Consider the following 64,314-nt stretch of genomic DNA (forward strand, 5'->3'; position numbering starts at 1 on the left):
CACCAGAAGTGACATTTCTGAAAGCTCTTGCTTCTCCTGCCTGGCTCTTGCCACCGCATCTACAGGCTCACAAATATTGGGGCTGCGAGATTTCCTAGAACACCAGCACTCCAACGTTTACCACTGTGTACTTACCGCCGCCCAGTGAAAGCACTCTTATATATCATGAACGTTGAACGATAGATCCCACACCAGAAGTGCCAGCTCTGAAAAACCCTCAGTGGCTCTTGCCACCGCATCTACAAGCCCAGCAACATTGGGGCTCCGTTCTTTCCTAGACAATCAGGACTCTGACTTTTGCCACCATGTACACCAGTAAACTTTCAGAGGTGGCACTTTTGGTGTTAAAGCAATCGTCTGAGTTCGTGATTTTTAAGATTTATTTCTCACTGTGCAGCAGCTCTAGGTGATGGTAAGTGTCAGAGTCCTGCTGGTGGAGGAAAGCCCAGAGACTCAATGTTTCTGAGCCTGTAGATGTGGTGGGAAGAGTCGGTGAGGAGCAGCAAGAACTTTTAGAGCAGGCACTTCCGGTGTTGGAGTAATTGTCTGACTTTCGGGATTTTTAAGATTTATTCTCAGAGGGCTGCCAGGTTGACTTAGTGGCAAATGTCAGAGTCCTGTTGGCCTAGGGAAGCCCGGAGCAATTGCCTGACATTGGGGATTTTTAAGCTTTCCTAGACCACCAGGACTCCGACATTTTCCACAATTTCAACCCGGCAGCCCTCTGACAATAAATGTTAAGAATCCTAGACATTAGACGATTGTTCCAACACCAGAAGTGCCAGTTCTGAAAGCTCTTGCTGCTCCTCAACGACTATGGCCACCGCATCATAGTTCCTCAAAAATCGGAGATGCAGGCTTTCCTAGACGAATAGGACTCCGATGTTCGCCACCATGTGCACCTGGCCGCCCAGTGAGCAAAAATCTTAAAAATCCCAAATGTCAGATGATAGATTCCACACCAGAAGTGCCACCTCTGAAAGCTCTTGCTGCTCGTCCACGGCTGTTGCCAAAGCACCTACAAGCTCCCAAATGCTGGATCTCCGGGCTTTCCTACACCACCAGGACTCTGACATTTAACATCACCTAGAGCTGGCCACCCAGTGAGAAAAAATCTTAAAAATCACAAATGTCGGACGATAGATCCCACACCAGAAGTGCCACTGTCGTAGTTCAGCCCCGATCAGACCAGACTACACAGTCTCTCTCTCACTGCCCCCACCCTGCAAGAGAACAGGGAGAGAAAATATAAGAAAAACGGCTCGAGGTTTGAGATAAGGACAGGGAGAAATCCTTAAAGTTACCGTCATGGGCAAAACAGACTCGACTTGGGGAAAAATATTCATTTATTACTACAAATAGCAGGATAATGAGACGGAGAACAAGATAACCTCCATCCACCCCTCCCTCTTCCCGAGCTTAACATTATCTCTACTACCTTCCCCCCCCGAGTGGCACAGGGGGGAAGAGGGAATGGGGGTTGTGGTCAGTTCATCACATGTTGTTTCACGCCGCTGCTTCATGGTTGGGGGAAGAACTCCTCGCATTCCTCCCCTGCTCCATTTTGGGGTCCCACCCCTACGCCACAGTCCTTCGTGGAACTGCTCTGGCGTGGGTCATCTCTTCCACGGGTGCAGTCCCTCTAGAACAGCTGTCCCAGCGGGCCCTCCACGGGCCACAGCTGCCTTCAGGCATCCACCTCCCCCAGTACGGGGTCCTTCATGGGCTCCAAGTGGATCTCTGCTCCTCCGTGGACCTCCATGGGCTGCAGGGGGACAACCTGCTCCACCATGGTCGTCACCACAGGCTGCAGGGGAATCTCGGCCAGGAGCCGCATTACTCCTCCCCCTCCTTCTGAACTGACCTTGGCGTCTGCAGCCGTTCCTCACAACAGGCTGGTAGATGTCTCTCAGGATCTTTTTTTACATCTTATTCACTTCTCATCTCGTTTCCGCTTCTTGCAGCCGCGCTGGACTGAGTCGGGCCCAGTCGGCTGCCTGGCGAGAGGCCAGAGGGTGAGGCCTGCAAGGCCCATGAGGCCTGCGCCTCCCCCTCTGCACCTCTGCCCCCGCTCAGCTTCTTCACATCTTCTCTTCTCTCTCCTTTTTTTTTCTGTTTTCCCATTCTTAAATACGTTATCGCAGAGGCGTTATCACGAGACATTCTGCTACCAATTGGCTCGGCCTTGGCCAGCAGTGGGTCCGCCCTAGGCCTGGCCAAGTCCCCTGAACAAAGGGGAGCGACTTCTAGCAGTTTCCTACAGAAGCTACCACCTTTGGCCCCCCCCTACTAAACAAAACCGCGACAGCCACCTCTGAAAGCACTTGCTGCTCCTCACCGACTCTTGCTGCCGCAGCTCCAGGCCTACAAACATTGAGGCTCTGAGATTTCCTAGACGACCAGGACTCTGACGTTTGCCAGAACCTCCACTTGGAAACCCTCTGAGAATACATCTTAAAAATCATCACCGTCGGATGATAGACCACACACCAGAAGTGCCAGGTCTGAAAGATCTTGCTGCTTCTCACGGGCTCTTGCCACTGCATCTACAAGTCTGCAAACATTGAGGCTGTGGGCTTTCTTAGACGATCAGTACTCCGACATTTGCTACTATCTCAACCCGGCAGCACTGTGAGAATAAATCACAACATTTCTGAACATGAGACGACTACTCCAACACCAGAAGTGCCAGCTCGGAAAAGCCTTGCTGCTCCTCACTGGCTATTGCCACCACATCTGCAGGCCTAGATACATTGGGGCTTGTGAGTTTACAGATTTTTTCTCACTGGGCGGCCAGCTCAAGGTGATGATAAACAGCGGGGTCATCCTGGTCTAGGAAAGCCAGGAGCCCAATGTAGATGGGACTTGCCACACCTGTAGATGCGGTGGCAAGAGCCGGTGAGGAGCAGCAAGAGCTTTCAGAGATGGCACTTCTGCTGTTGGAGCAATCATCTGACGTTCGTGATTTATACAGATTTTGGCTCATAGGGCTGCCAAGTGTATAGCCGGTTAGGAGAAGCATGAGTTATAGCTGTGGTGTGAATAGCCGGTTAGGAGAAGCACGAGCTTTCAGAGGTGGCACATCTGGTGTGAGATCTAGCATTTGATGTTTTTGCTTTTTTTCTCACTCGGCAGCCAGCACTACATGACGCAAACATCGGAAAACTGGTAATCTACGAAACCCAGGAGTCCCAGTGTTTTTAGGCCTGCATAAGTGGTGGCAAGAGGTAGCGAGGAGAAGCAGGATCTTTCAGAGCTGGCACTTCTGGCGTGGGATCTATGGTCCAATGTTCATTATTTTTAATATTTTTTTCTTATTGGGTGGTCAAGTGTATATGGTTGCTAAAGTCAGAGTCCTTATCGTCTAGCAAAGCCTGGAGCCCCAGCGTTCATGGGCCTGTACATGCAGTGACAAGAGTCAGTGAGGAGCAGCAAGAGCTTTCACAGCTGGCAGTTCCAGTGCTGGAGCAATCGTCTGACATTCGTGATTTTTAAGATTTATTTCTCACTGTGCAGCAGCTCTAGGTGATGGTAAGTGTCAGAGTCCTGCTGGTGGAGGAAAGCCCAGAGACTCAATGTTTCTGAGTCTGTAGATGTGGTGGGAAGAGCCGGGCAGGAGAAGCAAGAACTTTTAGAGCAGCTACATCTGGTGTTTGGGTAATCGTCTGACGTTCGGGATTTTTAAGATTTATTCTCAGAGGGCTGCCACATTGACTTGGTGACAAATGTCAGAGTCCTGTTGGCCTAGGGAAGCCCGGAGCAATCTTCTGACGTTGGGGATTTTTAAGCTTTCTTAGACTATCAGGACTCCAACATTTTCCATCATTTCAACCTGGCAGCCCTGTGACAATAAATCTTAAACATCACAAATGCCAGATTATTGTTCGAACACCAGAAGTGCCAGCTCTGAAATCTCTTGCTGCTCCTCAACTGCTCCTGGTCCCCATCTACAGGCTCACAGACATTGGGCTGCCAGCTTTCCAAGATGACCAGGACTCTAATATTTACCACCACCTCAACTCAGCAGCCCTCTGACAATAAATCTTAAGAATCCCAGAATTTAGACGATTGTTCCAACACCAGAAGTGCCAATTGTGAAAGCTCTTGCTGCTCCTCAATGACTATGGCTACTGCATCATAGGTCCTTGTCCTAGTTCAGCCCCCACCAGGACCAGACTATGCAGTCTCTCTCTCTCACTCCCCCCCACCCTCCGAGAGAACAGGGGGACAATTGGTAAACAAAAGAAAACCAGGAAAAAAAACCAAACACGTGGGTTGAGATTGAACACAAAGTAAATTTAACAGTAATGACAGAAAAAAACAAAACAGTGATGCAATACAAATACAGTATAATGGTTTACAACAAATCTCCACACCTAGGTTCTTCCACGTAGCAGGAGGCTCCTTTTACCACCCTCCTCACTTATATACTGAGCATGATGGCAGATGGGATGGAATAGCCCTTTGGCTAATTTGGGTAAATGAACCCCAGCTGTTAGCTAATTAGTTAACTATCCCAGCCATAGGGGCTGCCAGCTTCAGTTCTCCACTCAGCTCAGGTGAATACTAACTCTACCCTAGCCAGAACCAGGACATTATCCTTATTCCATACCATCTACATCATGCCCAGATCCTACACTTTCTGATGAATCATCAACTGTTTCTTCCTTTGATCTACTTGTATGCATACACACAGATGTACCAACTCCTTGGTCCGTCGCACCATCCCTTCAAAAGGTCTGTTGAGTTTATCCAGTCCATAACTTCGGGCTCCATCTGTCATAACAGTCTCTCAGCGTAGGACAGAAAACACAGTGTTTCCTCAGGTAGTCTATCTGGTGCGAGTGACTTAGCAAGTTCATAGTCTGCAGGCTGAAGATCTGTTGGTAGGTGCTAGTAGCAAGAGCCAGTTCTGGTTGCATCACTGCTGCAATTGTTCCTGTTTTATTGAAGTTCATTCTTTGTTGGTATAAATGATTTTACTATAATACTTTTGACACAACATAAGTCTCTCAGGGCGTGGAGCAGGTAGAAGCAAGGAGGGACATATAATAGCTAGATAACGACATACAGTACTGTATAGTAACCGACATCAAGCACTTCAAATTATTGGCTCTTTTCATCTAAAATTAGATCTCCTTGAGGTACACATTGGACTTTCCCATCCTCCTGCATTACCCACCAAGTACACCCAGGTCCTTGAGCAAAAGCAATCCCATGCATGGGTTTGCCTCTGCCCAAGGGAGAAATGACCCAGACTGTCTTCCCCAGTATATTCCTTACATGCACCACAGGGACTTTATCCCCTTCTACAGTATGCAGAAGTTCAGATTGGGCAGGGCCAGCTCGATTGGTGGACCCCCGAGTGTTGACTAGCCAAGTGGCTTTTGCTAAATGTTTATCCCAATTTTTGAAGGTTCCACCACCCATTGCTTTCAGTGTCGTTTTCAGCAGCCCATTAGACCTTTCAATTTTTCCAGGGGCTGGTGCATGATAGGGGATGTGGTATACCCACTCGATGCTGTGCTCTTTGGCCCAGGTGTCTATGAGGTTGTTTCAGAAGTGGGTACCATTGTCTGATTCAATTCTTTCTGGAGTGCCATGTCACCATAAGAAAGGTGTTTTGGGCAGTGGCATGGGACACAGGATATGTTTCCAGCCATCCAGTGGTTGCTTCCACCGTTGTAAGTACATAGCGCTTGCCTTGGCGAGTTTGTGGGAGTGTAATGTAATCAATTTGCCAGGCCTCTCCATATTTATACTTCAGCCATCGTCCTCCATACCACAGAGGCTTTAACCGCTTGGCTTGTTTGATTGCAGCACATATTTCACATTCAAGGATAACCTGTGCAATAGTGTCCATGGTTAAATCCACCCCTCGATCACGAGCCCATTTGTATGTTGCGTCTCTTCCCTGATGGCCTGAGGTATCATGGGCCCACCGAGCTAAAAGTAGTTCACCCTTCTGCTGCCAGTCCAGATCCACCTGAGCCACTTCAATTTTAGCAGCTTGATCCACTCACTGGTTGTTTTGATGTTCTTCAGTGGCCCGACTCTTGGGTACGTGGGCATCTACGTGACGTACTTTTACAACCAGATGCTCTAACAGGGCAGCAATATCTTGCCACAGAGTGGCAGCCCAGATAGGTTTGCCCCTACACTGCCAGTTGCTCTGCTTCCATTGCTTTAACCATCCCCACAGAGCGTTTGCCACCATCCATGAGTTGGTGTAGAGATAGAGCACAGGCCATTTTTCCCGTTCAGCAATGTTTAAAGCCAGCTGGATGGCCTTCACCTCCGCAAACTGGCTCGATTCACCTTGGCCTTCAGCAGCTTCTGCAACTCGTTGTGTAGGACCCCACACAGCAGCTTTCCACTTCCCATGTTTTCCTACAATACGACAGGACCCATCAGTAAATAGGGCACACTGCTGCTCATTTTCTGGGAGGTTGTTATATGGTGACGCCTCTTCAGCACGCGTTACGTCTTCCTCTGGTGGCTTTCCAAAATCTTTGCCTTCTGGCCAGTCTGTAATTACTTCCAATATGCCTGGGCGATTGGGGTTTCCTATTCGGGCCCACTGTGTGAGCAGTGCAACCCACTTGCTCCATGTAGCATCCGTTGCATGATGCGCAGAGGGGACCCTTCCTTTGAACATCCAGCCCAGCACTGGCAGTCGGGGTGCCAAGAGGAGCTGTGCTTCAGTACCAATCACTTCTGAAGCAGCTCGAACTCCTTCGTATGCTGACAGGATTTCTTTTTCGGTTGGAGTATAGCAGCCTTCAGATCCTTTATATCCCCAGCTCCAAAACCCAAGGGGTCAACCACGGGTTTCCCCTGACTCACAAACCATGACTCGTAGACCATGAGGGCTCCGACATTTGCCACCATCTGAGCTCGGCAGCCCTTTGAGAATAAATCTTAAAAATTACGCACGTCAGACGATTGCTCCAACACCAGAAGTGCTGAAAGCACTTGCTACTCCTCACCGGCTCTTGCAACCACATCTTCAGGCCTAGAAACATTGGGGCTTGGGGCTTTCCTTGACCACTAGGATTCTGACATTTACCACCACCTACAGCTGGCCGCCCAGTCATCAAAAATCTTGAGAGTGAGACGTGAGACAACTGCTCCTACACTTTTCACATTTTAATGTCTGTTTTGATGAGCACTGTGTGAGATGGGCTCCAGAGCAATCTCGGTGAAGGCGAGTTGCAGTCGGAGGGCTGAAGCAGAGGTTATTTTTCAACTGTCGCATTGCCAATGTGGTTTTAAGCAATCTTTGTTCGGGCTTTGCAAATGGTGTGCCAGCCTCAACGAGGCAAGCAGAACCAGGGGATGCTAGGTGGGCGAGCCGTCCGGGTAAAGGATGAGGAGATGGACCTAGATGCCCGCAGACTGAGGTTTCGGGCATTATCCCAGCATGTGTCTGTTCATTTAGGGTTTTTGTAGGTGCCGCCCGCACGCTCTGAGGGGTGGCTATGCCTGTTGTTGAGCTATCTGACAAGGTCAGGCGGTCAAGGGCCGACATTTGAGAGACAAGTTTTACACGGCTACCCGGCATAGTGTTTCTCCTTCACGTCGCAGATTCCGTGCGGGCGGCCCGCAGAGACGCACCCACGCTGGAAGCGAGCTGGGTGGCGGACAGGCGGAGGGTGAGGTAGGAGCTTTCTCGCAAGCGCCACGTTAACTTTGTGTCTGTAATCTTAGGTGTGATGAGGAAGGATGGCCACAAGGTCTGAGTCTGGAATTGCTCACCGCGCAGGTGAGCAGCAGATGGCGGTTTGTCTGAGCTGGGACATGTCGTCAGTAACGTCTATGTTCTCCAAGGTGACGCGGACTCACACCTGTTTCTGAAGGTTCACGCTGGCTTTATCTTACGCAGGTGACGAAGAGGGACCCGGCAACCGAAGGAATAATTCATCGGAGCCACCACAGGGTTTTTTTGTTGAGGATGCAGTCAGACCCCAGGCCCTGTGAAAGCTAAGTGGAGGAACGGGTGTCGGAGAGGGGTGCAGGGTGGGAGGAGAAGAGGTTAGCAATGACAGAAAGGGGTTTTGGAGAATATAGTAGGGTAGAGGGGGTGTTTGAGGAGAGACTGCATTGGGGAGGTAAATGAGGCTACTTATTCCTCAGGATAATACTTGCCTGGGCAGGGCAGTTCCAGCCCATGTCTGTTGTTTTGTCCCTCGTGTGGTTTGTCTCTTGTGTATTTGACCTTCCTTGGGCGTCAATGCAATTTTTTTTTTGCTTAAGGAGCATAGCGGGAGCCATCCCGAGGGTCTTTGACGCCGGTACTCGCCCGCACGGTCCCAATTGGGCCCTTCTTTTATGGTGTCGTAAGCTTCGGGCGCTGATTGTTCTCGGGTCGCAGAAGATTAGGCACGGTCCTCTTTGATGGCGTCGTTCTCGGCAGCGGCTCTGCTCTCTAGCCGTTGATTCTTCAGAGCAGGATTGCTTCCTTGCTTCGTGATGTTTTTAGGTCTAGAATCCAGGCTTGTTGCACAACTGTATTCTCTGTTTGTAGAGTAAGGTCTACTCTGGCGGTGCTGGAGAGCATCCTCTCGTAGCCATCTCGGTCTCGCCGGTTATCTTCCTCTCTGAGGAGTTTTTCCATCCGGACGTCATTTTTCCATCTGGACATCATCTTTCCAGCTCAGATACCTCTCTTTTGGTTCAGCCTTGTAGTTTACAGGGTCCTGTGTATTGTCAGTCTGTGGATGTGGGTGTTTGGCTTGGATCTGCCCTGCCTGGAGCTGTAGAGCGACAGTAAGGTGGAGCGGTGTTAGGAGTCTCTAATGAACATAGCAGTATGCCTCGATCATTGAGGCAAAGGTTGTGTGGTAATGTGCTGTTCAGCAGCTCTTTGTTGCAGGTGAAGAGAGCAAGTCAAATAATAATTTGAGGGTGCCAGGGGATGACCGGAGGTGTGCGGGAGGGGCAGCTGGAGCGCTAGTTGAGAAGATGGAATCTTGAAGTGAGGGCTTGTACGCGCAGGGCTCGATGTCTGGGTTTTTAAATGCCTTTTAGTGGCAGCCTGCAGTTGGGTTCTAGGTGGTAATTCTAAATTTAAAATAAAAGTCTTAGAATCTGTTAAGGCATTGCTGTGAGTGTGATTGCACTGTTTGATGTTGTTGTTTCTACAGGTGCAGAGGGCTAAGCCACACACAGAAGGGTGATGGAGGAGTGTGGAGCGGTAAGAAGGTGAGCGGTTGTGTGGTATTAGAGGGAACGGGCAATGAGCCTAAATTGAGGTATTGCTATTCTTCTTTTTAATCTGCATGTCTGTGGAGATGAGTACTATGACCGATACGTACCAGAGCAGACTCGGGCAAGGTGAGCCGTGACTGGTGGGCTGAGGTAGCGGTTGTTTTTAAGGTGTTGAGTGGCTGGTGGTATCTTAATCGGACCATGTTATTTGGAGTTTGCAGGTGCTGCGCCCGCCTCAAGGTGGCCATCGCAAGTGACGGATCCTGGTTGGGTGAGGTGCCTAGGTAAAGGAGTAGGAGATGGGCTTAGGTGTGGCCAGGCTGAGATCTTGGGCCATCTCTCAGGGTGTATCTTTCTGCTTGTGTGTTTTCGTAGGCACTGTCTGGAGTGACAGTGCCCTCTACTGAAGAGCAGCGTGAGAAGGTGAGGAGGTTGTGGGCCAAGATGTAAGAGTCTGTTTTAATACTCAGTGTAACGTTTCTCCTTGGTGTCACAGGTTGTGTGTGGGTTGCCTGTGGAGCCGCATGAGCCTTTGAGGTGCGCCACCCTGTGGTGGAGAGGAGGCTGGGGCCGATGGTTTATTCTAACAGCAAGGGTAATCCTCTGTCTCTTGCTATCTCAGGTGCCTCAGTGAAGGACCACCACAGTGTTTGAGTCTGGCATTGGCTGTGGAGCAGGTGAGCTGTATACATTGCTTTGTCTGAGGTGGGGCATGTTGTAGGAAACACTCATGTCGATGGATGCAGTGTTGGCTTACAGTGCTGTTTTGTGAGGATTGGTGTTGGCTTTTGTCTTTGCAGATAAAGAAGAGCATCCTGGCCATCGCAGGTGTAATCCAGTGGAGCAACCATGGTTTTTCTTGTTGTTGATGGATTCAGAGTCCCAGTCTTCTGAAAGTTAAGTTTGGGCATGGGCGTTCGAAAGGGGTGGGAGAAGGGAGGGGTCCAGGCTAGCAATTTCCAGAAGGGGTTTCAATGGTAGTGTGGAGCAGAAGGCCTGTCTGGGAATAGTCCCTTTCAGCAGGTAAAGGGGGCAGGTTACCATTCAGCACAATAATAGCGTGTGCCAGGCGGGGCAGTTCCAGCCACTGTCTGTTGTTGTTCTGTTTGTGTGGTTTGTCTTCTGTGTTCTGGACCTTCCTTGAGTCTCGGCGTTCTCCTTTTGCTCGAGGTGTAAGGCAGACGCCTCAGGCACTGGTCTTCGGGTCCCAAACATGGGTTCTCATCGGTCCAGATAGGGCCCTTTTATGATGTTATGAGGTTTGGGTGTGGATCGTTCTCACGTGTCAGAAGTTGGGAGACCATCCTCTCTTCTGGAGTCTGTTCTCGGCTGCATGAGCAGCTCTGCTCTCCAGCAGTCCTTTTTCAGGGACTGGGACTTCTTCTCTGTATCCTGAGGTTATCTAGATGTTGATGCCAGGCTTCTTGTGCATACGTTTTCTTAGACTGGGGAGTAAGGCCTTGTTCCGGGCCACAATGCTTATTTCTTTCTCTGGTGCTGCCAGAGTACCTCGTGTCATTGCTGTATCGTACCCTCAGGTCTTATTCATTTTCTATGGTATCCTTTCAGCCAAGAGTGTTTCTTGTTATTTGAGGCATATAGTTCTGCTTTCTGTCTACTGTCTGTGTGCGTGTTTGTGTATTTTTGGCTCAGAGCTGCTGTGCTTGGACCTGTAGAGTGAGGGTAAGGTGGAGTAGCAATAAGAGTCTGCCATGAACATGTTGATATGCCCAGATGGTAGAAGCAAAGGTGGTATAGTTCTGTGGCGATGAGCAGGCGTGGGGAGAGCCACTTTTGTAGCCTTTTGTGGGCGGCGATGGGATGACCGGAACTGTCTGGGAGGGGCAGCCTCGGTCAGAGTGGAGCAGACGGGATCTCGAAGGTGTGAAGGTTTGTAGGGATAGAGTCCAATATTTGATTTCTGTCTGCCTTGTAATGGCAGTGTGCAGTTGGGTTGTAGGTGAGGTATTGTTAAATTTCAAAAAAGACTTCTCTGAATCTGCTAACCTATTGCTCTGCATGCGGTCAACTAGTTTCCCGTTCATGTTTCTACAGATGCAGCGGGACGAGCCGTGCACCGAGAGGTGACGGAGGAGAGGTGAGCGGTTAAGATGGTGGGTGAGCGTGTGGTATTAGATGCAGTGAGTGATGAGTGGTTATAGGCCTAAACTGAAGTAATTTTTTTTCCTTTTTATTGCAGGGGTGATAGAGACGAACACAGAGAAGGGCGCCAGAACGGACTCGGGCAAGGTGAAAGGCGATTGGTGTGTTGAAGTAGAAGTTGTTCTTTCAGGTGTGTTGTTGGTGTTGAAATATTTAGCAATATCTGGTTTTGGTTTGCAGGTGCTGTTCTAGCTTGAATGTTGGAACTGGAACGGATGGACCTTAGGCGGGCAGGTCGCCCAGGTAAAGGGGACGGAGGCGGGCATAATCACAGCTGACCGAGTGTTTGGGCAATTTGTCAGCATGTGTTTTTGTGTTTGGGTTTCTTGTAGGTGTCATTTCCAGGCTTCGAGGGATGGCAGTCCACCCTGAGGAGCGGATTCAGAAGGTGAGGTGCTTGGGGGCCAGGTTATTGTTTACCAGCCATGTTTTATGTGGTGACTCAGCATAGTGTTTTTACTTTGTGTTGCAGGTTGCGCACGGGCCACATGCAGAGCCGTGTGAGCTTCTGAGGTGAGCCGGGTGAGGGACCGGAGGTGGGTGGGGTTGGTTCTTTCTTGCGAGTCTAATAGTAATTTTGTCTCTTGCTATCTTAGGTGCTACAGTGAAGGATAGCTGCGGTGTTTGACTCTGGCATCAGCACTGACCAGGTAAGCAGGTTAAACTGTTTCGTCAGAGGTGGGGCATGCCGTGGGAAATGTTTGTGTCGATCCAAAAGAGACTGCGTACTTGTGTTGTTGTGTCAGGATCGGTGTCTGCTTTTCTCTTTTTGCAGACGAAGCGGGACCTCGAGAGCGAGGATGCGATCTAGCGGAGAGACTGCGGTTTTCTTGTCGAGGACAGAATTGGGGTTCCGGGGCTCCGAAAGATAAGTTGACGCATGGGTGCTGGTGAGGGATCGGGGCAAGGAAGGGATAAGGTTGGCCCTTTCAGGAAGCGGTTGTAAAAGCCGGGTAGTGTGGAGGGCTTGTCCAGGAGCAGTCCCCTTTTAGCAGGTACAAGATGGATGGGTTAATCTTCAGCATGACGGTGGAGCAGGCAGGGCAGTTCCAGCCTGTTGTGATTTTTGTGTGGTCTGTCTTCTGTCTCTTAGACCTTTCTTGGGCGTAGGCGTCATCCGTACGGTCAAGGAGCACGGCAGGTTACCCGGTTGCCGAAGCTGCCCTCTCAAAGGGCAATATTCAGCAGCGCACTCCCGATCGGGCTCTTTTATGGCGTTACAAGTCTAAATCATCGACCCATCGTGTCTCTTGAAAGTTTAGGGACCACCTTCTTATCTGGCGTCGTTCTCGGCTGCGTGAGCAGCTCTGTTCTCTTGCTGTCCATTTTCATGGACTGGGACTTCTTCCCTGCATCCCGATGTTCTCTAGGTCTTGGATGCAGGCTTCTTGCGCGTCCATCCTCTCACGTTTGAGAATAAGGTCTTGTTAGGGGCTCTGATGTTCTACTCTTGGTCTGGCGCTGCCAGAGTCTCCTGTTATTCATGTCACGGTCCTGCAGGTCTTATTTCTTGACGATATTTTTCCATCTGGTGGTCATTCTTCTTGCAGGTAACTTTTTCTGACCTTTGAGGTTTGGTGTTTGGTGTGGTTTGTGTATTGTCTGTCTCTGCATGTGTGTGGTTGGCTGGAGCTGCCCTGACTGGGGGGTGTGTAGAGTCAGGGCTAGGTGGATTGGTGATAAGTCACTAGACTTATTGTGGTGAAGCAAGGGTAGAGCGAGTGTTTTTTTGAGGGAGTAATTGTTTTCCATGTTACTAGAGGTCTAGCTGTGAAGTGTATTAATGCTTAGTGTGTGGTGTTGTGAATTACTTTAGGCATAGCAATCTGAGCAGAAAAGTGGAGCAGAAGGGATTCTACCCCCTGTTGTGAGGTTTGGTGGGTGTGTTTGTGGGGTTTTTCTGGGTTTCATTGTGGGTGGTTTTTTTTTTTTTTTGGCTCTGGGTCCTGGATGGTGTGTCAGGTGATGGTTGTCTGCAAAGGCTGGGTGCAGAATAGGCTAGGGGGTGGGGTTATTGCTGGTATAGTGGTGTGGTTTTGGTTTTATTTTATTTAGTGGGGTTTTTCTTGTGTGTGTGTTTGGGGGGGTGGGTATCTTTTTTTTTGTTTTGAGGCTTGTGATTTCTTGTGATTTTTGGGGAGCATTGCAGCCATAGGGAGATAGTGGGTTACAGCAGGCTCTTGGGAGCATCGGCTTGCCAGAGTGTGAGTGTTGGTATGTGTAGTGAGTGAAGTTGTAGTGTGTTTTGAGTGTTTGTAGTTTATTTGTGAGTGGGTAGTAGGTTTCTTGTGTTTGGTTTTAGGGTGTGTGTGACAGAGTTTTCCTTTTCAGGCAGTTAGACACATACACCAAAAAAAATTTAAATTAAAAAAAAAAAACAGTTGGGGAATATTTACTCTTTAAATTTTTACTTTTATTTTCCTCTAGCTGGGCTTTTTTTTTTTTCCCCAGTCCTGGCTGCTCTGCGAGGCAATGATCATCACCAATGTTTGGGGGCAGAGGTCAGGCTCAGGCTGGGGTTTTTTTGCAGGGAGGGCTATTTTTTTTGAGGCCCCTGGGAATGCTGTTCCCAGGGAGAGCGAAAGGTGCAGGGTGCTGGTGTGTGGGAGGAGGCTGGTGCTAGAGTGAGGCTGGAGAGTGTGAGATGTGGGTTTTAGTTGGTAAGTGTATGGGTGGTGTGTTTTGTAGACATATGGTAGTGGTTGAGTATGCAGTGTGTGAGAGTGTGTGAGTGAGAGAGTGTATGTGAGAGAGAGAGTGTGTGTGTGTGTGAGAGAGAGAGTGTGTGTGGGGGAGAAGGAGAGTGTGTGTGGGAGAGAGAGTGTGTGTGAGAGTGTGTGAGAGAGAGAGAGTGAGGGGGGAGAGTGTGAGAGAGAGAGAGTGAGAGAGAGTGTGAGAGAGAGTGTGTGAGAGAGGGGGGGAGCAAGGGAGAGAGAGAGTGTGTGAGAGAGAGAGAGTGTGGGTGAGAGAGAGAGTGGGAGAGGGAGGGAGTGGGAGAGAGAGTGTGGGGGAGAGAGTGTGTGAGAGAGAGTGTGTGAGAGAGAGTGTGTGTGAGAGAGTGTGTGTGAGAGGGCGCGAGATAGTGTGTGAGCGAGAGCGAGTGTGTGAGCGGGAGAGAGTGTGGGAGAGAGTGTGAGAGAGGGGGAGAGAGTGGGGGAGTGTGGGAGAGAGTGTGAGAGAGGGAGAGAGAGTGTGAGAGAGGCGGAGAGAGTGTGAGAGAGGGGGAGAGAGTGTGAGAGAGGGGGAGAGAGTGGGGGAGTGGGGGAGTGGGGGAGTGGGGGAGAGTGTGAGAGAGAGGGGGGAGAGTGTGAGAGAGGGAGAGAGTGTGAGAGAGGGGGAGAGAGTGTGAGAGAGGGGGAGAGAGTGTGAGAGAGGGGGAGAGAGTGGGGGAGTGTGGGAGAGAGTGTGAGAGAGAGGGGGAGAGAGTGTGAGAGAGGGGGAGGGAGTGGGGGAGTGGGGGAGTGTGGGAGTGGGGGACAGTGTGAGAGAGAGGGGGGAGAGTGTGAGAGAGAGGGGGAGAGAGTGTGAGAGAGAGGGGGGGAGAGTGTGAGAGAGAGGGGGGGAGAGTGTGAGAGAGGGGGAGAGAGTGTGAGAGAGGGGGAGAGAGTGTGAGAGAGGGGGAGAGAGTGGGGGAGTGGGGGAGTGGGGGAGTGGGGGAGAGTGTGAGAGAGAGGGGGGAGAGTGTGAGAGAGGGAGAGAGTGTGAGAGAGGGAGAGAGTGTGAGAGAGGGGGAGAGAGTGGGGGAGTGTGGGAGTGGGGGAGAGTGTGAGAGTGTGAGAGGGGGAGTGTGAGAGGGAGAGTGTGAGAGGGGGAGTGTGAGAGGGGGAGTGAGAGAGAGAGTGTGTGAGAGAGAGAGAGAGTGTGTGAGAGAGTGTGTGAGAGAGAGAGAGTGTGCCAGAGAGAGTGAGAGAGAGAGCGCGTGGAGGAGGGTGAGAGAGGGAGAGTGAGAGAGCATGTGTGGGAGAGAGAGAGGGTGTGCGAGAGAGTGTGAGAGAGAGGGTGTGAGAGAGAGTGTGAGAGAGAGTGTGTGTGTGTGAGAGAGTGTGTGCGTGAGAGAGAGCGCGTGAGAGAGAGAAAGTGAGAGAGAGTGTGTGACGGAGCGAGAGAGAGAGAGGGGGTGAGAGAGAGTGTGAGAGAGTGTGAGAGTGTGTGTGAGAGAGAGAGAGAGTGTGAGAGAGAGGGAGTGTGAGAGAGTGTGTGAGAGAGAGAGTGTGAGAGAGAGAAAGTGAGAGAGAGTGTGTGACAGAGCGAGAGAGTGAGAGAGAGAGAGAGAGAGGGTGAGAGAGAGTGTGAGAGAGTGTGAGAGTGTGTGTGAGAGAGAGAGTGAGAGAGAGGGGGGGTGAGAGAGAGTGTGGGAGAGTGTGAGAGTGTGTGTGAGAGAGAGAGTGTGAGAGAGAGAGAGTGAGCGAGAGTGAGAGTGAGCGAGAGTGAGAGGGAGCGTGTTAGAGAGAGTGTGAGAGAGTGTGAGAGAGAGCGAGAGAGTGTGACACAGAGAGAGAGAGTGAGAGGGAGAGAGTGTGAGAGAGTGTGAGTGACAGAGAGAGAGAGTGTGAGAGAGGGAGAGAGAGTGTGTGGTGGAGAGAGGGAGAGAGAGTGTGAGAGGGGGAGAGTGTGTGAGAGAGAGGGGGAGAGTGTGAGAGAGGGGGAGAGAGTGTGAGAGACGCAGCCCATGCTGCGTCAGGCTCAGCCCGAAGAGGCCAAAAGGGGGATGGGGGGGGGACAGACAGGGGCCGGGGGGGACACGGGGACAGACAGGGGCCGGAGCCCATCCCAATGCTCCGGGGGTGCCGAGGGACAGATCCCGCAAAGGGGATCCCGCGGGACAGGGCAGGGCCAGACCCCCACGGACTGGGGACGGTGACCCTGCTGCCACCAGCCTTACCCCACCTCACAGACACACCCCCCCCCACCCCCCCAGCCCCGCTGGATCCAGCACCTTCCTTGGCACAAAACCACCCCGGAAGGGTTTTCCTGGCGACAAGTGGAGTTTTGGGGCGAGCCCGGGGGTGACCTAGAGGGCACGGGAGCAGAGGCTTGTGGGAGAGAGGGCTGGGTGCTGCTACGCGGGACGTCCCGCGTGCTCAGCCCCGGGGTGGGGGGATCAGGCTGGCCTCGGGGTGGGGGGCACTCTGCCCGCTCCGGCCTGCAGCCCCACCTGGGTGCCCCCCAAGGCGAGCGAGCCCCTGTCGCAAGGTGGGCACCCCAGGACGAGCAGGATGGTGGCGTCCCCCACCCCGTCCCCCCCCCCACCCTTGCCCTGAAGCCGACGCCATGGGGCAAAGAGCAGGTGGGTGCGGTGCCAACGTCAAGCCCTCACCCCCGCCCGCGCCACCCTCCCCTGCGCACTTCCAGCCCAGGTGGCCGAGCCAGCAGCACGGGAACTGGAGTGAGCGGGGGCACCATGGATGTCCCCCAGGATGGGGACCCTGTCCAGTGACACTGGGGAGGGGGGGCTGGCTCCAGCCGTGGGGCTGGGATAGGGCAGGATGCCTTGGGGTGGGGGGGGCAGGGGGTGCTGCTGGGGAGCGGGGCAATGCCACCGTTCTGGGGGCAGCGGGAGGGGGCCCCGGGTGGTTCGGGATACGCTGAGGGTGACCCGGGGACCATGCCCAGACCGGGACCCCATAACAGGATAGAGCCACCCCCCCACAAGATGGGAGACCCCTTCAGCCGCTGGAGCAGCCCCCTGTCCTGGTGAGTACCCAGGGGGTGGGGGTGTCCCTGCCGTGGGGACCCCCGAGGGCTGGGTGGGCCGAGGGGCCGGTGCTGCAGGGCACGAGGGTCTCATCAGTCTGTCCAGGAGCGAACACGACGACAGCTCCCCGCTCCGGCACTCCGGCAACTTTACCCGCCCCAGCGGGAAAAGCATCTACAGTGAGTGCACCCCAAAACCCCCCGGCCCCGGCCCCAGCACCCCCGGCCCTGACTCCGCGTGCCCCCGCAGAGCAGCGCAAGGACTACAGCCAGGCCCTGCTCCAGCCCCAGCACCACTTCCAGCACCACGTCGAGGTAGCAGCCCCCCTCCCCAAACCCCCCCCAACCCCGCCAGGGTGACCCCGGTTTGCAGAGCGTGGGGTGACGCCGGGGTGCCCGGTATCCTGTGTGTGTGCATCCCCCCCAGCACCTGCTGACGCTGCGGCTGGAGCGGGACATCCGCAGCACCCAGGACTGCCTGGAGCGGCTGAGGGTGCTGGAGGCACAGGGCCGGGTCTGGGGGCAGGATCTCATCCTGCAAGTCAAGGACCAGGAGCTGGTGCTGAGGGATGTGGAGAGCAAGGTACTGCACCCCCCCTCCCCCAAATCCGGGTACCCCCCGGCCAGGGCACCCACCCTGGACCAGTACCCCCATAAAGCCGGTGTCCCTCCAGCTGCAGCTCTGGCATCCCCATAACCCTGGCACCCTCACCCCAAACAATGGCCCTTGCACCCCCACTTGGCCCCATCACCCCCCCCACGCTGGCAGCCATGCTGCAGTCCCCACCCGAGCACCCAATGGCCGCAGCACCCACCACAGCCGTGACACCCGCCCGGGACCCAAAACCCCCACCAACCCGGTATTCCCCCAGTCGTGGCACCCCCATAGCCCTGGTACCCCTCCCCCACACCTAGCACTCCTATAACCCTGCCCCCCATAACCCTGCCACCCCCAACCCTTGCACCCCTATAACCCTGCCCCCCATAACCCTGCTCCCCCAAACCCTTGCACCCCTATAACCCTACCCCCCATAACCCTGCTCCCCCAAACCTTTCACCCCCACAACCCTACCCTCCATAACCCTGCTTCCCCCAGCCCTTGCACCCCTATAACCCTGCCCCCCATAACCCTGCTCCCCCCAAACCCTTGCACCACTATAAACTTGGCCCCCCACAACCCCACCACCCCCAACTCTTGCACCCCTACAAGCCTGGCACCCACAATCCATCCCATGCCACCCCCCCCCCCCAATTCAGCACCCCCAAAAGCCTGGCATTCCCCCCACCCCATAAACCCCCCCCATTAACCCTTACATCCCCACACCCCAGCAATCCCCCCAGGCCCCAGCACCCCCTCAGCCCTTTACCCCTAAGCGGCCATTCTGGGGTGGGGGCTGAGCACCCTGTTGCCCAGGGCAGGAGGAGCTGGACGCATACCCGCTGAGCAGCGTGCTGGGGTGCTCGGCCGCGCAGGACATCGGCGCCTACGACTCGGTGTTGGCCATCAGCGTGGAGGAGCGGAGCCCCCCGGGAACCAGCGTCCTGCTCTTCCAGTGCGAGCGCGTGGGGGTGAGCCGGGGGGGTGGGCTGCGGGGGGGCAGCACCCCAGGGCTGTGCTGGGGAGGGAGCAGTGATAGCGGTGGGCTCTGCGCCAGGCTGAGACGCTGAAGAGCGGCCTGGAGAAGCTGCTGAAGCAGTGGAAGGAGGAGCAGAGGAGTCAGCGTGGGCACAGGTAAGGGGGTACGCGGTTCGTCACCCCCTCCCTGGGGGCAGCCAGGCCTGGCCCCCTGAGTCTGCCCCCCCCAAGCTGTTGTGGGTCTTGGCAGGGGGGGGGGGGATAAGCCCATGCTGCCCCCATGTCACCCAAAGGGTCCCACCCCACGGGTGCAGACCCCCTTCTGCCTGCTCCCCTTGGCAGAGATCCCCCCTCACCCTCCTGGGGGATGCCCCCCCCTTTTTGCCCCAGTACGCTAGCTCCTGCCTCAGCCCCCCTCCTACCCCATCCCAGTGGGCACAGAACCCCCCCCCACTCCATCCCTAGGGTCACCCCCACCCCCATCCCCATGCACACAGACACCCCCCCACCTTGCACCCCTATACCCTATCCCTGGGCTCAAACCCCTCCCACCCCCATCCCCACGGGCACGACCCCCTCCTACCCTCACACCCCCCTCTCTGAACTTAATCCTCCCCTCACCCCATGGGCACAGACCCCCTGCTCCCCTACACCCCATCCCTGGGCTCAAACTCCCCCCCACCCCATCCGCATGGGCACTGACGCCCCGCACCCCTGTACCCCAGCCCCAGGCTCAGTCCACCCCATTCCCCTGGACACAGGACACCGCCCCCCCGCCCCCAACTCCGTACCCCAGCCCCAGGCTCAAACTCCCCCTCCCCACCCAGGAACAGCCTGGACACCCCTCTGGGCCCGGCCCCCCCATACACGCAGGGTCCCTACGCAGCCCCGGAGCCGTGGGCAGAGACCCCCGAGCCCAAATTCCAGGCGCCCCCCGAGCGTGGGCTGCCCTCCCAGGATTACGGTGAGTCCTGAGCCAGGTTCTGCGGCGTGCCTCAGTTTCCCCAGGAGCAGGGGGTGGGAGCGGGGTGACACGGAGCAGAGCTGGGGACCCTCGGCTGTCCCCAGAGTTCCCGGACACCCAGCAGATGCCGTGGACCAACCCACCCGAGCAGGTCAAGTCCGACGTGGACCGAGACGTTGTAAGTCCCATGCCGCGTCCCGGGACGGGGACACCCTCCGGCCCCCCCGCGGCGCCCATCGAGTCCCGTCCTGCTCCCGCAGGAGATCCTCAACCACGTGCTGGGCGACTTGGACCTCTTCGTGCTCCGGCTGAAGACGGCCCTGGGCTTGGCCAGCACCACCAGCTCGAAGAAGAAGAAGAAGAAGAAGAGCAAAGGTGGTGAGGGAGGGCTGTGCCCTGGGAGGGGGAGTGCAGGTGGGGCTATCCCAATGCCAGCCCCCCTTCCCTGCCCCCCCAGCTCTGCCCTCCGAGGAGGACTACACAGACTTTTTCCAGAAGGTGAAATATGCCCTCAACCTCCTGGTACGTCCCGGTGGGTTGGATGGGACCTCCCGGCTCATGGGTGTCCCTGAACGGGCTGGGGGGCTGCGTGGGGACGGGGGCGGGGTCTGCTTGGGGACAGGGCGGGGTCTGCTTGGGGACGGGGGAGGGGGCTGCGTGGGGACAGGGGAGGAGGAGGCTGCGTGGGGACGGGGGAGGGGGCTGCGTGGGGACAGGGGAGGAGGAGGCTGCGTGGGGACGGGGGAGGGGGCTGCGTGGGGACGGGGCGGGGGCTGCGTGGGGACAGGGGAGGAGGAGGCTGCGTGGGGACGGGGGAGGGGGCTGCGTGGGGACGGGGCGGGGGCTGCGTGGGGACAGGGGAGGAGGAGGCTGCGTGGGGACGGGGGAGGGGGCTGCGTGGGGATAGGGGAGGAGGAGACTGCGTGGGGACGGGGGAGGAGGAGGCTGCGTGGGGACGGGGGAGGAGGAGGCTGCGTGGGGACGGGGGAGGGGGCTGCGTGGGGACGGGGGAGGAGGAGGCTGCGTGGGGACAGGGTGGGGGCTGCGTGGGGACGGGGGAGGGGGAGGCTGCGTGGGGACAGGGCGGGGGCTGCGTGGGGACGGGGGAGGAGGAGGCTGCGTGGGGACAGGGTGGGGGCTGCGTGGGGATGGGGGAGGGGGGGGCTGCGTGGGGACGGGGGAGGGGGCTGCGTGGGGACGGGGGCGGGGGCTGCGTGGCGACGGGGGAGGGGGCTGCGTGGGGATAGGGCGGGGTTCTGCGTGGGGACGGGGCGGGGTCTGCTTGGGGACAGGGCGGGGGCTGCGTGGGGACGGGGAGGGGGCTGCGTGGGGATAGGGCGGGGGCTGCGTGGGGACGGGGCGGGGGTTGCGTGGGGACGGGGGAGGAGGAGGCTGCGTGGGGTCGGGGGAGGGGGCTGCGTGGGGACGGGGGAGGAGGAGGTTGCGTGGGGACGGGGGAGGGGCCTGCGTGGGGACAGCCGTTCCCAACCCCACTCAGGGAAGGACCCGCCAGCACGTGCGGGAGCCGGACCCCACGGAGCTGCTGCGTCTCCTCTTCACGGCCCTCTCCTTCGTGAGTGTCCCCAAAGCAGGTCCCAGCGCCCGCCTACGGGACTCCACCCCGAGGGAAGGGGTGCGTGAGTGGGGCGGGGGTCGGATACGGGGGTCCCGCTCCACCACCACCACCCCCCCCCGAGCAGGTCCTGGAGCACTGCCCCAGCCCCGGGCTGGGGGCGGCGGCGGAGGCCCCGCTGCTGGCGCCGGAGGCGGTGGAGATGCTGGAGCAGGGCCTGCCCCCCGAGGACTACGGCACCTGGAAGGCGCTGGGCGCCGCCTGGAACCAAACCAGGTGGGGGTCCAGCCCCGCTCCCCCCCGCCCCCGCACCAAGGCGGGGGGTCCGGCCTTGGTGGGGAGCAGGGGTCCCACCACCCACCTTGGCTCGCAGGGCCCAGTACCCCAACGGCGAGCTGGTGCCCGGCTACAGCCCCGTCTTCTCGGATGGGTGGCTGCCCCCTCCAGCGGAGCAGGTACGGCACGCGGGGGGTGGGGGCGAGGGGGGGCTAGGCCGGCCCACCGCCTGCCTCAGTTTCCCCAGCTCTCAACACCTGTCCCTCTCTCTGCTCCCTGCACAGCCACTGGCCACCGGCCCGAGGGACAACCCCAGCCCAGCGTAAGTGCCCCCGCGAGCACTGGGGCGGGATCGGGACCCCAGCTGGATTCTCATGTGCCCCCCCAAAAAATTTCCAGGGCCCCCCTCCCAGCCCAGGGGCTGGCACGGGCCCTGTATGAGTTCCAGGGCAGGAACCCACAGGAGCTGAGCGTGAGGACTGGGGACATGCTGCAGGTAGAAATTTGGGGTGGGGAGGATGGAGCAGGGACCCCCACACGGGGATCCTGGAAGGGGGTGACAGCAGGGTGCTGCCCCCCATCCTCCCAAACTTGTCCCCACACGCCCTAGGTACTGGACCAGCGGAAGAAGTGGTGGCTGGTGCAGGACGGCCGGGGGGAGAAGGGCTACATCCCCAGCAACATCCTGGAGCCCCTGGGGCAGGGGCACAGCGCAGGGGGCCACAGCGGCAGCCAGGTGGGTGCCCCCCCTCCCCATACCCCAGGAAGGGGGTGACGGGGGGGTCACTCCGCTGTCCCTTCCCCTTGTCCCCAGCTGCAGGAAAGCCCCCCCAACCTGCACCTCGACTCCTCACCAGCGGAGGTGACGGCCTGGCTGAAGGACAAGGGCTTCTCCAGGATGTAGGTGACCCCTGAGCCTCCCCAACCCATGTGGCTCCCTTTTGGGGTGGGGGGGACACCCGCTCACCCCCCGCCGTCCGTCCACAGCACGGTGCGGTGTCTGGGGGTGCTGACGGGGTGCCAGCTGCTGCACATGTCCCCGGCTGAGCTGCGAGCCGTCTGCCCCGAGGAGTGGCGCCGAGTCCTCTTCAAGCTGTCCTCCATCCGGCTGTCCCTGGGGGTGAGGGACCCCCGGCCCGCACCCCCTGCCCACCCCACACCCACCCACCCCTTCTCCCATCCCCTTCTTTGCAGATGGGCCCAAGGGATTGAGCCACTCCGCGTCCCCCGCTGTCCCCACCACGCACCTTCCAGGATGGAGCACCCCCCGCAGTGCGCGACCCCGTGTGGGGGACCCTGCACCCCAGTCCCAACTGGCCCCCCAAGACAGACAGCCACTCCTTGGGGGGCTAGGGGACACGTCCCCCCTGGAGCCACCGATGACACAAGGCTGCTGGGACCCCTGCGCCGTGCTGGAGGGCTCTGGGGGATCCCCACACCCTACCGGGGGGAGATGTGCTGCCGGACCCCCCCCCCATGGCAAAGTGAGGGGCGGGCAGCCCCCCGTGGGGGGTGGGCACCATGAAACGCGTCTGCACCCCACAAAGTGTAAAGCGACCGCTGTGAAAATAAAGAGTGACAGCACAGGGGTCTGCGGGGGGGCACCCCAGTCCCCCCAGTGGGATGGGGGGGGGAGGGAAGCAGGGCACAGCGTGCCACCCCCCAGCAGTGCCCAAGGGACACCTCCACATCCCCATCGCGGGCACCCCGTTGTGTCCGAGGCGGTGGCGGGGGACAGCGAGGGGCCCAGGGGACAGGGCTGTCCCCAGCCCACCCGACCCTGCGCTGTGGGGTGGTGGCAGGATACCAAGCCCATCCTCCCCGTCCTCATTAGCGCTGCCTCATTAGTGAGCAGGAATGCACTAACGAGAAGGGAGGGGGCCCAGGACACTTCTTCCGGGGGGGCCGAGGCAGGGGGACAGCACAGGATGGCTCAGGGTGCCACATCTACAGCACTTTATTGAGTTGAGGGGCTTCACGCCAGCAGTGCCCACCCCACCCCATGATGGAGGGTGCTGGGGGGGGGGTCAGCTCAGGGACCCCCCAGCCCGGCTCCCCTCGCCCCACCCGGAGCCCCCTACTCCTTCTTGTTACCCCACTTGGCCATCTTGTTGTTGATGGGCATCTTCAGGAAGCGGCTGGACTTCATGTAGGCAGCCACCTTCTCCAGGGCCTGCGGGGGCAAGGGACCAGTCCCACCGCGTCAATCCCCCCCTCCCACCCCTGGATGCCCTCGGGAAGTGGGGTGGCCCAGCTCACCCCGAAGCGGTCCATGAAGTCCTTGAGGTTCTTGAAGGGCTCCAGGCACTTGGGTTCGAAGATGCGGTTCTGCTCCAGCACATCAAACATGAGGAAGTCCACAAAGGTGAGCTGGGGACAGCGCAGTGAGGGGGACATGGTGAGGACCAGCCTGGGGACAAACCCCCTCCCCAGCCCCTGCTACCCGCCTCCGGGGTCCCAGCAGTACCTTCTCTCCTACAAACCACTTTCTGTCCCCCAAAAAGTTGGAGAAGAGCTTCAGCTTCCCTGGGAGCTGCTCCAGGTAGCCCGGCTTGAGCTTCTCCTGCGGGAGGAAGGGGTGGAGTGGTGAGGCTGGGGACCCCGTGCCCCCCACCCAGGGGACAGCACCGCCCCCCACAGGGTCCCCAGCACTCCCAATGCATGGCCAGGGAGGAGCCCAGCACGGGCACCCAGCCCCGCGGAACGGGCACACTCACAAAGTCGGGGTTGTAGCAGATCATGACCAGGCTCATGCGGAAATCCATGATCTGGTTCTCCAGCATGTCCACGCGGAGCAGCTCCTCCTCCGTCTCGCCACCTGCGGGGTGCGGAGACCTCAGCACTGGGGCATGGTGTCAACCCAACCCTACTGAACCCCAGCTCCAACCCAACTGAACACCAACCTAACCCCAACCAAACCCCAACCTGACCCAACCCAACCCCAACTCTATTCCAAACCCAAGCCCAAATAAATCAAAGTCCAAACCCAAATAAGCCCAAGCCCAACTCTAAGCCCAAGACTAAATAAACCCAACCCTAAGCTCAAATAAACCCAACCCCAAGTCCAATCCAACCTCAGTGCCAAACTCGAGTCAATTCCAAGCCCAACCAACTTCAAGCCCGAGCCCATCACTCACACATCTTGTGCTTGCGGGCGATGTAGCGCAGGATGGCGTTGCTCTGCGTCAGCTTGGTGTTGCCATCGATGAAGTAAGGGAGCTGGAGGGGACATGGAGGCATGGGGCTACCAGGGCATGGGGACACCACACCCACCCCCCATAACCACCCCCCCCAGGCTCGACACCACCTACGTTGGGGAAGTCCAGCCCCAGCTTCTCCTTCTCGTTGATCCATTGGCTCTTGTCATAGTCGGGAGCTGGAAGAAGGGGGCGGGGAGGGGTGACGTTCTGTCCCGCTCAAAAGCCAGAGAGCTTGAGGGTGGCGCGGGGAGCGCCCCAGCCCCCCCCCGCTCACCCTCCCCGCAGCTGTAGAGCTTGTCCTCGTAGGGCGTCTCGGTGTACTCCAGGAGCAGGCGGATGGCGTGGGCGAGCTGGGGGGGGGGGAGGGGCAGGGATCAGTGAGATCTTCCCCCCCCTCATTCCCCCCAGAATGCACCACACCCCCCCTGCCATGAGGAAAATGAGGCGAGGAGGGCGAGCCACGCCCCTTCCTGCAGGCGCGGGGTCCTCCCAACCCGCGGGGTGCCCCCAAAAGCAACGCCCCCCCACCTCAAGCTGCAGAGGGACTTCCCCGAGACCAAGAGGACCCCCATAGCCCCCCCCCAAGAGCAAGGGGACCCCCCCAAAATCAGAGGGACCGCCACAGCCCTCCCACAAGACCAAGGGGACCCCCACAACGGCCCCCAAAAGCAGGAGGGGACACCCAGCCCCCCCCTCAAGACCAAGGAAACCCCTCCAGCCCCTCCTACAAGAGCAGGGGGACCGCCCCCGCCCCCTCGCAAGACCAAGGGGACCCCCATAGCCCCCCCCTCAAGGGCAGGGAGACCCCCGAGGCCCCCCAAAACACCAAGGGGACCCCCCTCCAGCCCCCCTTCCCCAAAAGCAGGGGCACTCCCACGCTGTGGGGGTCGGCTGCCCACGCACCCCACGAATATCCCAGTAGCCCAGCACCGCCGCAGCCATGGCCCTGCGCGCCGACCGCTGTGCGTCCCCCCTCCGCGTGACTTCCCCCCGCCCCAGCCGAGGCCCCGCCCCTTCCTCGGGGGCGGGGCTTAACGCGGGGGGCCCTTAAAGGGACACGGGGCTGGGTGCGGACGGCGCAAAGAGGTAACCCCCCCCTCCCGGGTGGGGTACGGGCCCCCCCGTTTGCACTGGGGGTGTCCCTTGTACCCCCCCAAGCTCCATGGGGGTCCCCCCCTCTTTGGGGAGCATGCGTCCCCCCAGTCTGTATGGGAGCCCTCTTACGCTGGGGGGGGGGGGCACAGGACCCCCCCTTGCACTCCCTCCAAGATGATTGTGCCCTCCCCCCCCTACCCTGAGAGGCATCGCCCCACCTTGAGCCCCCCCATTTGCATCACCCAGGCTACGTGGGGGTTCCCCTGGGTTTGGGCAGCGCAGGTCCCCCAGTCTGCATAGGGATCCCCCTATCCTGGGGGGGGGGCATAGGTCCCTCTGTGACACCCCCTCAAGCTGCACGGGGGTCCCCCACCCTCCCCAGCACCCCACGGTCCCACGGCAGCTCCATGCACCCCACACGGCAGCCAGACAAGGGGGCAGCCCCCCCCAGATTTATTTTATTTTGCAGGGGAGGGGGCTGGGGGCAATACCCCCACTCATTCCTTGGTGGTGCCCCAGTGCGCTATGGGCGCGAAAATTGGGGTCCTAAGGAAGCGCCCCGAACGCATGTAGGCCGAGATCTTCTCCAGCGCCTGCGGAGAGGAGACGGGACGGGATGGGGATTGGGACGGGGACACCAGGGTGTCAGGGATGGGGACAGGGACACCGAGGTGTTGAGGATTGGGATGGGGACACCAGGGTGTTAGGGGTGGGGACAGCGGGGTGTCGGGGATGGGGCTAGGGACATTGGGATGTTTGGGATGGCACCAGGGTTTTAGGGATGGGGACAGGGACACCAGGGTGTTGGGCATGGGGAAACTGGGGTGTTGCGGACAGGGATACTGAGGATTCAAGGATGACGATGGGGATGTCAGGGTGTCAGGGATGGGGACAGGGACAGCGGGGCATTGGTGAAGGTGGAGGGGACAGCGGGGTGCCAGAGACGGGGACAGCGGGGTGTCCCCGCGCTCACCTCGAAACGCTGCAGGAACTGGCCCAGGTTGCCCTGCAGCTCGGGACAGTTGGGGACAAACATGTGTAAATCATCCAGCACGTCGTAGGCCAGGAAGTCCACGAAGGTCAGCTGCGAGGTGGGGGGGGGACAGATAGGGAGGGTCAGCCCCGACAGGGACCCCCCCCAAATCCCCCAGCACCCCCCCACCTACCTTCTCCCCAGCAAACCACTTGCGGGAGCCCAGGAACTGCGACAGGTCCCGCAGCTTCCCCGGCAGCTTCTCCAGGAAGGCCGGCTTCAGCTTCTCCTACACCGGGGGGCACAGAGTTGGGGTGGGGGCTGCACCCCTCCTCTCCTCAAACCCCCCCAGCACCCATGGGCATCACCCCCTGAATGCAACTGGGCAAGGGCTGCACCCCAACACACACCCTGTGCCGGCTGTGGCTTGACTCCCCTTGTCCCCACGTCCCCAGCGGGGTTGGGGACAAGATCCCCCTGATGGGCGGGGGGTCTGTCCCTCCGTGCCCCCCCCATGGGGGTACTCACAAAATCGGCGCTGTAGCACATCTGGATGAAATTCGTGCGCAGATCCACGATCTGGTTCTCCAGCAGGTCCACGCGCAGCTTCTCCTCCTCTGTCTCACCGCCTGCGGGGTGGGGGGACGTCAGCCCCTGGCCCTGGGGACGCCCCTGTCCTGGCTTTATTTAGTGAGGGGGGGCTCTGGTGGAAGCTTCTGTAAGAAGCTTCTAGAAGTCGGTTGGGCCTAAGGCGGACCCGGCTGCTGGCCAGGGCCGAGCCAACTGGTGGCAGAATGTTCCCTGATAACGGCTCTGCGATAACGTATTTTAGAGGAAAAATAAAAAAACAGAAGAGAAGATGTGAAGCAGCTGCGCGGGGCAGAGAGGGGGAGGCGCGAGCCCTGTGGGCCTTGGCCCCTCACCCTCCAGCCTCCCGCGGGCGGCGACTGGGCCCAGCTGTGAGAAGGGGCCAGGAGAGATGTGAAGAGATCCTCCCTTTTCCTTACCCCAAACCTCGAGCCTTTTCCTTACATCATCTCTCCCTGTTCCTTCGGAGGGTGGGGGGAGCGAGAGAGAGACTGCGCAGTCTGGTCCCGAGCGGGGCTGAACTACGGCACCCCCCTGCCCCCCCAAAAACCCCGTCACTCACACATCTTGTGCTTGCGGGCGATGTAGCGCAGGATGGCGTTGCTCTGCGTCAGCTTGGTGTTGCCGTCGATGAGATAGGGCAGCTATGGGGAGGGGGCGTCATGGGGGGGCCTCACTGCCCAGACCCTCCACGCCCTCACCAGGCCCCCGCATTCCCCATCCGTCACCTACGTTGGGGAAGTCCAGGCCCAGCTTCTCCTTCTCCTTCGTCCACTCAGTCAGATCAATACCAGGGCCTGGAGTGGGGGGTACACAGATTGGAGGGGGGGCTTCCCCAGATCCCGTCCCCATACCCACGCACAGCACCCACAGCAAATTCATGGGTGGGGGGAGCATGCGGTGGGGGGGTCCCCGCTCTGCCCCAGGAGCAGCCACATGTCCCCTGCCAATCCCTGGGACAGATAATGGAGGGCACCGAGCGCGGAACAAGGTCCAGGGCCAGGGGGGAGCCGGGGGGGGCAGAGGTGCCCCGCAGACCTGGCAGGAGGAGGATGGGGGGGGGCAGAAGGGGCAGGCTGCGCTTTCGCCCTGCGACACGGGGACTTTCTTCTGCTTGGGCTGGTTCCTGCCACAGCGTGAACCGGGGTGACCAGGGTCCGGGGGGACACCGGGGGACACGGGGACGTGGGGGGGGACACCCCCTTGCCCCCCTCACCTGAGCCGATGCGGTACCGCTTCTCCTGGTAGGGGGTCTCCGTGTGCTCCAGCAGCAGGCGGATGGCGTGGGCCAGCTGGGGGGACACAGCACCCACCTTTCGGCACCCCCCTGCGCTCCCCACCCACCCAGGGCCCCCCCGCTGCGGGACACCCCCTCCCACTCCATGCCCCCACAAACACGGCCCCCCCCCACCCCCAGCTCACCCCGCGGATGTCCCAGTAGCCCAGCGTGACCACCATGGCTGCACCCAGCTCCGGCTCTGCGGGGCCCGGGCCGAGGGGCAGGGACAAGGGTGCCGAGCCCCCGCCCCGCGCCCTCCCCTTCCCCCCCCGCCAGCGTGACCGGGCGCAGGCAGGGTGCCAGGACGTCCCGCCGGCGCTGGATCCCGCCCGCAGCATCCCCCCATTTGGGACCCCCCCGTCCCCAACGCCGAGCCACGGAGGGGGGCGAGCGCCCCCTGAGCAGCGACCACCCCCTTGCTGCCCCCGTTTGCCCCCGGGGCCGCGCACCGCCCCCCAGCCGCCCCCCCAGCCGGAGGATTTAACTTCAACACTTTATTGGTCATGCTGACTTGCTGGTTTGGGTTTTTTTTTCCTTTTTTTTTTTTTTCGTAGTCGTCAGCACGCATTCCGGGAGAGTCGGACGCCCCCAAGCTGCACGGGGGTCCCCACCCTCCCCAGCACCCCACGGTCCCACGGCAGCTCCATGCACCCCACACGGCAGCCAGACAAGGGGGCAGCGCCCCCCAGATTTATTGTGCAGGGGAAGGGGCTGGGGGCAACACCACCGACACCCCCGCTCACTCCTTGGTGGTGCCCCAGTGCGCTATGGGCGTGAAAATTGGGGTCCTAAGGAAGCGCCCCGAACGCATGTAGGCCGAGATCTTCTCCAGCGCCTGCGGAGAGGAGACGGGACGGGATGGGGATTGGGACGGGGACACCAGGGTGTCAGGGATGGGGACAGGGACACTGGGGCATTGGGGATGGTGGCAGGGACAGTGAGGTGTCAGGGACAGTGACAGCGGGGTGTCAGGATGCGGTGAGGACAGCGGGGTGTCAGGGATGGGGACAGCGGGGTGTCAGGATGCGGTGAGGACAGCGGGATGTCGGGGATGGGGACAGCGGGGTGTCAGGATGCGGTGAGGACAGCGGGGTGTTGGGGATGGGGAGAGCGGGGTGTCCCCGCGCTCACCTCGAAACGCTGCAGGAACTGGCCCAGGTTGCCCTGCAGCTCGGGACAGTTGGGGACGAAGATGCGTAACTCATCCAGCAAGTCATAGGCCAGGAAATCCACAAAGGTCAGCTGCGAGTTGGGGGGGGATGACAGACAGGGTAGTCAGCCCGGACAGGGACCCCCCCCAAATCCCCCAGCACCCCCCCACCTACCTTCTCCCCAGCAAACCACTTGCGGGAGCCCAGGAACCGCGACAGGTCCCGCAGCTTCCCCGGCAGCTGCTCCAGGAAGGCCGGCTTCAGCTTCTCCTACACCGGGGGGCACAGAGTTGGGGTGGGGGCTGCACCCCTCTTCTCCCCAAACCCCCCCAGCACCCATGGGCATCACCCCCTGAATGCAACCGGGCAAGGGCTGCACCCCGACGCACACCCTGTGCCGGCTGTGGCTTGACTCCCCTTGTCCCCACGTCCCCAGCGGGTTTGGGGACAAGATCCCCCTGATCCCCCTGTCCCTCCGTGCCCTCCCCCCCGTGGGGGTACTCACGATATCGGCGCTGTAGCACATCTGGGCAAAGCTCATGCGCAGATCCACGATCTGGTTCTCCAGCAGGTCCACGCGCAGCTTCTCCTCCTCCGTCTCACCGCCTGCAGGGTGGGGGGACGTCAGCCCCTGGCCCTGGGGACGCCCCTGTCCTGGCTTTATTTTGTGGGAGGAGCAGAGATCCCCCTGCAGCCCGGGGAGGCCCCGCTGGGGCGGCTGTTCTGGAGGGGCTGCACCCCGTGGAAGAGATGACCCACGCCGGAGCAGTTCCACGAAGGACTGTGGCCCGTGGGAGGGACCCCACGCTGGAGCAGAGGAGGAATGTGAGGAGTTCTTTCCCCGAGGAGGTATGAGCGGCATAAAACAACGCGGGATGGACTGACCGTAACCCCCGTTCCCTCTTCCCCCCCCCGCCCTGCTCGGAGGGGGAGGGTGGTAGAGACAATGTTAAGCCCTGGAAGAGGAAGGCACCCCCCTGCCCCCCCAAAAAACCCGTCACTCACACATCTTGTGCTTGCGGGCGATGTAGCGCAGGATGGCGTTGCTCTGCGTCAGCTTGGTGTTGCCGTCGATGAGATAGGGCAGCTATGGGGAGGGGGCGTCATGGGGGGGCCTCACTGCCCAGACCCTCCACGCCCTCCCCAGGCCCCCGCATTCCCCATCCGTCACCTACGTTGGGGAAGTCCAGGCCCAGCTTCTCCTTCTCCTTCGTCCAGTCGCTCAGATCAAAATCAGGGGCTGGAGTGGGGGGCACACAGATTGGAGGGGGGGCTTCCCCAGATCCCGTCCCCATACCCACGCACAGCACCCACAGCAAATTCATGGGTGGGGGGAGCATGCGGTGGGGGGGTCCCCGCTCTGCCCCAGGAGCAGCCACATGTCCCCTGCCAATCCCTGGGACAGATAATGGAGGGCACCGAGCGCGGAACAAGGTCCAGGGCCAGGGGGGAGCCGGGGGGGGCAGAGGTGCCCCGCAGACCTGGCAGGAGGAGGATGGGGGGGGGCAGAAGGGGCAGGCTGCGCTTTCGCCCTGCGACACGGGGACTTTCTTCTGCTTGGGCTGGTTCCTGCCACAGCGTGAACCGGGGTGACCAGGGTCCGGGGGGACACCGGGGGACACGGGGACGTGGGGGGGGACACCCCCTTGCCCCCCTCACCTGAGCCGATGCGGTACCGCTTCTCCTGGTAGGGGGTCTCCGTGTGCTCCAGCAGCAGGCGGATGGCGTGGGCCAGCTGGGGGGACACAGCACCCACCTTTCGGCACCCCCCTGCGCTCCCCACCCACCCAGGGCCCCCCCGCTGCGGGACACCCCCTCCCACTCCATGCCCCCACAAACACGGCCCCCCCCCACCCCCAGCTCACCCCGCGGATGTCCCAGTAGCCCAGCGTGACCACCATGGCTGCACCCAGCTCCGGCTCTGCGGGGCCCGGGCCGAGGGGCAGGGACAAGGGTGCCGAGCCCCCGCCCCGCGCCCTCCCCTTCCCCCCCCGCCAGCGTGACCGGGCGCAGGCAGGGTGCCAGGACGTCCCGCCGGCGCTGGATCCCGCCCGCAGCACCCCCCATTTGGGACCCCCCCGTCCCCAACGCCGAGCCACGGAGGGGGGCGAGCGCCCCCTGAGCAGCGACCACCCCCTTGCTGCCCCCGTTTGCCCCCGGGGCCGCGCACCGCCCCCCAGCCGCCCCCCCAGCCGGAGGATTTAACTTCAACACTTTATTGGTCATGCTGACTTGCTGGTTTGGGTTTTTTTTTCCTTTTTTTTTTTTTTCGTAGTCGTCAGCACGCATTCCGGGAGAGTCGGACGCCCCCAAGCTGCACGGGGGTCCCCACCCTCCCCAGCACCCCACGGTCCCACGGCAGCTCCATGCACCCCACACGGCAGCCAGACAAGGGGGCAGCGCCCCCCAGATTTATTGTGCAGGGGAGGGGGCTGGGGGCAACACCACCGACACCCCCGCTCACTCCTTGGTGGTGCCCCAGTACGCTGTGGGCATGAAAACGGGGGTCCTAAGGAAGCGCCCCGAACGCATGTAGGCCGAGATCTTCTCCAGCGCCTGCGGAGAGGAGACGGGACGGGATGGGGATTGGGACGGGGACACCAGGGTGTCAGGGATGGGGACAGGGACACTGGGGCATTGGGGATGGTGGCAGGGACAGTGAGGTGTCAGGGACAGTGACAGCGGGGTGTCAGGATGGGTGAGGACAGCGGGATGTCGGGGATGGGGCCAGCGGGGTGTCAGGATGCGGTGAGGACAGCGGGGTGTCAGGGATGGGGAGAGCGGGGTGTCCCCGCGCTCACCTCGAAACGCTGCAGGAACTGGCCCAGGTTGCCCTGCAGCTCGGGACAGTTGGGGACGAAGATGCGTAACCTATCCAGCACGTCATAGGCCAGGAAGTCCACAAAGGTCAGCTGCGAGGTGGCGGGAGGGAACAGACAGGGGGGTCAGCCCCCACAGGGACCCCCCCCAAATCCCCCAGCACCCCCCCACCTACCTTCTCCCCAGCAAACCACTTGCGGGAGCCCAGGAACCGCGACAGGTCCCGCAGCTTCCCCGGCAGCTGCTCCAGGAAGGCCGGCTTCAGCTTCTCCTACACCGGGGGGGCACAGAGTTGGGGTGGGGGCTGCATCCCCCCCTCCCTGAAACCCCCCAGCACCCATGGGCATCACCCCCTGAATGCAACCAGGCAAGGGCTGCACCCCAACACACACCCTGTGCCGGCTGTGGCTTGACTCCCCTTGTCCCCACGTCCCCAGCGGGGTTGGGGACAAGATCCCCCTGATGGGTCGGGGGGTCTGTCCCTCCGTGCCCCCCCCGTGGGGGTACTCACAAAATCGGCGCTGTAGCACATCTGGATGAAATTCGTGCGCAGATCCACGATCTGGTTCTCCAGCAGGTCCACGCGCAGCTTCTCCTCCTCTGTCTCACCGCCTGCGGGGTGGGGGGACGTCAGCCCCTGGCCCTGGGGACGCCCCTGTCCTGGCTTTATTTAGTGAGGGGGGGCTCTGGTGGAAGCTTCTGTAAGAAGCTTCTAGAAGATGTTTCCCCTTTGGTGGACTCGGTCGGGCCTAGGGTGGACCCGCTGCTGGCCGGGGCCGAGCCAGCTGGTGGCAGAACATTGGCCAAGGATGGCCAGGCTGCTCACGAGCTGTAGCAGCGACTGTCCTCCTGACTCAAGAAGCTCGTACACTGACAACGGGAAAGCAAACAACAGTTTGTGTACCGCGTGTGGCGCTTTCTGTTCTGGAACGGAAAGGAGGACACTGTTTGTCCCCAAGTAGGATGCTCTGACATCTCATTGTCCTCTTGGAACAAGATGAGGTCGAATTGAAAACAGCTACGACGATAAATCCTGCCACGTTTTAAACTCAGTAGCAGAAGAAGAAGCCCCAAGCCATGACTGTCTGCAGACCACCAAACAAGTTTACTCCAGTAGAAGTGACCTTTTTAAATTAGATAAGGGAAGAGTGAACCTACTCCTGACCCGGAACTGATGCACTGATGGAAGCAGCTCCGTGAGAAACGGAAGAAGACTGGCTGGATGTGCAATAACAACAAACTCTGGCACTGATGCAAAGCCGCTCCCAGTGAACACCTCGGCACAAAAGGCTGAACTGACAGCCCTCAGAAAGCCCTAGAGTGGGCAGAAGATAAAAGAGTGAATGTCTGGACTGATCCGAAGTGTGCTTTTGGAGCAGTGCGTGCCCATGGAGCCACGGCGAAAGAGAGAGGAACGCTGACAGCACGAGGAACATCCATCAAACACCGAGAGGAAATCCGGCCATTGCTCCAAGTGGGGCAGAAACACAAAGCAGCTGCGGTAATGCACTGCAGAGCCCACCAGTTTGGGAATTCCCCAGTGACCACTGGAAAGAGATTAGCCCATCAAACGGCAGAGGAGGTAGCAGAAGAAGGCACCACGGCAATAACACCGGTTACAGAAATGAGACTCGAACAGCAAACCCCAGGTTACTGTGAGGCTGATTTGGAATTAGCTAAATCACTTAATGCAAGTGGAAATGAAAAAGGTTGGATGATGGCTCCCAAAAATCAAGTTGTGGACTCACCGCAATCGATGCTGAAAACAGAGACATTCACTGGGAAACAGAGGCAATGATCAGTGAGTTAAGGAGACGGGTGATTAGTGTTAGGATGACAAAATCAGTGAAATCAGGAATAAAAAGTGTGACATTTGTTTAAAGAATAACCCTGGAAATATTAAACACCCACCCCCAGGAACCACATATAAGGGAAACTCGCCTGGAAATTATCGGCGACCGATTATTCAGATCAGGTTGCTCAGAGCCCCGGCCAACCTGGCCTGGAACGTTTCCAGGGATGGGGCATCCACCGCCTCTCTGGGCAACCTGGGCCAGTGCTCCATCACCCTCAGTGTGAAAAATTTCTTCCTAATATCCAATCTGAATCTGCCTCCCTGTATTTTAAAACCATCACCCCTCGTCCTGTCACAGCAGGCCCTGCTGAAGAGCCTCTCCCCACCTTTCCTGCAGCCCCCTTCGGGCACTGGGAGCCGCTCTCAGGTCTCCCCGGAGCCTCCTCTTCTCCAGGCTGAACAGCCCCAGCTCTCCCAGCCCGGCCTCACAGCAGAGCTGCTCCAGCCCTCTCAGCATCTGCGTGGCCTCCTCTGGACCCTCTCCAACAGCTCCACGTCCTTCTGCTGTTGGGGGCTCCAGAGCTGGACGCAGCGCTGCAGGGGGGTCTCACCAGCGCAGAGCAGAGGGGCAGAATCCCCTCCCTCGCCCTGCTGCCCACGCTGCTGGGGGTGCAGCCCAGGGTGCCGTTGGTTTCTGGGCTGCCAGCGCACGTTGCTGACTCATGTTGAGCTTCTCGTCCACCAGCACCCCCAAGTCCCTCTCCTCAGCGCTGCTCTCCATCCATTCTCCGCCCAGCCTGGATTTGTGCCTGGGATTGCTCTGACCCACGTGCAGGACCTTGCCCTTGGCCAGGTTGCATGGATACAGATATCTACCGGTATCAGTAGATACGGCCAAAAATTTTTCCCTGTTGCACCAACAGGCAAGAGAGGTGGCTGCAAATCTGTTAAAAGAAATAACACCACGGTTTGGAATCCCCCAAAGAACGTCATCAAATAGGGGTCCTCCTTTTGTAGCTGAGATTATTCAAATATTGAGCAACATTCTGGGAATTAAATTGGATTTACACATTCCTTGAAAGCCACGATCTAACAGACAAGTAAAATTGGTCAGGAAACATCTTTAAAGTGGCCTCATGCTCTTCCTCCAGCACTTTTGGGAACCAGGGTTCAGCCCAGATCTCAGACTACACTTAGTCCACAGGAGTTAATGTGTGGAAACCCTGATCAGACTCCCACCCTTGTCCAAAATTCGCCTGTTCTTGGGGATTACGAAATGAAACTGTGTTTGGTCTCCCTCGGAAGAACTCGGAGTGCTTCAAAAGGACAGGGAACTGTCACAGAGCCCTTTTCTTTACATTCCCCCGTTCACCATTTGCAACTGGGTGATGTGCACCTGAAAACGGGGGAATCGGAATCTCTTCAGCAAAAATGGAGAGAACCAGGTCAGCGCTCCCAACAATTAAGAGAGGCGGTAGGACAAAGGTGGGCCTCGAACACCAGCTGTGGAGATGGGCCTTGAGCCATCGCTTTGGAGCCAGAAAATCAAGGACAACGCGACCGGTGCCCAAGACTAGAGATGGAGGTTTTAAGGAGGGGTTCCACCAGCGAATTCGAGGAGGGGGTGCTCCGATGACCCCCGGGACCACCAGAAGACCCTCGACTCAAAAGACTCAGCATGTGCAAGTGGGTGGAGAATATGATAACGATTTCTAGGAAAACTGATGGTTATCTATTTGTGTTCCGAGAATTACGAATGATTACGCATGAAATCACTTAAATATCTTCTGTCCAGATTCCCAGACCCGCACGCACGCTGGGCGGAACGATCCGCCGTACATCCAGCGCCGTGGTAAAGAATGCCGGCTTCTTAATTAACATTGGTGTTAAGGAGTTGGATTCCGAATTTGGGTGACAGAGCGAGAGAGAGACTGCGCAGTCTGGTCCCGAGCGGGGCTGAACTACGGCACCCCCCTGCCCCCCCAAAAACCCCGTCACTCACACATCTTGTGCTTGCGGGCGATGTAGCGCAGGATGGCGTTGCTCTGCGTCAGCTTGGTGTTGCCGTCGATGAGATAGGGCAGCTATGGGGAGGGGGCGTCATGGGGGGGCCTCACTGCCCAGACCCTCCACGCCCTCCCCAGGCCCCCGCATTCCCCATCCGTCACCTACATTGGGGAAGTCCAGGCCCAGCTTCTCCTTCTCCTTCGTCCAGTCGCTCAGATCAAAATCAGGGGCTGGAGTGGGGGGCACACAGATTGGAGGGGGGGCTCCCCCAGATCTCCCCCCTGTCCCCACTCACTGAACCCACAGCACATTCATGGGTGGGGGGAGCATGCGGTGGGGGGGTCCCCGCTCTGCCCCAGGAGCAGCCACATGTCCCCTGCCAATCCCTGGGACAGATAATGGAGGGCACCGAGCGCGGAACAAGGTCCAGGGCCAGGGGGGAGCCGGGGGGGGCAGAGGTGCCCCGCAGACCTGGCAGGAGGAGGATGGGGGGGGGCAGAAGGGGCAGGCTGCGCTTTCGCCCTGCGACACGGGGACTTTCTTCTGCTTGGGCTGGTTCCTGCCACAGCGTGAACCGGGGTGACCAGGGTCCGGGGGGACACCGGGGGACACGGGGACGCGGGGGGGGACACCCCCTTGCCCCCCTCACCTGAGCCGATGCGGTACCGCTTCTCCTGGTAGGGGGTCTCCGTGTGCTCCAGCAGCAGGCGGATGGCGTGGGCCAGCTGGGGGGACACAGCACCCACCTTTCGGCACCCCCCTGCGCTCCCCACCCACCCAGGGCCCCCCCGCTGCGGGACACCCCCTCCCACTCCATGCCCCCACAAACACGGCCCCCCCCCACCCCCAGCTCACCCCGCGGATGTCCCAGTAGCCCAGCGTGACCACCATGGCTGCACCCAGCTCCGGCTCTGCGGGGCCCGGGCCGAGGGGCAGGGACAAGGGTGCCGAGCCCCCGCCCCGCGCCCTCCCCTTCCCCCCCCGCCAGCGTGACCGGGCGCAGGCAGGGTGCCAGGACGTCCCGCCGGCGCTGGATCCCGCCCGCAGCACCCCCCACTTGGGACCCCCCCGTCCCCAACGCCGAGCCACGGAGGGGGGCGAGCGCCCCCTGAGCAGCGACCACCCCCTTGCTGCCCCCGTTTGCCCCCGGGGCCGCGCACCGCCCCCCAGCCGCCCCCCCAGCCGGAGGATTTAACTTCAACACTTTATTGGTCATGCTGACTTGCTGGTTTGGGTTTTTTTTTTCCTTTTTTTTTCTTTTCGTAGTCGTCAGCACGCATTCCGGGAGAGTCGGACGCCCCCAAGCTGCACGGGGGTCCCCACCCTCCCCAGCACCCCACGGTCCCACGGCAGCTCCATGCACCCCACACGGCAGCCAGACAAGGGGGCAGCGCTCCCCCAGATTTATTGTGCAGGGGAAGGGGCTGGGGGCAACACCACCGACACCCCCGCTCACTCCTTGGTGGTGCCCCAGTGCGCTGTGGGCGCGAAAATTGGGGTCCTAAGGAAGCGCCCCGAACGCATGTAGGCCGAGATCTTCTCCAGCGCCTGCGGAGAGGAGACGGGACGGGATGGGGATTGGGACGGGGACACCAGGGTGTCAGGGATGGGGACAGGGACACTGGGGCATTGGGGATGGTGGCAGGGACAGTGAGGTGTCAGGGACAGTGACAGCGGGGTGTCGGGGACAGTGACAGCGGGGTGTCAGGATGGGTGAGGACAGCGGGATGTCGGGGATGGGGCCAGCGGGGTGTCAGGATGCGGTGAGGACAGCGGGGTGTCAGGGATGGGGAGAGCGGGGTGTCCCCGCGCTCACCTCGAAACGCTGCAGGAACTGGCCCAGGTTGCCCTGCAGCTCGGGACAGTTGGGGACGAACATGTGTAACCTATCCAGCACGTCATAGGCCAGGAAGTCCACAAAGGTCAGCTGCGAGGTCAGGGGCACAGACAGGGGGGTCAGCCCCCACAGGGACCCCCCCCAAATCCCCCAGCACCCCCCCACCTACCTTCTCCCCAGCAAACCACTTGCGGGAGCCCAGGAACCGCGACAGGTCCCGCAGCTTCCCCGGCAGCTGCTCCAGGAAGGCTGGCTTCAGCTTCTCCTACACCGGGGGGCACAGAGTTGGGGTGGAGCTGCACCCCTCCTCTCCCCAAACCCCCCCAGCACCCATGGGCATCACCCCCTGAATGCAACCAGGCAAGGGCTGCACCCCAACACACACCCTGTGCCGGCTGTGGCTTGACTCCCCATGTCCCCATGTCCCCAGCGGGGTTGGGGACAAGATCCCCCTGATGGGTGGGGGGGTCTGTCCCTCCGTGCCCTCCCCCCCGTGGGGGTACTCACAAAATCGGCGCTGTAGCACATCTGGGCGAAGCTCATGCGCAGATCCATGATCTGGTTCTCCAGCAGGTCCACGCGCAGCTTCTCCTCCTCTGTCTCACCGCCTGCGGGGTGGGGGGACGTCAGCCCCTGGCCCTGGGGACGCCCCTGTCCTGGCTTTATTTAGTGAGGGGGGGCTCTGGTGGAAGCTTCTGTAAGAAGCTTCTAGAAGATGTTTCCCCTTTGGTGGACTCGGTCGGGCCTAGGGTGGACCCGCTGCTGGCCGGGGCCGAGCCAGCTGGTGGCAGAACATTGGCCAAGGATGGCCAGGCTGCTCACGAGCTGTAGCAGCGACTGTCCTCCTGACTCAAGAAGCTCGTACACTGACAACGGGAAAGCAAACAACAGTTTGTGTACCGCGTGTGGCGCTTTCTGTTCTGGAACGGAAAGGAGGACACTGTTTGTCCCCAAGTAGGATGCTCTGACATCTCATTGTCCTCTTGGAACAAGATGAGGTCGAATTGAAAACAGCTACGACGATAAATCCTGCCACGTTTTAAACTCAGTAGCAGAAGAAGAAGCCCCAAGCCATGACTGTCTGCAGACCACCAAACAAGTTTACTCCAGTAGAAGTGACCTTTTTAAATTAGATAAGGGAAGAGTGAACCTACTCCTGACCCGGAACTGATGCACTGATGGAAGCAGCTCCGTGAGAAACGGAAGAAGACTGGCTGGATGTGCAATAACAACAAACTCTGGCACTGATGCAAAGCCGCTCCCAGTGAACACCTCGGCACAAAAGGCTGAACTGACAGCCCTCAGAAAGCCCTAGAGTGGGCAGAAGATAAAAGAGTGAATGTCTGGACTGATCCGAAGTGTGCTTTTGGAGCAGTGCGTGCCCATGGAGCCACGGCGAAAGAGAGAGGAACGCTGACAGCACGAGGAACATCCATCAAACACCGAGAGGAAATCCGGCCATTGCTCCAAGTGGGGCAGAAACACAAAGCAGCTGCGGTAATGCACTGCAGAGCCCACCAGTTTGGGAATTCCCCAGTGACCACTGGAAAGAGATTAGCCCATCAAACGGCAGAGGAGGTAGCAGAAGAAGGCACCACGGCAATAACACCGGTTACAGAAATGAGACTCGAACAGCAAACCCCAGGTTACTGTGAGGCTGATTTGGAATTAGCTAAATCACTTAATGCAAGTGGAAATGAAAAAGGTTGGATGATGGCTCCCAAAAATCAAGTTGTGGACTCACCGCAATCGATGCTGAAAACAGAGACATTCACTGGGAAACAGAGGCAATGATCAGTGAGTTAAGGAGACGGGTGATTAGTGTTAGGATGACAAAATCAGTGAAATCAGGAATAAAAAGTGTGACATTTGTTTAAAGAATAACCCTGGAAATATTAAACACCCACCCCCAGGAACCACATATAAGGGAAACTCGCCTGGAAATTATCGGCGACCGATTATTCAGATCAGGTTGCTCAGAGCCCCGGCCAACCTGGCCTGGAACGTTTCCAGGGATGGGGCATCCACCGCCTCTCTGGGCAACCTGGGCCAGTGCTCCATCACCCTCAGCGTGAAAAATTTCTTCCTAATATCCAATCTGAATCTGCCTCCCTGTATTTTAAAACCATCACCCCTCGTCCTGTCACAGCAGGCCCTGCTGAAGAGCCTCTCCCCACCTTTCCTGCAGCCCCCTTCGGGCACTGGGAGCCGCTCTCAGGTCTCCCCGGAGCCTCCTCTTCTCCAGGCTGAACAGCCCCAGCTCTCTCAGCCTGGCCTCACAGCAGAGCTGCTCCAGCCCTCTCAGCATCTGCGTGGCCTCCTCTGGACCCTCTCCAACAGCTCCACGTCCTTCTGCTGTTGGGGGCTCCAGAGCTGGACGCAGCACTGCAGGGGGGTCTCACCAGCGCAGAGCAGAGGGGCAGAATCCCCTCCCTCGCCCTGCTGCCCACGCTGCTGGGGGTGCAGCCCAGGGTGCCGTTGGTTTCTGGGCTGCCAGCGCACGTTGCTGACTCATGTTGAGCTTCTCGTCCACCAGCACCCCCAAGTCCCTCTCCTCAGCGCTGCTCTCCATCCATTCTCCGCCCAGCCTGGATTTGTGCCTGGGATTGCTCTGACCCACGTGCAGGACCTTGCCCTTGGCCAGGTTGCATGGATACAGATATCTACCGGTATCAGTAGATACGGCCAAAAATTTTTCCCTGTTGCACCAACAGGCAAGAGAGGTGGCTGCAAATCTGTTAAAAGAAATAACACCACGGTTTGGAATCCCCCAAAGAACGTCATCAAATAGGGGTCCTCCTTTTGTAGCTGAGATTATTCAAATATTGAGCAACATTCTGGGAATTAAATTGGATTTACACATTCCTTGAAAGCCACGATCTAACAGACAAGTAAAATTGGTCAGGAAACATCTTTAAAGTGGCCTCATGCTCTTCCTCCAGCACTTTTGGGAACCAGGGTTCAGCCCAGATCTCAGACTACACTTAGTCCACAGGAGTTAATGTGTGGAAACCCTGATCAGACTCCCACCCTTGTCCAAAATTCGCCTGTTCTTGGGGATTACGAAATGAAACTGTGTTTGGTCTCCCTCGGAAGAACTCGGAGTGCTTCAAAAGGACAGGGAACTGTCACAGAGCCCTTTTCTTTACATTCCCCCGTTCACCATTTGCAACCGGGTGATGTGCACCTGAAAACGGAGGAATCGGAATCTCTTCAGCAAAAATGGAGAGAACCAGGTCAGCGCTCCCAACAATTAAGAGAGGCGGTAGGACAAAGGTGGGCCTCGAACACCACCTGTGGAGATGGGCCCTGAGCCATCGCTTTGGAGCCAGAAAATCAAGGACAACGCGACCGGTGCCCAAGACTAGAGATGGAGGTTTTAAGGAGGGGTTCTACCAGCGAATTCGAGGAGGGGGTGCTCCGATGACCCCCGGGACCACCAGAAGACCCTCGACTCAAAAGACTCAGCATGTGCAAGTGGGTGGAGAATATGATAACGATTTCTAGGAAAACTGATGGTTATCTATTTGTGTTCCGAGAATTACGAATGATTACGCATGAAATCACTTAAATATCTTCTGTCCAGATTCCCAGACCCGCACGCACGCTGGGCGGAACAATCCGCCGTACATCCAGCGCCGTGGTAAAGAATGCCGGCTTCTTAATTAACATGGTGTTAAGGAGTTGGATTCCGAATTTGGGTGACAGAGCGAGAGAGAGACTGCGCAGTCTGGTCCCGAGCGGGGCTGAACTACGGCACCCCCCTGCCCCCCCAAAAACCCCGTCACTCACACATCTTGTGCTTGCGGGCGATGTAGCGCAGGATGGCGTTGCTCTGCGTCAGCTTGGTGTTGCCGTCGATGAGATAGGGCAGCTATGGGGAGGGGGCGTCATGGGGGGGCCTCACTGCCCAGACCCTCCACGCCCTCCCCAGGCCCCCGCATTCCCCATCCGTCACCTACGTTGGGGAAGTCCAGGCCCAGCTTCTCCTTCTCCTTCGTCCAGTCGCTCAGATCAAAATCAGGGGCTGGAGTGGGGGGCACACAGATTGGAGGGGGGGCTCCCCCAGATCTCCCCCCTGTCCCCACTCACTGAACCCACAGCACATTCATGGGTGGGGGGAGCATGCGGTGGGGGGGTCCCCGCTCTGCCCCAGGAGCAGCCACATGTCCCCTGCCAATCCCTGGGACAGATAATGGAGGGCACCGAGCGCGGAACAAGGTCCAGGGCCAGGGGGGAGCCGGGGGGGGCAGAGGTGCCCCGCAGACCTGGCAGGAGGAGGATGGGGGGGGGCAGAAGGGGCAGGCTGCGCTTTCGCCCTGCGACACGGGGACTTTCTTCTGCTTGGGCTGGTTCCTGCCACAGCGTGAACCGGGGTGACCAGGGTCCGGGGGGACACCGGGGGACACGGGGACGTGGGGGGGGACACCCCCTTGCCCCCCTCACCTGAGCCGATGCGGTACCGCTTCTCCTGGTAGGGGGTCTCCGTGTGCTCCAGCAGCAGGCGGATGGCGTGGGCCAGCTGGGGGGACACAGCACCCACCTTTCGGCACCCCCCTGCGCTCCCCACCCACCCAGGGCCCCCCCGCTGCGGGACACCCCCTCCCACTCCATGCCCCCACAAACACGGCCCCCCCCCACCCCCAGCTCACCCCGCGGATGTCCCAGTAGCCCAGCGTGACCACCATGGCTGCACCCAGCTCCGGCTCTGCGGGGCCCGGGCCGAGGGGCAGGGACAAGGGTGCCGAGCCCCCGCCCCGCGCCCTCCCCTTCCCCCCCCGCCAGCGTGACCGGGCGCAGGCAGGGTGCCAGGACGTCCCGCCGGCGCTGGATCCCGCCCGCAGCATCCCCCCATTTGGGACCCCCCCGTCCCCAACGCCGAGCCACGGAGGGGGGCGAGCGCCCCCTGAGCAGCGACCACCCCCTTGCTGCCCCCGTTTGCCCCCGGGGCCGCGCACCGCCCCCCAGCCGCCCCCCCAGCCGGAGGATTTAACTTCAACACTTTATTGGTCATGCTGACTTGCTGGTTTGGGTTTTTTTTTTCCTTTTTTTTTCTTTTCGTAGTCGTCAGCACGCATTCCGGGAGAGTCGGACGCCCCCAAGCTGCACGGGGGTCCCCACCCTCCCCAGCACCCCACGGTCCCACGGCAGCTCCATGCACCCCACACGGCAGCCAGACAAGGGGGCAGCGCTCCCCCAGATTTATTGTGCAGGGGAGGGGGCTGGGGGCAACACCACCGACACCCCCGCTCACTCCTTGGTGGTGCCCCAGTGCGCTGTGGGCGCGAAAATTGGGGTCCTAAGGAAGCGCCCCGAACGCATGTAGGCCGAGATCTTCTCCAGCGCCTGCGGAGAGGAGACGGGACGGGATGGGGATTGGGACGGGGACACCAGGGTGTCAGGGATGGGGACAGGGACACTGGGGCATTGGGGATGGTGGCAGGGACAGTGAGGTGTCAGGGACAGTGACAGCGGGGTGTCAGGATGCGGTGAGGACAGCGGGGTGTCAGGGATGGGGACAGCGGGGTGTCAGGATGCGGTGAGGACAGCGGGATGTCGGGGATGGGGACAGCGGGGTGTCAGGATGCGGTGAGGACAGCGGGGTGTTGGGGATGGGGAGAGCGGGGTGTCCCCGCGCTCACCTCGAAACGCTGCAGGAACTGGCCCAGGTTGCCCTGCAGCTCGGGACAGTTGGGGACAAACATGTGTAAATCATCCAGCACGTCGTAGGCCAGGAAGTCCACGAAGGTCAGCTGCGAGGTGGGGGGGGACAGATAGGGAGGGTCAGCCCCGACAGGGACCCCCCCCAAATCCCCCAGCACCCCCCCACCTACCTTCTCCCCAGCAAACCACTTGCGGGAGCCCAGGAACCGCGACAGGTCCCGCAGCTTCCCCGGCAGCTGCTCCAGGAAGGCCGGCTTCAGCTTCTCCTACACCGGGGGGCACAGAGTTGGGGTGGGGGCTGCACCCCTCCTCTCCCCAAACCCCCCCAGCACCTATGGGCATCACCCCCTGAATGCAACTGGGCAAGGGCTGCACCCCGACGCACACCCTGTGCCGGCCGTGGCTTGACTCCCCTTGTCCCCACGTCCCCAGCGGGGTTGGGGACAAGATCCCCCTGATGGGTGGGGGGGTCTGTCCCTCCGTTCCCTTCCCCCCTCGTGGGGGTACTCACAAAATCGGCGCTGTAGCACATCTGGGCAAAGCTCATGCGCAGATCCATGATCTGGTTCTCCAGCAGGTCCACGCGCAGCTTCTCCTCCTCCGTCTCACCGCCTGCGGGGTGGGGGGACGTCAGCCCCTGGCCCTGGGGACGCCCCTGTCCTGGCTTTATTTTGTGGGAGGAGCAGAGATCCCCCTGCAGCCCGGGGAGGCCCCGCTGGGGCGGCTGTTCTGGAGGGGCTGCACCCCGTGGAAGAGATGACCCACGCCGGAGCAGTTCCACGAAGGACTGTGGCCCGTGGGAGGGACCCCACGCTGGAGCAGGGGAGGAATGCGAGGAGTTCTTTCCCCGAGGAGGTATGAGCGGCATAAAACAATGCGGGATGGACTGACCGTAACCCCCGTTCCCTCTTCCCCCCCCCGCCCTGCTCGGAGGGGGAGGGTGGTAGAGACAATGTTAAGCATTGGAAGAGGAAGGCACCCCCTGCCCCACAAAAACCCCGTCACTCACACATCTTGTGCTTGCGGGCGATGTAGCGCAGGATGGCGTTGCTCTGCGTCAACTTGGTGTTGCCGTCGATGAGATAGGGCAGCTATGGGGAGGGGGCGTCATGGGGGGGCCTCACTGCCCAGACCCTCCACGCCCTCCCCAGGCCCCCGCGTTCCCCATCCGTCACCTACGTTGGGGAAGTCCAGGCCCAGCTTCTCCTTCTCCTTCGTCCAGTCGCTCAGATCAAAATCAGGGGCTGGAGTGGGGGGCACACAGATTGGAGGGGGGGCTCCCCCAGATCTCCCCCCTGTCCCCACTCACTGAACCCACAGCACATTCATGGGTGGGGGGAGCATGCGGTTGGGGGGTCCCCGCTCTGCCCCAGGAGCAGCCACATGTCCCCTGCCACTCCCTGGGACAGATAACGGAGGGCACCGAGCGCGGAACAAGGTCCAGGGCCAGGGGGGAGCCGGGGGGGGCAGAGGTGCCCCGCAGACCTGGCAGGAGGAGGATGGGGGGCGGCAGAAGGGGCAGGCTGCGCTTTCGCCCTGCGACACGGGGACTTTCTTCTGCTTGGGCTGGTTCCTGCCACAGCGTGAACCGGGGTGACCAGGGTCCGGGGGGACACCGGGGGACACGGGGACGTGGGGGGGGACACCCCCTTGCCCCCCTCACCTGAGCCGATGCGGTACCGCTTCTCCTGGTAGGGGGTCTCCGTGTGCTCCAGCAGCAGGCGGATGGCGTGGGCCAGCTGGGGGGACACAGCACCCACCTTTCGGCACCCCCCTGCGCTCCCCACCCACCCAGGGCCCCCCCGCTGCGGGACACCCCCTCCCACTCCATGCCCCCACAAACACGGCCCCCCCCCACCCCCAGCTCACCCCGCGGATGTCCCAGTAGCCCAGCGTGACCACCATGGCTGCACCCAGCTCCGGCTCTGCGGGGCCCGGGCCGAGGGGCAGGGACAAGGGTGCCGAGCCCCCGCCCCGCGCCCTCCCCTTCCCCCCCCGCCAGCGTGACCGGGCGCAGGCAGGGTGCCAGGACGTCCCGCCGGCGCTGGATCCCGCCCGCAGCACCCCCCACTTGGGACCCCCCCGTCCCCAACGCCGAGCCACGGAGGGGGGCGAGCGCCCCCTGAGCAGCGACCACCCCCTTGCTGCCCCCGTTTGCCCCCGGGGCCGCGCACCGCCCCGCAGCCGCCCCCCCAGCCGGAGGATTTAACTTCAACACTTTATTGGTCATGCTGACTTGCTGGTTTGGGTTTTTTTTCTTTTTTTTTTTTTTTTTCCCGTACTCATTAGCACGCGTTCCGGGAGCGTTGGCCGCCGGCTCCGGACGGTGGCGGGACGCAGGACTGGGATGGGGGGGACGCGGGGACGGGGTAACGCCCCACCGGGAAGGGAGAAGCCTCGTCCGGCCCGATCCGGGCCACAAACCGCTCCTGGGAGCGCGCGGGACAAGGACACCCCGGTCCCCTTGCCTTCCTCCCTCTTCATCCTCCACCCGGCACCGCCCCCCCTAGCCAGCATCCCGTGTCCCCTGGGCCACCAGTTCGGGTCCCTGGCGTGCTGCCCGGCTTGTCCCCACGTCCTTGCGGGTCGAGAAAGCGGACGGAGAGAGCGGCAGAAGATTAAAAAGCATCAGGACCCCGGGCCCTGCTGCCGGGCTGGGTCCCCCGACGGTTACCCCGCGCCCGGCACCGATGTCCCCCAGCCTGTCACCGTGCCCCAAAGCCCAGGAGGTGCAGCCAGGACCCCCCGGCGGTGCCTGCACCCATGTCACCTCCTGTAGCCTTGTCCCCGCGCCACCAAGCCCGGAAGGGACCAACCCAGCTAGGAGACACCAGTTTAAAAAAAAACTAACAACAAAAAAAAAAAGACCAAAAAGGGAGAAAACCCAGCAGACCCCGACCTCCCACTGGCGGGGCACTGGGGACAGCAGCAGGGAGCGTCCCTGTCCCAGGGCGGGAGGTAGCAGGAGGGGGACGGCGGCGAAGCCCTGGAGGGCTGTGGGGTTGGTGATGGCAGTGTCCCTGCGGGGACAAGCGCCCGGGGCGGGGGAAGTCAGTTGGTGCCCAGGGTGGAGGTGATGGTGAGCGCGTCCTCCTCGCGGATGGTCTCCAGCTCCTCGCTCTGCACCGCCTGCGTGATGAGCGTCAGCTCCTGGCACAGCGTCTCGAAGCGGTAGCTGACGCGGATGTCGGGGACGTTGGTGCGCCGGATGTCGTTGCCCTCCGGACCCTCCTTCAGGTAGTGGGGACCCAGCCAGTAGCTCTTCACCTTGGGGACAGGGGCCAGGAGGAGCTCTCGCAGCTGCCTCGCACCCTTGGGTGCTGCAGGGGGTGCGGCGGGAGCGGCGCCGTGTTACCTTGTGGGAGAAGCCGCTCATCAAGACGCTGTTGCGGGCCAGCTCGCACATGTCGCAGGAGCTGAGCTTCCAGACCTGGGTGGCGATGCTGTACTCCTCCATCAGCGGCTCCTGGGACGGGGCGGGGGGGACACAGCCTCAGCACCCACCTGCGGGCTGCTCCCCAGAGAGGACGGGGGTCTCCAGCTTCCCCCACCCTTTCTGGACCACCCTCATCCTCCAGAGCCCATCGCCTTGTTCCTGGCCACCACCAACTTGGCTGTGGCCACCCTGTAGCCGTTGTTGGTAGGGTTGGTGGCCCATGACCACCCACCCCGGCCCCGCACAACCGCTCACCTTGGTGAAGTGGAACTGGAGGGGGTCGTCGGTGGAGAGGGAGACCATGAGCCCCCGCGAGAGGTACTCGGGGAGGGGGTTGCGGTGGTAGCTGAGGAAGAGGCTGTTGTTGCTCAGCGGGGACATGGCGATGCCGATCTGCGCCAGGTAGTAGAGGTACTGCAGGACGGGGGCCTGGGGGTGGCAGGGGGACAGCGGGGTGATGGGGGGTCCCAGCCACACACCCGGCCCCCACGGGCACCCCCATCCCCACTCACCTTGCGGAGCAGCAAACCATGGGAGATGTTCTCCGAGACCATGAAGCCCGAGACAAGGTGATGGATGGGGCCGGCCTCGCCGCAGTGCGGGCGCAGGACGAAGGTGTGGAAACCTCTCTTCCTGCAACGCGAGGCCCACCATTGTCATCTGACCCCCCCCCAGAGACTCCCCCCCAGGACCCCGAGCTGTCCTTACCGCCGGAGGTGGTTAAGCACCGTCATGTTGGCGTACATGTAGTACAGGTAGTAGGAGTAGGGTGGGTTGTCCTCCTCCACCCAGTTGCCCGGTAAGGGGCTGTCCAGGTTGAAGATGTGATGCTCTGGTTTGGATTCATCGTCCACGCTGTCGAAGCCATCCACCTGCGGGACAGACAACCCTGTGGGGGGTGTGGGATGGTCCCCTCAAGCTGGGGGTGGGTGCAGCTGTTCACCGGCGTCCCCCGTCCCCACCCAGCAGCAAGACGTGGTGCTCACATGCTCCAGGAAGAGGTGCAGCTCAGGGTGTTGAGCAGGGTGGACGGTGGCCTCGTAGAGGGGCAGAAAGATGTTCTCCAGCATCTCCTGGAAGTTGGCCAACTGCCTCTTTGTCCGGTAGACATCACTGCAGAGGGACGGACCCCCGGCTCAGAGACGGATGTCCCACTCCAGCCCAGCCGTCAGCAGGGTGTCGTTGGTCTCCCCACCCTGGACACGGCCCCGGTTGAGGGGATCTGCCCCCCACCCCGTCACTCACAAGAGCCGGGGCACCTGCACGAGCCAGCGGACGTTGTTGGAGTGGACGCGGTGGTTGACAGCCCAGCGGGCCAGCTTGTCCCACTCATCCCGGGAGCGGCCATAGATGGAGAGCCGCAGCTCGGCGTTTTGGTACTTGCTCTCCTCCAGGTCGGACATCACCTCCTGTTGAGGTGGAGAGAAAAAAAAAATAAATGCTCATCGTGGGCATCGGAGGGAGGGAGACGTGGGGGGTGACCCCTCAGGGCCACTCACCTTGATGATGTGGGCAAAGTACTTCCCCGCAATGCGGTTGTCTGTCTTGATGAAGATCTCCCGCAGGATGGACTCGCCGATGGGGTTGTACTTGGCGTTGAACTTGTCAAAGCGGTGGAAGGTGTTGCGGTCCTGGCAGGGGGACACAGATGTGAGCTGAAACCCCTTGTCACCCCAGAGCCAGCACCGCATCCCTAGCCAGGGCCCCCGGCACCCCCATCCCACCCTGGGACAACCCCTGGAGAACATCCCCCCCCACCCCACCCAGAGATGAGCTGGGGGCCCTGCTCATCTCCAGGATTTGGGGATGTCCCCCGTACCGCGTGGACATCCAGCGTGTCCACACTCAGGTCGTAGGCGGTGAGGTTCATCGTCTCAAAGACCTCCTTCAACGTCTGCTCCTTGCCCTTCTCCACATGGACAATTTCATCCAGGTGCTTCTTCATGGCCCGCTTGATGAAGCGCAGGAGATGCTTCTGGTTCATGCAGGACGAGGCGTGGATGTGGGTGTCCACCTGCACGGCCGGAGGTGACGCTCAGCCCCGAGAGCCTCCGAGCGCTCCCCGGTCGAGCCAGGCCCCCCCACCACGAGGGTACCAGCGGGTACCTTGCGGATGTTGTAGAAGTCGCGGTGGGGCACCTTCTTCTGGGCCGCCAGCTCCTTCATCTCGTTGAGCAGCACGTGCATCTGGAACTTGGAGCTCAGGTACTGCAGCCGGCGGTAGCAGAAGGATTTGCTGCCCGACGCAGGGAGGGGGCATCAGTTTGGGGGAGAGGAGGGAGAACATCCATCCCCAAAAGGCTGGTGCCCACCAGGACGAGGGGACGCGGCTCTGGACTCTTGGACCCCCCCCCCCCACCTCCGTGGTGACCATGAGCAAGGACGGATGCACGGACATGGGAGCTGCGCCAGTGCCACGTGTCATAGCCACCACCGTGTCCTCTGGTGCTTGTCCCCAAGGTTCTGTCCTCCCCCCCAAGACACCCCCATGGTGGGTCCCTTCCCCTTACATGGGCCCGTTGATGATCAAGGCCATGAGGAAATTCATGTCAGCGATGAACTCCTGCAGGTCGGGGTACGGCAGCTCCAGCTCCGTGCTCCTGGGAGGGGACAGAGGTGGGAGACACGCAGGGACAGGATCCAGCAGCCTCCCCTCGTCCCCCACCGCAGCCCCCTGGCAAACTCCTCCCACCCGCGGGCGGCTGCGGCTCACTTGTCGGTGAGGTCCTTCTTGGTGTAGACGTGCACCACGCCATCCACCATCTTCAGCCCGAAGCCCAGATCGGCCGGCATGGTCTGGGGGTCCCACGTCTCGTAGGGGTGCTGCTCCGCGAACGGGGGGTGCACGGGGGCATCTGTGGCCGGGAGACACCCAACGAGACACCCATCACCAGACGGCTCCCCCAAGCCCCCCCCTCTAGAACCTCATCCCAGCGCGAGGAGCCCACCCGGCTCACCGGCGGCCACGGGGGTCTCGGGCGCCTCCTCGTAGCCGCAGGTCTCCAGGGGTTTCTCGGAGAGCTCCTGCAGGTACCGGGCGGTGGTTTTGCAGAAGCTCTGCAGCGACAGCCCCATGTACTTCTCCCGCAGGAACAAGGCCTTCACCACGCTCTTGGCTGCATCCAGAAGGTCCGTGAAGGGCACCTGGGGAGGGGGACACCAAAAAACCAGAAAACCCACAGCCCCGAGGTGGGGGTTGGCACCCTGAAGACCCTCGCCCGCTCCATGGGGGTTTGGGGGCGGAAGGGGAGGCTCACCCCACACTTCTCCTCCCCGGAGATGGTGACCCGCTGGAAGTCCCGCTCCAGCAGCGTCTCCCGCTCCTTGGGGACGTGGTCCACCAGGTCCTCGCTCTGCTCCTTGAAGAGCCTGCGGGTCCAGGCGGCAGCCAGTGAGACGGGGACACGGTCTGTCCCCATCCCTGTGTCCCCCCCACCCCCCACCCTGGGACCAGCACCCGCCCGGGGGACTGCGTCCCGCCCGGGGTGGCAGGAGGGTGACATTGTCCCCAGGGATGCCACCGCCAGGTTCGGGCAGCTGGGTGCCACCCGTGTCCCCGTTGGCAGTGGCATTGTGTGTCCCCCCCACCCCAGACACATCCCCCAGCCCCACGAGCACAACAAAAAGTGAAGGGGGGGACAGAGAACGAAATAACTCATGACAGAGACAACTCCCAAGCGGAGACAGGAGGGAGGAGGACACGCAGCGTCGGACCCCCGCCCCGTCCAGGGGGGTGACAGGGACCCAGTGCCACCAGCAGGCCTGGGACATCCCCAACCCCCCCACCCTGGGTGCAGTAACCCCTCAGTGCCAGCGAGAGCGGCCGGGCGGGGACCTTTCGGCTCTGTGCTGGGGGAAGGCGGGGTCAGGGTGGGGCCGGGGGGGTCCCCGATAGCCCCCCACTCCGTGTCCCCGGCCGGTGGCACCCAGCCGGACACTCACTGTAAGTCCGCCGCACTGTCAATTTTCAAGAAGTCCTGTTTGGCTCTGAGTAAAATGTCGGGCTCGAGTCTGGGGACAAGCAGGCAGCGGCGGGGCGTGGGGGGGGGACAGCCGGGATGGGGGGTTGGGGGGGAGAGAGGGGCCGGGGAGAGAAAACACCCCGTTAATGCCAAAAACGACAAAAACCACACAGAAACCAGAAAAATCAACGGAAAAAGGGACACCAAGCGCAACGCCCACGGGAGAGAGGACACAGAGCTGGCACGCAGGACCGACAGCCCCCCCGGGGCACCTGAGGTGGGGGGCGGTGGCCCGTCCCCAGGCAGGGACCCCGTCCCAGGTGGGGAGACCCCCGGCTTACTTGACGTCCTGGCTGATCTGGCGCTCGAGGCGCTGCCGCCGTTCCTCCAGCTGCTCGATGGGGCTCTCCTCCGGGAACTCGTAGGGCGCCGTCCGCATCTCGCTCTCGGCCAGCGAGCGGCAGAACAGCTCCTGCTCGGATCATCCCTGTCACGAGCTGTGCCCGGTCTCAGCCCGCGGGGTTGGGAGGGGAACAGCCGCAGGGGTGGGGGGAGGAGGGTTTGGGGTGGGAGAGGATGGGAGGGGGAAGGGTGGAGGTGAGACCGCCCCCACACCCTCCTGAGACCTGGCGAACTCGGTGCACAGGACCCACCTCGGCGATCTCCTTGTATTTGCCATCCATGGAGGTGCGCAGGTCCACGGGGAAATGCTTCAGGCAATGGGGGGTCCCGGGCAGGGAACGCGCCGACTGCAGGGGCCGGGACCCCAGCCCACCCCGCAACTCTGCGGACACCAGTACAGCGTGAGCTGGGGGGGGGTCCGGGCCCCCCAACCTGGGCAGGGAGGGGTTAATCAGCCCCTCTACAGCCCCCCCCCCCCCCCGAAACTGGGATCCTGGTCCCCACAGTGGTGATGGGGAAACTGAGGCAGCTCAAGGGCAAGAGGGATCCCCCCCCTCCGCTGTCCGTCCATCCTCCTGCCCCCCCATCCCGCCCCTCCCCAGTCCAGTGCAAAAGGCACCATCACAGGGATGGGCACCTCCAAGCTGGGAGGGAGGGGAAGCAACGTGTGTGTCCCCCCCCCACCGCCGAGCATCCCTGGCCCCTACTGGTGCTGGGGCCACCGGCAGAGCAGAGAAGGGAGGGACCTGCTCCCCCCCAGCACCCCCCTCGGCATGAGGGACCCCCCCTGGGTGCCAGCACCCTCCTCTGCACCCCTCGCACCCACTGCCCTCATTGCCAAACCCCACCATGGTGGCGTGGGGCACTGGAAATCAGGCCCCACTGGTTCAACTGGGGCCACCAGTAAGATTCCCCCCCAGCACAGGGGAGGTGGCCCCCCTCACAAACCCCCCCACCCCATTTGCCCCCCCATAGCACATCCTGCCTGCATCACCCAAACCGGAATGGGGGGGGCAGGGAAGCAGCCCCCCCACCCTGCCCATCGCTGAGGTGTGGGGTGGGGAAACCGAGGCACGAGCCGCCGGGCGGGGTGGGGTGCTTCACTGCCCCCCCCCCGCCACGCACACGCGTGTGCGAGAGCGTTCCGGCCCGAGCCGCCCTCTCCCCGGCCTCAGTTTCCCCACCGCGGAGCCGGGCGCCCACCCGCGCCGCAGCGGCGGCTCCGCGCACACGCGGGACGTGGCCGGCAGGGCTGGCGCGGCCACAGCCAGGGTGCCCTGTGCCCCCCGCCCCGAGCAGCAGCGCCGCGGGTGCCACCCGCAAGGTGCCACCACCGCCCCGTGTCACCAGGCCCCCACGAGCAGCCGGCCCCAGCCGGGACCACGCATGAAGCTGCCCCTCCCATGACCACCAGCACCCTGACCCCCCCCGCCCCGGGGCTCCCACCACCCTGCACCCCCCAGCCCCAGCGCTCCCCCTCCTTCCTCCTCCTCCTCCCCCGCACACAGCACCCGCTGCGCCACGGCTCCTCCGCAGAGACATCCTCCCCCCTTATCCCCCCCCCACGCTGCCGGGGTGGGGGGGACACACGGGACACCCCGCCACCACCCGCACACCGCATCCCCCGGCAGCGGGGCGGCCTGCGGAGCAGCCCAGACGCCACGGTGATGGGCGCGCCACCCCAAAACATCCCCAAACGGCTTCCCTCCCCCAAAACACACACCACCCCTCCCCATGGTACCTAGACGAGCCCCCCTCCCACACCGCAGCATCTTCGCCCGAGCTGGCGTGACCCGCGGCCTAGCCCACCCCGTGGGCTGCCGCGCCCGTGTCGGGGGCGGGGGTCGGCCCCAGCCGTGGGGATGGGGCTGGAGGGGGCGGGGTCTCACCTGCGGGGCTGGGGGCCTGCAGGCTGCCCCGCTTCTTGTAGGGGCACTTGGCCGGGGGGGCCGAGGACATGGCGGCTGCCGGGGCGGCGGGAATGGCGGTGGCGGGAGGGGCGGTGGCGGGGTGGGGGGCGGCGGCGGGGACCCCCGGGGACCCCGGCGTGGGCTCCGGCGGCGGCGGGGGAAGGCGGCGGGGCCGCGCGATGGCCGCCGCTCCCTCCCCTGGTTGATGATTGATGCAGGAAACCCGGGGCTGGACCAAAGTCCCCGGCGGAGCCCGCGCCGGAAGCCGCCCCGAGGAGGAGGATGGGGCGGGGGGAGGGGGAGGAGGAGGAGGAGGAGAAGGAGGAAGGTTGGCGGAGCAACCGGAGCTGGGCGGGGTGGAGGGAGTCGCTGCGAGCCCCGGGGATGCGGGGCTGAGCCCTCCCACCACCACGAGGGAGCCGTGCTCCCCCCCCCCCCAAGCAAACATCGTACCACCCCCCAAAAGGAGGTATCACCCCCCGAGAGCTGGTATCGAGCAGACGCCCCCAAAATGGCAGCGGCACCTCCGGCACCCTCGAAATGGGCGTTGTGCCTGCCCCCAAGACAGGCATTGCCCCCCCGAAACAGGCACTGCCCCCCAGGACAGTGCCCTCCCCCCTCGAGATGAGCCCCCTCAGAGGTGGGGCACCGCACCCCCATCGGCACCTCCGTACCCCCCGCTCCGGGCTCTGCACCCCCCGACCGGCACCCTCTCCCCAGGGTGGGTGCTGCACCCCCCTGACACCGACGGTCACCCCCCGTTAGACATTGTACCCCCCTAAAAATGACCGAGTACCGCCAAGATGGGGCATCGCCTCCTCCAAGATGAGCATCCCCCCCGAGATGGGGTGCTGCACCCCAAAAGAAGGGGCTCACACCCCCAGACCCTGCAAGGGGGGCAGGTGCTCTTGGCACCCACAGGAGATGTCCCCGTGCATCCCTGACAGCACAGGGCCTGACCCCCCCCAGCCCCCCAAACTTCCCACCATCAAACAGGGGGACCCCCCACCCCACCCCTGAAGCAGGACCCAGCTGGGTCCCCACCGCTCAGGGTCTGGGGGTGCCACATCCTCGTGTCCCCCCACCCCGATCCCCACGTGTCCCTACCTGCGCCGGCTGCTCCTGCTGCCGCGGCCTCGAGTGTCGGGGACGGGTTTGGGTGGGTGCCGGGGCGGCGTTTGGGTGGGTGCCGGGCCGTGTCCCCGCCGAGCACCCGGCCAAGTCCCCTAATCCGGCACCGGCGCAGGGGGGGTATTTTTAGCCGCTGCTGGCGCGTGGGGAATGCCACCCTCCAAGGCCCTGTCCCCCCCGCCGTGCCCCCCACCTCGTCCTGCTGTCCCACCGAGGGGGAAAGGGGACAGCGAGGTGACATCGCCCCCAAGGACCACCTCTGTGCCGGGCTGGGGGGGCACAACAGCCATCGTGGGGGGGGGACGGACAGTGGGGACCCCCAGCCTGAGCTCTGCGCGAAAGCCATGTCCCCTCCCCAGCGCCGTGCATCCCCCGGCCCCGTGACAGTGGGTGGGTGATGGAGGGGGGGGTTGGTATTTTAATTGGACCCCCTTCGTTAGTGCCAAGTTCATTAAGGCTCAGAAGGGGCTTTGTGTCTGCGGGACGGCCGGGACAGAATGTCCCCGTGCCACCAAGACTGGCAGGGACGGGGGGGGGGGGACACACGCCAGGTGGGCCACAGGGAAACCAGTGAGGGGACATAAAGACCCCAGTGACCCCCTGGGGTGCAGGGGTCTAACGGACCTTAAACCCAAACGCAGGTTGGTTTTGGGGGGGACCTGACACCCAAAATCAGCTCTGGCAGGACAGGGTGTGGGCACCCACCTGCCCCCCGGGGTGCAGGGGGACCCTGTGGTCCTGCTGGGCTGGGGAGGGGGTGCTGAGCCTGGGGGGGGGGGAGGAGGAGGAGGAGGAGGAAGGCTGAGCGCAGGATCCCATTAAAGAGCTTAGGCAGCAGGCAGGGGCGGCACCCTGCGGGGCAGGATGAGGGGGGCTCATTACCCACCCGGGGTAATTGGCTCCTTGCCCCCGCGGGAGGAATCCCCCAGCGTTCCTGTCCCCCTGCCACCGCCCCGCAGCACTCAGGGACCCCACGGCTCCCAGGGATGGGGGGGACGGGACACGAGCAGGGGGCTGACCCCATCCCCAACGCCAACCCTGCATACGGGGGGACACAGCCTACGGGACCCCAAAGCCATGTACCCCCCTGAGCCGTCCTGGGGGACACAGGCTGTCCCCTGTCCCCCGTGGGCAGGGGATGTCACGCCGCCTGCCCCCTTATGTAAAGCCCCGTGCCCACCTCCCCAAGATGCTCGTCTTTTTTTTTTCCCTCCTCCCTGAGCCCTAATCTTTGCCATCTTGGGCTAATTGGATTTCCTGGGTCACATGGCGAGATAAAAAGTCCCCAAATCCCACCGTCCAAAAAAATCACTTTATCCATGGGGAATTAAGGGAGAGAGCGGGGGGCAGCCGGCCCGCGAGGAACCCACTGAGCTCTGCCCGCTGCAGGGTGCCGCGACCTCGGGGTGCTGGGTACCTGCCTCGGCCTTTCGGGGCTCCTCTTTCTCCCCAGCTCCGTCGCCCACCGCCCGCTCCCGGGGTGCGCGCGCCGTTCCCCTGCGGAGAGCTGGAAAAGCCCGGGGACCTAGAGGAGCTCGAGGCGTTCGAGGAGGAAGAGGAGGCCATGGGGAGCGGGGCCAGCGCCGAGGACAAGGAGATGGCCAAGAGGTCCAAGGAGCTGGAGAAGAAGCTCCAGGAGGACGCGGATAAGGAGGCCAAGACGGTCAAGTTGCTCTTGCTGGGTAAGGGCGGAGGTTATGTCCCCGCGTCCCCACCCGGCACGAGGGACCCCACGGCTGCTGGGGATGGGCAGGGGGCAAAAGCGACCCGGGAGAGGGGACGGGGACGGGGACAGGCAGCCCCCGGCCCCCTCAGCTCCCCCTGCTCTGCCACTCTTGTCCCACCGGCTGGGTGTCCCCCGGGGTTGTGCCTGGGAAGAGCCAGGGTGGCATCGGCTCTTGGTGACAACCAGACGGGTGGCAGGGACAAAGGGGATGGCGTGGGGACGGGGAAGGGACCAGGACAGCGGGTCCCCCCTGGGCCAGGCTGAGGCAGATCCCGAGGGGGGGTCAGTGACACCCTGGGGAGCTCCTGCCACCAGCACCCCCAAACCCTGCCGCTGGGCACGAGATGGGTGGGACAGGCCCTTGAGGGACGCCCCGCACCCCACTTGGGTGGTGGGGTGACCCCACGGGGAGGCAGGGGTGGGCAGTGGGGGCTTATCCAGGTGGGGGGGCGGGGGTCAAGGCGATTAGCACCCTAATTCTAAGCAGCTTCCTGCACTGCCCTAAGCTGCTTAAGGCACCGAAGCCGTCGCTGGTGGTGCCCGCGGCGGGCGGGAGGCGTGAGACCCCGGGGAGCAGCATCCCGCCATCCCCGGGGGTCCCCGAGCTGTGGTGCGGGTGTCAGGGGTGACAGGAGCGTGGGGACAATGACACCAGTGGGCTGGGTGTCCGGCCAGGGGAGATGCAAGGGATGGCTGGGGGAGGGTGGTGCCCATCACTGTGGCATCAGGCCTGCGCTCTGGCCAGCGCTGAGGTGTCCTCCCACGCTTTTCCAGGGGCTGGAGAGTCGGGCAAGAGCACCATTGTGAAGCAGATGAAGTGAGTACGACCCGAGGCACCCAAATTTGGGAAGGGGACCCCGGTCACCTCCCCCTGTCGGGCTGGTGTCACCTTGCTGATTCCCAGGGTTGGGTGATGCTGGGAGGGGAGCAGGGGGCACCCCAGCGTGCTGGAGCAGGGCGCTGAGCCCGCTGTGCCCCCCCCGGCCCAGGATCATCCACCAGGACGGGTACACGCCCGAGGAGTGCATGGAGTTCAAGGCCATCATCTACGGCAACATCCTGCAGTCCATCCTGGCCATCATCCGCGCCATGACCACGCTGGGCATCGACTACGCCGAGGCGTCCCGCGCGGTCAGTCGGGGCGGTGGTCCCCGTGTCCCCCCCCCCAAACCCACCGCGCCAGCCGAGGGGACCCCAGAGCTGGGGTCCTTGTGCTGCTCCCCCAGCTTTTTGGGGGCGGGGGCCATGGGTGGGACGGTGGCGGAGGGTCCCTCTTGCAGGACGATGGGCGGCAGCTCTTCAACCTGGCCGACTCCATCGAGGAGGGCACCATGCCCCCCGAGCTGGTCGACTGCATCAAGAAGCTGTGGAAGGACGGGGGGGTCCAGGCTTGCTTCGACCGAGCCGCCGAGTACCAGCTCAACGACTCGGCCGCGTAGTGAGTGGGGTCACCGGCGGGGTGGGGGGCACAGGGACACGCCTGGGACCCCCCCCCCCCCGTGGCTGCTCATCGCCATTTCCAGCCCAGCCTGGCAAAATCAACCCCCTCCCTGCTCCTGGGAACGCCCCGGGACCGCCGTCCTCCGTCCCACTGGTGCCAGTGGGCTGCAGCCCCCCGCCGTGCCCCCCACAACGTCCCTGCAGCCCCCCAGATCCCCCAGCGACGTCGCTGCCCCGGGGTCCCCAGCGTTTGGTAGAGCTCAGCCCCTCAACGACCCCCAGAAAGCCACGGATAAGGGGGGCCAGGATGTGGGTGGGCAGCGGGTCACGTCCCCTCCCGCCCCCCCCAGTTACCTGAACCAGCTGGACAGGATCACGGCCCCCGGTTACCTCCCCAACGAGCAGGACGTGCTGCGATCCCGAGTGAAGACCACGGGCATCATCGAGACCAAGTTCTCCGTCAAAGACCTGAATTTCAGGTGGGTGGGTGCCCCTCCTCATGAGCTCCCCCCATGATCCCTCCCCCTGTCCCCCACCCCAACACGGGGAGGGGGTTGGGGATGAACCTGATGCTCCGGGGACCACCAGCCCCACCCGGGCCACTGCATCCCTGACAAAGCCGAGGACAGCTCCCATCACGCGGAGGGGTGGTGGGACTGGATGTGTCACCCCCCCCCCCATGGCCGGTCCTTGTCCCCTCTCCAGGATGTTCGACGTGGGAGGGCAGAGATCGGAGCGCAAGAAGTGGATCCACTGCTTCGAGGGGGTGACCTGCATCATCTTCTGCGGGGCGCTGAGCGCCTACGACATGGTGCTGGTGGAGGATGACGAAGTGGTGGGTCGCGTGCGCCACCCTGTGCTCCGGGCGACGCGGGGAAGGGGTGGGAGGTGTGGGCTGGAGCTGGCTCCCACCCAGTTGCACCCAGTGAACGTATCAGCGCTCACTCTGGGGCGCAAGCAGCCCAACGGCGCCAAAACGCGGGTGGAGGGGCTGCGGGTCTGCGCACGAGGGTTTGCCGCGGGCAAAGCAGCTCCCGACGCCGACCTCCACCCGAGAGCCACCGTCCCACCGGGAAACGGACAATCCCGGAGGCAGGAAAACCTCCCCAGCAAACCCAAAGGAGCTGGCCGCTGCGCAGGAGGGGAGGAGGAGACGCAAACCGGTCTCAACGGAGGGAAATCTCGCCTCGCCCGCTTCCACACTCCCGGCAAGCGGCAGCGAGCGGAAGGACGGCACAGGGCCGTTCAGCAGAGCGGGCGGCCGGCCGGAGACGGGGAAGGCCGCAGCCCCGGGATGGGCTGTTTTTGGGAAGAGCTAAGGCGTGAAGACGAGCGGAGCGGGAAAAGCAGGCTGTCGCCCCCCTGCCCGGGGCCTGGCACGAAGCATCCCGGTCAGCATCTCCAACGGCAGCCGGTCATGCGGCTGCTGCTCTGGGCTCCAAACGGCGGCGCCGGGAGCTGGGCCGGGGTCGGGGTCTCGCCAGAGCTGCAGGAGCACACAGCCCTTCCTCGGCCACGAAAGCAGCAGCGTGCGTGAGGCACGGTGGGGAAGGACGGAGCATCCCGCCTGTGGAAGCCCCCAGGGAGAGGCTGCAACGCTTCCCCTGCTCAGGACGGGGCAGGATTCGGCCAAAGCCGGCCCTGCAGGTGCCCTGCTCGCTGAAGCCTCACGGAAAAGCTGCTGCAATGGGAAGCTGGACAAGGCACGAGCATCCCCGTCGCCCCTAAGGAACCTGCCTGCTGCCATACAAAAAACATCCTGGCTGCGGTCGGACTTCACTCCAGCTGGATGGAGCCTCTTCCTCCTGAGGCTCCAAACTACAGGCAAAACTACAGCAAACTACAGGCTGCACATCTGCTGTAAAACGGAAGCTTTGCCTTTTCCCCACTCCGTTTCGAAGCTGCGGGTAACGGCCGGGGGCCGCGGTCCATCCCGCAGCACGGCCTGGGTGACGGGGACGGCCGCTCGACGCCCTCGCCCAGCACCTGCCAGCAGCCGTGCCGCGGGGCTGCGAGGTTTCCCCGGATCATTTTCCCACCGCAAGCCTCCATTTCTGAACGTCCCAGAAGCTGCCGGGAGGGCCGGGAGCATCACGCTGGCCCGGAGCTGCTCGACACCGCTCCCCACCCTGAGCACCACCTGGATCGATCCACGTCCCGCGGCGCGGGGGCTTTTGGGATGGGGGAAAGGGACTCCGTGCAGGCGAACAGGAGCACCCCCGGCAGCACAGGGAAAAGCTGTCGTCTCGGGAACGGGGGCTTTGGGGGGCTGCAACGACCAAAAGGGGTTTGGAAATTATTTACAAACACGGGCCTGTTTGCTTGCAGAACCGCATGCACGAATCCCTGCACCTGTTCAACAGTATATGCAACCACAAGTTCTTCGCCGCCACGTCCATCATCCTCTTCCTCAACAAGAAGGACCTCTTCGAGGAAAAGATCAAGAAAGTCCACCTCAGCATTTGCTTCCCAGATTATGACGGTGAGTCGAATCGTTTGCCCTCCTCAAGACCCCCCCCCAGTCATGGTCTCTGGGGGGAGCTGCGTGGTCCCAACGCAGGCGCGAGTGTCTTGGGTTTGGGTTCTGCTGGGATCAAGTGCAGTCCCTGGAAGCAGGACCAGAGGAGAGGACAGATGTGGCTTCAAGAAGGTGTTTGGAAGGATTGAAATGGGATAAAATGGCTTTTTTTTAAATTGCTTTGCCAGGTGTAGTCACCACCCAGCCCTTCTCCTCCTCATCTTCCTCCTCTGGAGGCAGATTTCAGATCTGGCTCTTAGAAACAAGCCCAGCTCCGACGCTCCTCTCCCACGGGAGCAGCTCGGCAGCACCATCATTTCCTCCCTCCGCAGGTCCCAACACGTTTGAAGATGCGGGAAATTACATCAAGACCCAGTTCCTCGACCTCAACATGCGGAAGGACGTGAAGGAGATCTACAGCCACATGACCTGTGCCACAGACACGCAGAACGTCAAATTCGTCTTCGACGCCGTCACGGACGTCATCATCAAAGAGAACCTCAAGGACTGTGGCCTCTTCTGAGCACGGGGGTGCAGGTACCCCAGAAACGGTTGTTTAACCACAAAAGAGGGCTGGGGAGGGGCGGGGGGGGGGGTGAGGACGCGGCCGAGCCGCAGTTTATACCCCAAGTTGTGCACCTGAGCAAGTGCAAAACCATTTTATCTCGGGGCCACAACGCGGCTGCTGGTCCTGCTCCGGTTTGCAACCCGGGCTCTCGGGAACAGCCCGAGCATCACCCCCGACTCCCGTGCCACGCTCTGCTTCACCCGGCCTTTCAGCTCGTCACCATAAAGGTTTAATTAAGGTTTATAACCCGAATTCTGACGCCTGCGCTTGCTCGCCAGCCTGAGCAGCGGTGGGAATTTCTTCCCCACTTTCTGAGCGGCTCCCAGCCTCTGGCTCCAACGCTGGCGCCTCCCTTGTCCCTGAACATTAACAGAGAAGCAAGAAAAAGAAATAATAAAAATAATAAAGCAGGCAGGCAGCTTCCCCCAGGCTGCGGCAGGACGGGGCGCGCGGGCTCGGCCATGAACAAAGCTGCTTTCCGAGCAGCCTTCAGCCGCACGCGTCAAGGAAAATCCCGACGCCACGGCAGCGGGCAGGGAGGCCCTGCCTCCTCCTGAGCTCGCAGGCAGTGGCGGAAGCCGCAGGGGCTGATCAGGAAGGGAACACGAAGTGCAGCGCGTAAGCTGGTAATTTATTTTTTTTTCCGGCGCGCAGTGTGGTGCAACGAGAAGTTGCTTCTCTCAACCCACCCGTCGCACCGTCACAACCTCTGCTGCGTCGTTTGGAAAGCGTTTAACCCCCTCTTCTTTTTCCCCTCCTTCCAGGAGAGGACTTCAATTTCCCAGCGCCGTTCTGCTGAGCAGAGCCAAAAGGATTAACCAAAAAAATAAGAGTTACTCAGACCCCCCTTTTTCTACGACCTGCCCGACCAAGCCCAAAATGAGAAGGGGCTGAAGCTGAACTTCCTGCTCCCTTTCGTGGCCATTTCCTCTTTTTTTTTTTTGTAAGAAGAAAAAAAAGCAAAACTACGCTCTCCGCAGTGCACGAAAGGCAGTGTTTACAAATGAGATCTGGAGTAGCGTGACACCAAAGAGCAGAGCAGCCAGAAAATTAATACCGAGCCTTTGTACTCCCACCCTGCCGCGGCCGGGCCGAGCTCGGGGAGAGCCGGCATCGCTCCTGCGGGACGGGCGCTCCCCCGCCCGTCCCTCCCAGCTGGCTTCTTCCCTTTCCCAAAGCCGAATTTATCAACCCGGGAGTTTCTGGGCAAAGGTGGAGGCTGAGCTACCCACCAGCCGCTCCTGGGAGCCAACCCCAGACAAATCAGGAGGATTGCTGAGGGAATTTCCCCCCAGAAACTGGCGGTGGGCAAGCAAAGCAGGAGCAGGCGCGTTGGGGTCTGGGGGGGGAACGGGCTGGGTAAAGAGGAAATGGTTACTCGAAAGATTTCCATTCTGCTATTTAGAGCTGTGGTTGCTCTTTACTGTTTGTAAATAAATCTGCACTGGCACCGTAGACAGGTCCTGGATCCTCTCGCTCTTTACTGCGGAGGTCACACACACAGCTTCACCTAACTGTAGGAAATCAAAATAAAGAAATACGCATGACAGATGTTCATCATTTCTCCCACTTCCATCTCTCCGTGCTGACTGCTCGCAAGCCCCGCTCCTGTGTTTGAGAGCTTGGATCAAGGAATATTTCCCATTTTTCGCATTTAGTCTACGCATGGATCTCCCACTGAGATCAAGCCCTGGCCCGCATGCAGCAGAGCGGGGCCGCCACCAGGCACCTGCCGGGGACGGAGGCACTGGTGCCACCACCACCAGAAAACCCTTCCTACCCACAGCATCCTCCCCACTCAAAGCACGTACTGGGACCCGTGCACCGCTCCGGCACCGAGCACGGAGCGCTGCGCTGTCGCAGTCCAGTTACGGGGGACGCTGGCGTGAGTTTAAAAGGCAAGGTTAGCGTGACGCTGAAGTAAAGCCTGCCTAGGAGGGAAGTGTAGCAGAGTTAAGGCAGCCGGGGGGTTTCCAGCACAGAAATAGGCTCTCTGTAGCTGCTGCGCACTGCAGCTGCCCAGGCACAGCCCCCACCAGCACCCCCGAAGTGTATTTGGAGGCAAATGTCTTCGCAACGCGTTACATCTGTGTCGTGTAACAGCAGCACGCAGAGCGGTCACCTCCTCCTCAAGTTCAGAAGCGGCAGCAAGACTCGTGCTATAAATAAGCAGTAAATGAACCATCTGCCATAATCCTGACGAACGACGGGGCGCCTGCCACGATCCGTCTGCGCCAGCACAGCCCGCGTGGCTGGGAGCCGCAGGAGGGGCTGCGGAGAGCGCCCACGAAAGCACTAGGAATGCTCCTGTCCCGTTAATCACATCCATTTCCCAGCGAAGCGCTCACCTTTTCCAGCAAAGCACAAAAGAGGGGAAAAATGAAGAATAAACTAAAGAAAAGGCTAAACTGTTTACTCACCATTTTAATACTGCCAACAACTACAACAGGTCGAAACTGTACACATGACAAACTGGGAAAGAGAGTCTCGAGGCAATGGTTCAGCGAAGGAATGTACTGCCAGGTTATGAACGTTACTACAGTAAAAACGATGGCCAAGGGGAATTTGGCACCACATATACAAAGCAAAGGCATGCTTGTCAATACAGCTTAGGAGTCTGAACAGAAAAGGCCATGGTAAATGCAGAACGAGGTGCACCCCTTACAAAACTGCCCCCCAGTTTAGCCCCAAAACGCATGAGAACCGAAGCGGTTGGTTGAGTAGCTCTGCAGCAGTGCGCGTTTCCCATCCCGTTCAGAGCTCAGCGCTTCACCTCTCTGCTGGTCGCAGCCCGGGTGCGCGTTCGCCGCGGAGCTGGCTTTACGCTTACCGCGCCGAGCGAATCTCCGTTTGGACATTGGCACGGATCAGGCTCACCCCTAACCATAAGCTAAAAAGACTCGCCGACCCTGCTGCAGAAGCTTCTTTCAAAAGCTTTGGGAGCAGGACGGTAACAAACTACACACCAGAAAAAGCCGAAGCCATCGCCATTAAGAGCGCTAAGGATCCTTTAAGTAGTTGCAGAAATATTAAATCCTGACCACACCAAGTGTTAAAAACAAAGAGTTCCTGCTAAGAGGAATACTTTCCGCATGATCTGGTCACATGTGCATAGTTAAGTGATTTTTTGTTTCTTTTTTTATTATTATTTTTAAAACAAGATTTGTTTGCAAATAAAGAAATAAAATTTAGTAAAGTTATAGTTTTCTTGATGGAAAAAACCTTAAAAACAGACTAGTGGTGGCTTGTTAACCAAAGAAAAGAGAGAAAGCTACATATCAAAGGTCTGGAATCCAGCACCTCAAATCACAACAGCTGTACACATTTGAGATGACGCCATCCAAACGACGCCAGGA

General features: G+C 61.0%; 10 protein-coding genes across 12 annotated transcripts in view; 2 read left to right on the plus strand and 8 right to left on the minus strand.

Annotated features, from left to right (window-relative positions):
* Window positions 1-17,026: 17,026 nt before the first annotated feature.
* On the plus strand, window positions 17,027-23,138 carry EPS8L3 (EPS8 signaling adaptor L3). Its single transcript, XM_086765398.1, is given in 18 exon segments — window positions 17,027-17,067; window positions 17,174-17,247; window positions 17,318-17,382; window positions 17,495-17,650; window positions 18,487-18,636; window positions 18,723-18,799; window positions 19,471-19,607; window positions 19,712-19,785; window positions 19,868-19,976; window positions 20,065-20,129; window positions 21,106-21,180; window positions 21,308-21,456; window positions 21,554-21,635; window positions 21,741-21,778; window positions 21,856-21,952; window positions 22,067-22,356; window positions 22,444-22,576; window positions 22,651-23,138. Coding segments are annotated over 18 exon segments (1,830 nt in total). The 3' UTR covers window positions 22,669-23,138.
* A 259-nt stretch (window positions 23,139-23,397) lies between these two features.
* LOC104473670 (glutathione S-transferase Mu 1) lies at window positions 23,398-25,695 on the minus strand. The gene is made up of 8 exons (XM_086765401.1): window positions 25,560-25,695; window positions 24,931-25,006; window positions 24,768-24,832; window positions 24,594-24,675; window positions 24,174-24,274; window positions 23,924-24,019; window positions 23,716-23,826; window positions 23,398-23,629 (listed from the first exon to the last, which is right to left on the minus strand). The coding sequence occupies exons 1-8, from the start codon at window positions 25,596-25,598 to the stop codon at window positions 23,534-23,536; spliced, it is 666 nt and encodes a 221-aa protein (XP_086621527.1). The 5' UTR covers window positions 25,599-25,695; the 3' UTR covers window positions 23,398-23,533.
* Window positions 25,696-26,220: 525 nt separating this feature from the next.
* Window positions 26,221-28,876, minus strand: LOC147597937 (glutathione S-transferase 2-like). The gene is made up of 8 exons (XM_086765400.1): window positions 28,735-28,876; window positions 28,529-28,604; window positions 28,045-28,109; window positions 27,875-27,956; window positions 27,253-27,353; window positions 26,918-27,013; window positions 26,725-26,835; window positions 26,221-26,344 (listed from the first exon to the last, which is right to left on the minus strand). Exons 1-8 carry the CDS (start codon window positions 28,768-28,770, stop codon window positions 26,249-26,251), a joined length of 663 nt encoding a protein of 220 aa, XP_086621526.1. The 5' UTR covers window positions 28,771-28,876; the 3' UTR covers window positions 26,221-26,248.
* Window positions 28,877-29,253: 377 nt separating this feature from the next.
* LOC147597938 (glutathione S-transferase 2-like) lies at window positions 29,254-31,753 on the minus strand. The gene is made up of 8 exons (XM_086765399.1): window positions 31,608-31,753; window positions 31,402-31,477; window positions 30,918-30,982; window positions 30,748-30,829; window positions 30,248-30,348; window positions 29,917-30,012; window positions 29,723-29,833; window positions 29,254-29,426 (listed from the first exon to the last, which is right to left on the minus strand). Exons 1-8 carry the CDS (start codon window positions 31,641-31,643, stop codon window positions 29,331-29,333), a joined length of 663 nt encoding a protein of 220 aa, XP_086621525.1. The 5' UTR covers window positions 31,644-31,753; the 3' UTR covers window positions 29,254-29,330.
* A 372-nt stretch (window positions 31,754-32,125) lies between these two features.
* Window positions 32,126-37,343, minus strand: LOC147597939 (glutathione S-transferase 2-like). Its single transcript, XM_086765853.1, has 8 exons — window positions 37,220-37,343; window positions 37,014-37,089; window positions 36,530-36,594; window positions 36,360-36,441; window positions 33,074-33,174; window positions 32,738-32,833; window positions 32,544-32,654; window positions 32,126-32,298 (listed from the first exon to the last, which is right to left on the minus strand). The coding sequence occupies exons 1-8, from the start codon at window positions 37,253-37,255 to the stop codon at window positions 32,203-32,205; spliced, it is 663 nt and encodes a 220-aa protein (XP_086621979.1). The 5' UTR covers window positions 37,256-37,343; the 3' UTR covers window positions 32,126-32,202.
* Window positions 37,344-37,738: 395 nt separating this feature from the next.
* Window positions 37,739-43,001, minus strand: LOC147597940 (glutathione S-transferase 2-like). Its single transcript, XM_086765536.1, has 8 exons — window positions 42,854-43,001; window positions 42,648-42,723; window positions 42,164-42,228; window positions 41,994-42,075; window positions 38,709-38,809; window positions 38,371-38,466; window positions 38,181-38,291; window positions 37,739-37,912 (listed from the first exon to the last, which is right to left on the minus strand). Exons 1-8 carry the CDS (start codon window positions 42,887-42,889, stop codon window positions 37,817-37,819), a joined length of 663 nt encoding a protein of 220 aa, XP_086621662.1. The 5' UTR covers window positions 42,890-43,001; the 3' UTR covers window positions 37,739-37,816.
* A 372-nt stretch (window positions 43,002-43,373) lies between these two features.
* LOC147597941 (glutathione S-transferase 2-like) lies at window positions 43,374-45,858 on the minus strand. The gene is made up of 8 exons (XM_086765869.1): window positions 45,735-45,858; window positions 45,529-45,604; window positions 45,045-45,109; window positions 44,875-44,956; window positions 44,377-44,477; window positions 44,036-44,131; window positions 43,844-43,954; window positions 43,374-43,547 (listed from the first exon to the last, which is right to left on the minus strand). The coding sequence occupies exons 1-8, from the start codon at window positions 45,768-45,770 to the stop codon at window positions 43,452-43,454; spliced, it is 663 nt and encodes a 220-aa protein (XP_086621995.1). The 5' UTR covers window positions 45,771-45,858; the 3' UTR covers window positions 43,374-43,451.
* A 211-nt stretch (window positions 45,859-46,069) lies between these two features.
* On the minus strand, window positions 46,070-53,711 carry AMPD2 (adenosine monophosphate deaminase 2). Of its 3 annotated transcripts, none has more exons than XM_086765394.1 (18): window positions 53,555-53,711; window positions 51,917-52,047; window positions 51,605-51,735; window positions 51,244-51,312; window positions 50,559-50,670; window positions 50,259-50,445; window positions 50,015-50,156; window positions 49,812-49,901; window positions 49,408-49,537; window positions 49,121-49,315; window positions 48,801-48,932; window positions 48,547-48,710; window positions 48,288-48,414; window positions 48,010-48,173; window positions 47,814-47,934; window positions 47,557-47,730; window positions 47,221-47,331; window positions 46,070-47,132 (listed from the first exon to the last, which is right to left on the minus strand). In XM_086765394.1, the coding sequence occupies exons 1-18, from the start codon at window positions 53,622-53,624 to the stop codon at window positions 46,917-46,919; spliced, it is 2,466 nt and encodes an 821-aa protein (XP_086621520.1). In that variant the 5' UTR covers window positions 53,625-53,711; the 3' UTR covers window positions 46,070-46,916. The 3 variants fall into 3 exon arrangements, with proteins under 3 accessions (XP_086621520.1, XP_086621519.1, XP_086621521.1); XM_086765393.1 differs by having other exon boundaries at window positions 50,250-50,445; XM_086765395.1 differs by lacking the exon at window positions 51,244-51,312 and having other exon boundaries at window positions 50,250-50,445.
* Window positions 53,712-56,141: 2,430 nt separating this feature from the next.
* On the plus strand, window positions 56,142-61,898 carry GNAT2 (G protein subunit alpha transducin 2). Its single transcript, XM_086765396.1, has 9 exons — window positions 56,142-56,388; window positions 57,207-57,249; window positions 57,422-57,563; window positions 57,713-57,870; window positions 58,223-58,351; window positions 58,578-58,707; window positions 60,201-60,354; window positions 60,723-60,927; window positions 61,723-61,898. Exons 1-8 carry the CDS (start codon window positions 56,271-56,273, stop codon window positions 60,911-60,913), a joined length of 1,065 nt encoding a protein of 354 aa, XP_086621522.1. The 5' UTR covers window positions 56,142-56,270; the 3' UTR covers window positions 60,914-60,927; window positions 61,723-61,898.
* A 1,464-nt stretch (window positions 61,899-63,362) lies between these two features.
* GNAI3 (G protein subunit alpha i3) overlaps window positions 63,363-64,314 on the minus strand; it is a 30,548-nt gene continuing 29,596 nt past the window's right edge. Inside the window, exon 8 of the mRNA XM_086765375.1 lies at window positions 63,363-64,314. This exon is cut by the window's right edge and continues 510 nt beyond it. The gene's annotated coding sequence lies outside the window, so the exon portion shown is untranslated.

The sequence above is a fragment of the Chlamydotis macqueenii genome, chromosome 23, assembly GCF_036417535.1.
Source record: "Chlamydotis macqueenii isolate bChlMac1 chromosome 23, bChlMac1.mat, whole genome shotgun sequence".
Lineage (NCBI taxonomy): Eukaryota > Metazoa > Chordata > Aves > Otidiformes > Otididae > Chlamydotis > Chlamydotis macqueenii.

Coding starts and splice junctions, on each gene's coding strand:
- AMPD2 (XM_086765393.1), bottom strand. CDS start 53,624: ATGTCCTCGGCCCCCCCGGCCAAGTGCCCCTACAAGAAGCGGGGCAGC. Junction 51,313..51,604: donor CAGATCAGCCAGGACGTCAA/GTAAGCCGGGGG, acceptor GCTTGTCCCCAG/ACTCGAGCCCGACATTTTAC. Junction 47,133..47,220: donor TGAGCGGCTTCTCCCACAAG/GTAACACGGCGC, acceptor CCTGTCCCCAAG/GTGAAGAGCTACTGGCTGGG.
- LOC104473670 (XM_086765401.1), bottom strand. CDS start 25,598: ATGGCTGCGGCGGTGCTGGGCTACTGGGATATTCGTGGG. Junction 25,007..25,559: donor GCTACTGGGATATTCGTGGG/GTGCGTGGGCAG, acceptor CCCCCCCCCCAG/CTCGCCCACGCCATCCGCCT. Junction 23,827..23,923: donor AGTGGTTTGTAGGAGAGAAG/GTACTGCTGGGA, acceptor CGCTGTCCCCAG/CTCACCTTTGTGGACTTCCT.
- LOC147597939 (XM_086765853.1), bottom strand. CDS start 37,255: ATGGTGGTCACGCTGGGCTACTGGGACATCCGCGGG. Junction 36,595..37,013: donor GCGGTACCGCATCGGCTCAG/GTGAGGGGGGCA, acceptor CCCCCACTCCAG/CCCCTGATTTTGATCTGAGC. Junction 32,655..32,737: donor AGTGGTTTGCTGGGGAGAAG/GTAGGTGGGGGG, acceptor GCCACCTCGCAG/CTGACCTTTGTGGACTTCCT.
- LOC147597941 (XM_086765869.1), bottom strand. CDS start 45,770: ATGGTGGTCACGCTGGGCTACTGGGACATCCGCGGG. Junction 45,605..45,734: donor GCTACTGGGACATCCGCGGG/GTGAGCTGGGGG, acceptor GTGTCCCCCCAG/CTGGCCCACGCCATCCGCCT. Junction 44,957..45,044: donor TGGGCCTGGACTTCCCCAAC/GTAGGTGACGGA, acceptor CCCTCCCCATAG/CTGCCCTATCTCATCGACGG.
- LOC147597940 (XM_086765536.1), bottom strand. CDS start 42,889: ATGGTGGTCACGCTGGGCTACTGGGACATCCGCGGG. Junction 42,724..42,853: donor GCTACTGGGACATCCGCGGG/GTGAGCTGGGGG, acceptor GTGTCCCCCCAG/CTGGCCCACGCCATCCGCCT. Junction 38,292..38,370: donor AGTGGTTTGCTGGGGAGAAG/GTAGGTGGGGGG, acceptor CTGACCTCGCAG/CTGACCTTTGTGGACTTCCT.
- LOC147597937 (XM_086765400.1), bottom strand. CDS start 28,770: ATGGTGGTCACGCTGGGCTACTGGGACATCCGCGGG. Junction 28,605..28,734: donor GCTACTGGGACATCCGCGGG/GTGAGCTGGGGG, acceptor GTGTCCCCCCAG/CTGGCCCACGCCATCCGCCT. Junction 26,345..26,724: donor AGTTCCTGCAGCGTTTCGAG/GTGAGCGCGGGG, acceptor TCCTCTCCGCAG/GCGCTGGAGAAGATCTCGGC.
- GNAT2 (XM_086765396.1), top strand. CDS start 56,271: ATGGGGAGCGGGGCCAGCGCCGAGGACAAGGAGATGGCCAAGAGGTCC. Junction 56,389..57,206: donor GGTCAAGTTGCTCTTGCTGG/GTAAGGGCGGAG, acceptor ACGCTTTTCCAG/GGGCTGGAGAGTCGGGCAAG. Junction 58,352..58,577: donor GTCAAAGACCTGAATTTCAG/GTGGGTGGGTGC, acceptor TCCCCTCTCCAG/GATGTTCGACGTGGGAGGGC.
- LOC147597938 (XM_086765399.1), bottom strand. CDS start 31,643: ATGGTGGTCACGCTGGGCTACTGGGACATCCGCGGG. Junction 30,830..30,917: donor TGGGCCTGGACTTCCCCAAC/GTAGGTGACGGA, acceptor CCCTCCCCATAG/CTGCCCTATCTCATCGACGG. Junction 29,834..29,916: donor AGTGGTTTGCTGGGGAGAAG/GTAGGTGGGGGG, acceptor CCCAACTCGCAG/CTGACCTTTGTGGATTTCCT.